Here is a 72,089-nt window from a genome sequence, read left to right on the forward strand (position 1 = left end):
CGCACGGACATGTTGAGACGTGAAGTGACGCGTCCGCCGGGCTGGCGCCGGTCAGACCTTCTCGCCTCGCAGTTGGGGAGCTCCTCTCCCCGGCTGCCGCGCTTTGACAAGCGTGGGCACCAACATGCACACACACACACACGCACACACGACGACACGTGGCATTGAAACCTGCCTGGACGCGCTTGGCGGGAGGCGTTGCGGCAGCGATGAACGGCTCAAAATGACCGCTACTTTGAACGAAGCCCCGGCGTCCGTTGCATCCGCGCCGGCTATACCGCGCGTCGTAGGCGAAACGTAACAGACCGCCCCGCCGGGAGGAGGAGATCCCGATGGTCATGGGACTGCATCCGCTGTCCGGAGGGATGTCGCTCGATGATGCTCGTAATCGAAATCGGTCGTACCTCGGCGTTGCTTGAGCGCAGCGCACAGAGAAGGCCTCGTTCTCAGGTTCAGGTTCACACAGGACACTGCAAAGTGACTTCGGGAGAGTTTCCACTTTTGTTCTCGTTCCCAGCAAGCGTTAGAACTACGCCGAAACGCAACCGCTCAGTCAGCAAGCACGAGACAACCCTCACTAAGCTCTGCCAGGCTCTTTTCCCTTTTATACTACTGCCTAGTTCCTTACAGTAGTCAAGCAGCACTCAGAACGCGTCTACAAATTGGACAATTGCACTAGAAAGCACACCATCACTTTGAAACACTAAACAAAAGCAATATGTTAAAAATCCTGCCTCAGGAAGAAAACATCAGTGACAAACAACTTTGAGGCGGATTCCTACGTTAGGGGCTTCGACTTAAGCCATCGGCGTTACCGTTGAGACTCCCCTTTTTGTAACGCACCTCAAAGGAATATTGTTGCAAAGCGAGGCTCCAGCGCAGGAGGCGGCCATTTTTGGGAGAGATGGTCTGCAGCCATTGGAGAGGGCAGTGATCCGTCTCAATGATAAACCTCGAGCCGCCTAGGTAGCATGACAATTTCTGAACGGCCCACACGAGACACGCACACTCTTTCTCGGTGGCGCTGTACGCCTGCTCACGACAGGTCAGCTTACGACTAGCATACAGGACGGGGTGTTCCACTTCTCCATTTTCCCGTTGGCACAGTACAACGCCCATGCCTCGCTCACTAGCATCGCACTGAACAACGAACCCTTTTGTGTAGTCTGGCGATCGTAGCACAGGCTGGCTTGTTAGGGCGCTCTTTAGGGCGCTAAAAGCTCTTTCCTTTGTCTCGCTCCAGACGACTGTTTGGGGCTCTGTTTTTCTTAGAGCATCCGTCAGGGGAGCCGCGATATCGGAGTACCTGGGGATGTACCTCTGATAGTAGCCGGCGACACCTAAGAACGACCGAATATCGGTCTTCGAGCGCGGTTGCGGGAAGTCTCGCACAGCGGCCACCTTTATTTCAGAGGGGCGACGACGACCCTGTCCAATCACGTGACCGAGGTAGACAACCTCGGCCTGTGCTAATTGGCACTTGGGAGCCTTGACTGTCAAGCCCGCTTCGCGCAGGCGGGTTAGCACTGCCCGCAAGTGTGCCATATGCTCAGACCAGGATGCGGAGAATATCGCTACGTCGTCTAAATACGGTAAAGCGAATTCTTCCTGTCCCCGCAACACTTTGTCCATGAGGCTTGAAAAGCAGTATGGCGCGTTCTTCAAACCAAAACTCAAAACTTTAGGACGGAATGTTCCCATTGGTGAAATGAACGCCGCATACCTACTAGCCTCTTCTGTAAGTGGAACCTGCCAATAACCCTTGACAAGATCTAGGGTGGAAATAAACTGAGCGCTACTAACTTTCTCAAGGCGCTCCTCGATGTTAGGGATCGGATAAATTTGATCCTTAGTGATGGAATTAAGCCTGCGGTAGTCGACGCAAGGACGAGGTTTCTTGCCCGGTACCTCAACTAAAACCAAAGGGGAGGTATAATCACTCTCACCCGCCTCAATAACACCGAGCTGTAGCATTTTCTTTACCTCAGCCTCCATAATATCGCGCTGGCGGGGTGACACCCGGCACGCCTTGGATCGTACTGGCTCTGGGGAGGTAAGTTCTATAGCATGAGTAAGGACAGAACTCCTACCAGGCCTCTCAGAGAACTGACCTTGAAACTCTTGTAAGAGTTGGTGTAGTTCGGTTTTCTGCTCAGGCGACAGCGGTGCTTTACTAAGTAAGTCACTAATGACCTGATCGGTGTCTTCCATGTTCGTCACTGAGCTTAGTCCCGGACGCTCGACCGGAAGCTCTTCGGGAACGTTTACCATCATACACACCAATGCTTCCCGTTGTCTATAGGGTTTGAGCAGATTACAGTGGTAAACTTGCTGTGCTTTCCGTTTTCCTGGCAGACTCACCACGTAATTAACGTCCGACAATTTTTGAACAATCCGTGCTGGGCCCTCCCACTGCACGTCGAGTTTGTTTTTTAGCGATGTGCGCAATATCATTACCTTATCGCCCACCTCAAAACGACGGGCCCTGGCTGTCCGATCATAATAAACCTTGGCCCTCTGCTGGGCTTTTGCCATTGCTTCACCTGACAACTCCTGTGCCCTTCTTAAGCGTTCGAGGAGACTAAGCACGTACTCGACCACGACTGGGTCGTCGCCCCTGCCTTCCCACGAGTCTCGAAGCATGCGAAGCGGAGACCGCAGCGAGCGACCGTACACCAGCTCAGCTGGCGAAAACCCCGTAGCCGCATGCGGCGCGGTCCTTAATGCAAACATCACCCCAGGCAGACACAGCTCCCAATCACTTTGTTGCTCAAAACACAATGCTCTCAACACGCGCTTCATGACGGAGTGGAGCTTCTCAACGGAATTTGACTGTGGGTGGTACACTGAGCTGTGTAACAGCTTTACCCCACACCTCTCGAGAAAGGTTGTTGTCAAAGCGCTAGTAAACACTGTGCCCTGATCTGACTGGATTTCCGCAGGAAAACCAACTCGCGCAAATATGGACAGTAGTGCATTGACTATCTCAACTGAGCTGAGTTCTTTAAGCGGCACTGCTTCAGGGAACTTTGTCGCTGGGCAGATCACAGTCAAAATGTGTCTGTACCCCGTGGCTGTTACCGGCAGAGGTCCCACGGTATCCATAACGAGCCGTCTAAAAGGCTCCGTAATGATAGGTACCAACTTCAACGGCGCCCTCAATTTGTCCCCTGGTTTGCCAACCCGCTGACAGGTGTCACATGTCCTCACAAAGTGTTCTGCGTCACGAAAACACCCTGGCCAATAGTACTGTTGCAAGAGACGGTCCTTAGTCTTAACTCCTAAGTGTCCGGACCACGAACCGCTATGCGACAAGCGCAACAGATCCTGACGGTAGCACTGAGGCACGATCAGCTGATCGAACTCCACTCCCCTGCGGTCTAGATACTTCCGGTACAGGACCCCACCTCTTTCCACAAAACGAGCATTTTTCTTGGCGATACCTTCCTTAACATTGCAGCGCATGTTTTCTAGGCTGCCATCCTTTTTTTGCTCGGCTATCAAAGCCGACCGACTGACTTTTAGCAACCTATTAAGTCCATCTGACGTAAGCGCGATGAGCAAATCTGCAGATAGCTCTTCTAACTTTCCCGTGTCGGGCATTTCCTCTCCAGTACCTGGTGCCTTCAACGCTACAAGCTCAATTTTATTCAGTTCGGACGTGCTCTGAATATCAGCTTGCTGTGCCTCCGACCATTTTTCATTGTTCGACAACGTCGGCCCCGCAACTACCGCCTTTGCAGTGAGCTCCCGAGCTCTCGATCTGGTTAAGGCCTGAACGCTAGCTTCACCAAACAAAAGCCCCTTCTCGCGCAGGAGGTGATCGGACCTGTTTGAAAATAGGTAAGGGTACTGGGGGGGGGGGGCAGCATAGATGACACTGCGGCCTCAGTCTCAAGTGCTCCGAAAGGTCCTTCAATAAGCACTTTTGCTACGGGCAGACACACGCTATGAGCTTCCACGGCTTGCTTGATCCATGCGCAGTCGCCCGTGAACATATCGGGTTCTACGTAAGAGGGGTGAACTACATCCATTGTAGCTGCGGAATGACGAAGCACTCAGCACTCTTTCCCGTTCACGAGGAAGTCTCGCATGTAAGGCTCGAGAAGCTTCATGTTCTCGTCAGTGCTACATAATGACAAACACACGACTTTTCTTTTTGTTTCTGGACACTGCGCCGAAAAGTGACCCGGCTTCTGGCACGTATAACACACGCGCGCTTGCCTCGTCTCGAACCGCTTTCTGCGTTCGGCTTCGGCTGCCGCCGTCTCCTTACGTTCGGTCGAACTGCTTTCACTCGCATCCGCACTACGTGTGTCCCCCCTTGCTCTCATGGGTGTGAACTTCGGCCTCTCAGACTTTGAGCCAAATTCACCCTTTTGACCGTCCCTAGCTCCGCGAGCCCGACGCGTCACAAACTCCTCGGCTAGCTCGGCGGCTTTAGCCACTGTGCTAACGTCTGGCCTATCCAAGACCCAGTACCGCACGTTCTCAGGTAACCGACTATAAAACTGTTCTAGCCCGAAACACTGCAGAATTTTCTCGTGGTCACCAAACGCTTTCTCTTCTTTGAGCCACTCCTGCATGTTTGACATAAGCCTGTAGGCAAACTCTGTATATGACTCACTTCTGCCTTTTTCATTTTCCCGAAACTTCCGACGGAACGCCTCCGCTGACAGCCTGTACTTTTTTAGCAGACTCGATTTCACTTGGTCGAAATCCTCTGCCTCCTCTCTCTTCAAGCGAGCGACTACGTCGGCCGCCTCGCCGGGTAACAATGAGCAAGCGCTGTGGCCACGTTTCCCGAGAGAACCCCTGCTTCTAGCACGTTCGCTCAAAGTTAACCAGGAACAAACCAATGTCCTCTCCAAGCTTAAACGGCCGGATCAGGTCAGTCATTTTGAACGATACCCGTTCTCCTGCACCGTGTGCCTGACTTCCATTACGAGCGCGTTCCATCTCTACCTCGAGACGCTTCATTTCCAAAGCGTGTTGACGGTCGCGCTCTTCTTTATCTTTTTATTCTTTACGTTCGCGCTCGTCTTTCTCTTTTTGCTCTTTACGTTCGCGCTCCTCTTTTTGCTCTTTACGTTCGCGCTCGTCTTTCTCTTTTTGCTCCCTCTCCTCAATGGTCTCAAGGCATTCCGACAGCTCGTCATCCTCAGCCTCCAACTCAAGAATAGCCCTTAGCAGTTCTGGTTTTCTGAGTTTGTCTGAGACAACCAGACCCAACTCTCTTGCAAGCTCCAGCAATTTCGGTTTGCGCCACGACTTCAAATCCATGGCTGCTCCGAATGCTGCTTTCTCTACTGCCTACTATTGTCTTGCCGCAAACTAACCCGGCAGCAACAACACAATCACCAGCTCTGTTTCTGACACTAGCAAAAGCCTGGCAAAATTCAGAAGAAGAAAGTCCCGCACTCACCAAACCTCGCAGCCAAGAATTCAACGCAGTCGTTCCGCTGCAGGCAACCAGTCATCACACAGTTCTCGTTGCACTGCTCCCGGATGGTCGTTGTGCTGCTCAGCATACAGTTGACCGCATATCTTCGCTGCTCGCCTCCGTTGTCACGATCTCACCGCTGGCAACCAGTTGTTGCAAATGGGTTGCAAGCCCCAAAGGTAGCGTTGGCCTGGCGGCCTGGGGCACAGCTGGAAACATCCAAAGGTCCTGGCAAAGGATGAGTCGACTGCCAACACAACAACTTGTTTATTCTAGCGTCGCAAAAGAGCAGCCGGTCTGGGCGACCACGTTACTCGACGGAAGAAATCGAAGTCTCTCTTTGGCGTCCGGGGCAGCTGCTTTTATACCCTCGGAGTCGAGGGCAAGAAGGAACGGCTCGGGATGAGTCGCACGAGACGGCGACGCACGGACATGTTGAGACGTGAAGTGACGCGTCCGCCGGGCCGGCGCCGGTCAGACCTCCTCGCCACCCAGTTGGGGAGCTCCTCTCCCCGGCTGCCGCGCTTTGACAAGCGTGGGCACCAACATGCACACACACACGCACACACGACGACACGTGGCATTGAAACCTGCCTGGACGCGCTTGGCGGGAGGCGTTGCGGCAGCGATGAACGGGTCAAAATGACCGCCTCTTTGAACGAAGCCCCGGCGTCCGTTGCATCCGTGCCGGCTATACCGCGCGTCGTAGGCGAAACGTAGCAGTATTTAGACCACATTGTGTTCTTTAGCATTGGGAAACATCATGCTGAACCCGCAATTTCTTATATGTCGCCTTCATCGCCACGCAACTGCAGCGGCCGTGATTAAACCCGCGACCTTGGAGCAGTAGCTGAACGCCAAAACTACTAAGACACCGCTGCGGGCACAAATACGGTTGCGATTGTTGCTTTACAAGAACGGTAAAGATATGAAATAAAAATATAATGAAATATGCCCCTAAAGGTTGTTGGGTTAGTTGTAAAAACTTTTGTATATTCATTTCCAGGTACCATACATTGGTATAAATCAATTATTTCATGCTTGCAATATTAACTAAAAATACAGGTGCATTGTTACTAATATAATACCAGCAATGAGAAACTGAGTCAATAGAAATGAGCTTCTAGCGATAGACATGCATTTATGCTTTAAAATATGAAATCTAACTTTCAATGACACTTTTTGCGCAGATTTTGCCCAGCCAGCCTTCCTGGCTAGCAGTGAGACGAATGACCTGCTGTAGCATATAAAGATTGAGCCGAACGCTTTGTTTACACATTCAAGCAAGGGCAAAAGCAGAAATCCCAAAGGCTACTTGTTGATATTTGTTTGATGTGGTATGGTGGATGCTTCTAAAAAATAAATGAAGCCATGAAAAGTTTTGTTTTACACTTACCTCATGTCCGCATGCGTATGCTGCTATTCAACGTAATAGTGAAGTACTGAAGTAATACTGAAGTACGTCCTCTATCTTATACTATGACTTTTATTTTCTGGCTTGTCGTTTATGAATCTTCCATGGAAACTGCGTCTCGTGCAAAGACCGAGTCATTTTGTTTTGTGTTGGACGAAAGCAATTGTTCGCTACCTAGTTTGGGATTCTCTAACAAAGTGAACAACGAGTGCAGTAGGTAGCACATTAAAGCACACTATGCTGTGTTCTGGAATACATTGTTTTAATGCGTTGTAGCAAATCCATGCCTGATAAACTGAAGGTCCTCCCTGAAAGTACATGCCTTGCAAAGCATTCAAACATAAAAAAGCCGTAATTTCATTTCAATGAAAGCTCTGTACTGACTGGGGTACCTATATCGTGCTAGGACCTGTTTATAAATAGTGAGTTTTCAAAACTGAATCAGATATGAATTGTGTAGCTCCTTCACCCAGTCAACACGAAGTATTGCTAAAACCGAATCGAGTACGAATGCAATAGTTACAGAAGGAGGAGACTAAAGAAAGAAACTATTTACTAATATTAGCTACTTCCGCGAATACTCCCTGAGAAACGAATAATCGTGTGATACACGGATGTCTGAACTACTGCACATTAGTACTGTGCTCTAACCTCTGTTCGAAGGCGTAACAAATCTCATCACAAGGAGGGGCGTAACACCTGGTCGGCAGAGTAGCAGACACATTTAGTATTGCCGCCAGGTGTCCCCGGGCGGCGCCTTGAGGAGAAAGAAGTGAGTCGCGCGTGCTCTTTGCAGCTGGAAACTGCTTGATTCCTTGCGGCCTGTGCATAGCCTGTTGATTCTGCAACCCATTTGTAACTTTTTGTGGTGGAGTGCGCTGGGTAAATCGCTCTGGAATACGTCGCACACCCCTCCGAGCACCAAGGACCCCAGACCTCTCCCTGTCGACACGCCAGTGCACCGGGTCGGCAGCCGAAATCTTGGACTGCCCCGTGAGCATGGGCTATTGGAGACAACCTCGCCGTTTGGCCGACTGCCTCCTGTGCTCAGGCCATTCGACTCTCCCTCGGCGCATATTCCTCAATCGGTAATACAAGGCGCCGCGTACTACACCCTCTAGAACCCACGGCTACCATAGTCCTTTCACGGGACTCAACTGGAGGACGTGGAAGATTGGCTCCTCCAGATTGAATGTGTCGCCGCATTTAAAACCAATGGGATGACGCCGCCATGCTGAGGAACGTTTTCTTCAGCTTGGAGGGCGGTGCTCGTAGGTGGTACGAAAACCGTGAGGACACTCTTTTATCACGGACTGAGTTCCGACGTCAACTGCTCGCCACGTATGTCAGCGCTAATCGTCGGGAGCAAGCTGAACGAGCCTTGCAGTCCCGCATGCAAATTCCCAACGAAATTGTTACCATGTACGTCCAAGACATGACGCGGCTCTTCCGACGGGCTGCCATGACGGAAGCCAAAAAGCTGCGCCACCTAATGCGTGATTTTAAAGAACAGCTTTTCGCCGGCCTAGTGCGCAGCCCCCCCCCGTCCCCCCCCCCCCCCCAGCACTGTCGCCGAGTTTCTAGCGGAGGCAGTCATGATGGAGCAGGTCCTCCGACAGCGTTCCACCGCGTACGACTGGCCAGTCCTTGCTGCTTCTGTTACGGAGTCTCTCCCGGTTTTCAACAGCAATACCGACTTTCTCCGAGACATTACCCGCGCTGTTGTCCGTTTGGAGCTAGAGATGATGTGTGGTACGTCGCAGCCAGCGGCCAGCTCCCTTATGAGCGTTAACCGCGAAGAGGTGCTGCAAGCTATCAGGCCTCCGTTACTACACGCCGAGCCACAGCCTACCCAGACAGACTACTGCCGCCTGACATACGCTGAAGCTCTGCGACGCCCCGCCCCAAATCCACCGGCATTTCCACCGCCCGATCTACCCTGACCCGCTGCGACGCCCTGCACCGAATCCAGCGGCAGTTTTTACCAACCATCACGACGTCCTGCTACCCTCCGTGCAGCCAGGGCAGCACCGCATCCCGTGTAGTCGAGAATCCCTGCACAGAGCGGACGTCTGGCGTGGCCCTGACCGCCGGCGTTTGTGCTTCCACTGAGGGGAGCCCGGTCACCTGTTCCGCCGGTGCCCATATCTAGAGCTTCGCCTGCAGGGTTTCCCTCTCATGCGCCAAGGCCCCAGTTTGGCCAAGGACCCCGTGAGATTGAAGTGTACATGACCCAGCAACCTCAGTGGTCCATGGCGCGCAGTCAGACCAGATCACCGTCACCTTGCCGTCGAACGTTTTCACCGAATGTGCAAAACTCCTCGCAAGCAACGGCGGACCGCTCGCCCAGCCCTCGCCGGGAAAACTGAGGACAGCGACCTCCGGGGCGTGGTCGCTAGATATCGACGCTGTAAAGACCCCCTGACGATGCAGACGACGCAGACCTCCGATGATAGAGATTTGACGACGTTGACGATAGCAGCTGAACTAAAAGACCGCTTCTCCCTCGACATACCCGTGCTTCTCGATGGTCACAGCAATAGCGTGTTGGTGGACACAGGAGCGGAGTTTTCAATTATCGAGTGCAAATTGGCAGCGCTTCTAAAGAAAGTTACAACCCTTTGCTCTGGCGTGCAGATCCGGACGGCAGGGGGCCATATCATTACTCCGCTTGGACAGTGCACGGCTAGGGTCCAGATCAGCTACTGAACGTTCGTAGTTAGCTGCCTGGTGCTCCACGACTGTTCTCGTGACCTGATTTTGGGCGTAGATTTTCTCCGTGAGAATGATGCTGTTAATGAGCTGCGGCACAGAACCGTTACGTTTTCGACAGCGGAAGCCGACGACACCTCCGACGCTCGGCAACGCAGCTCCTCCATTCGTATTTCCACTGAAAGTGTCTTGATCGCGCCGCGCTCCAGCGTTTTTGCAAGCGTCGAATGCGATCATGCGCTACGTGATGGACCTGAAGTTGCCGAGGGTAACCTTTTCTTGCTGCTGACACGTGGTACTTGCGCGTCCCGAAGTGTCGTCCGCCTCCGTGACGGTCGGTCGGAACTCCTGAATAATAATTTTACGATCGAGCCTCGTCACCTTTTCCGAGCTACTGCCGTCGCGTGGGCCGACCAATTGGCCTATGTTACTGAGTGCTTTGCGTCCGAGGCCATGGACCATCCGGACACGTCCCTTGATCGCATCGATATTAGCTCTGGGCTCTCAGCGACTGAACAGCGCGACCTCCGCGCCCTACTGCTCCGGTACAAAACCTGCTTCGCATCCTCCTCGCACGTGCCGCAAACGATGGTCACGAATCATCGGATCATCACTTGCGATGACGCTCGACCCATAACGACAGCAGCCGTAGCGCATTTGTCGAAGGAACGCGACGCAATCCAAACTCAGGTGAAGGAGATGCTTCCGGACGGCATTATCAGACCCTCTAAGAGCCCGTGGTCGTCGCCCGTCGTGCTTGTTAAGAAGAACGGGACACTGCGTTTTTGCGTGGATTACCGTAAGCTGAACGCCACAAAGAAAAAGGACGTCTGCCTGCTGCCTCGCATCGACGACTCGGTCGACTGAGTTCGCCGCGCCAAGTATTTTTCGTCGATCGACCGAAAGACCGGATATTCGCAGATTGAGGCTGATGAACGTGACCTCGAAAAAACGGCCTTCATCACACCCGACGGCCTATATGAATTTAAGGTGTTGCCCGTCGGCCTTTGCTCGGCGCCAGCGACGTTTCAGCGCATGATGGATACTGTTCTGGCTGGCCTCAAATGGCAAACCTCTTTAGTTTACCTATATGACGTGGTGGTGTTCTCAGAAACCTTCGACCAACACCTTGAACTCCTGCGGACCGTGTTGGATGCCCTGCGGTTGTCCGACTTGTCACTTAAACCCGAGAAATGCCACTCTGGCTACAAAGAGCTGAAGGATCTCCGCTTTGTTGTGAGCGCCGATGGCATACGAACCGATCCCGAGAAAACTGCCACCGTAGCCAAGTTTCCCGGTCAAACTACAAAGAAAACGCTCAAGCGTTTTTGGGTTTGTGCGCCTAATACCGTCGTTTTATCACCGACTTCTCCAAGATCGCTGAACCCCTCACCCATTTAACACGTGACGATACACAGTTCGTCTGGACTGCTGAGCAACAGGCTGCTTTCACAGAGCTGCGCCAACGGCTGCACACTACCCCTGTGCTGGCTCACTTCGATGAGGAGGCTGCTACCGAGATGCACACAGACGCTATCAACATCGGGCTTGGTGCCGTCCTCGTTCAACATCAAGAAGGCGTGGAACGTTTGAACGCGTTTGCGAGTCGCACACTCTCGCGCACCGAAATCAACTACTCCACCTCGGAAAAGGAGTGCAGCGTTGTCGTCTGGGCCACGATGAAATTTCGGCCCTATATCTATGGCTGTAATTTTAAAGTGGACACCGGCCACCATTCCTTGCGCTGGCTTACCGATCTCCCGGACCCATCAGGCCGCCCAGCACGCTGGAGCGTTCGCCTTCAAGAATTTCATTAAACAATGCGTATAAGTCCGGACGTAAACACGAAGACGCCGACACGCTCTCACGCGCACCTGTTGAGCAAGCTGATGACAGCGCAGAGGATGACAATCGTTTCCTAGGTGTGATCAGCAGTTCGGACTTAGTGGCAAAGTAGCGTGTTGACGCTGACCTGAGGTCTATCATGGATCACCTGTAGGGCCATGCTTCTAACGTACCGCGGCACTTTTCGCGCCACTCGTCCTTTTTTTGCATTCGCAATGGCGTACTGTTCAAGAAAAACTCCAGCAACGGTGACCGGCCCTACCTTCTAGTCGTGCCATCAGACCTCCGTGACGACATCCTTCCGGCATGTCATGATGTGCCCACCTCTGGCCACTTGGGATTTGCACGCACGCTCGCTCGAGTGCGACAGGGCTATTATTGGCCTAAACTTGCAAAGAGCATCCACCGCTACGTCAGCGTTTGCCGTTAGTGCCAGCGTCGTAAGTCACCACCGCTTAAGCCCGAAGGTTTGCTCCAACATATTTGCGCCATCGTGCACACCTTTTGGCCAAGTCGATCGGCACTGATCTTCTGGGCCCATTCCCTGTGTCGTCTTCTGGCAATAAGTGGATTATAGTTGCGACTGATTATTTGGCGAGCTATGCGGAAACCCAGGCGGTGCCGCGCAGTACATCCTCTGAAATCGCGCGCTTTTTCATACACCACATTGTTTTACGACATGGCGCCCCGTCCTCCGTCATCACCGATAGGGACACCGCGTTTACAGCGCAGCTCATGCACGAGGTGTTCCAGCTAAGTCACACGAACCACCGCAAGACTACTGCATACCACCAGCAGTCAAACGGGCACACGGAGCGCCTCAACAAAACCTTAGCAGACATGCTCGTAATGTACGCCGACGTACAGCACTAGACTTGGGACGAGATCCTCCCATATGTGACGTTTGCCTACAACACGGAGATTGAGGAAACGACTCGATATACGCCGTTTCGCCTCGTCTACGGTCGTGATGTCGAAACGATGCTCGACGCTATGCTTCCATGCCCCCCTGACGACCAGGCGCTCACGCCAGACGCCGAGGAATTTACCCGGCACGCAGAGGAAACCAGCCAACTGGCCCGTATGCACATCCGCCGGCAGCAGGAAACTGATGCAGAACGCTATAACCAACGACATCGCCACGTCGAGTATCACCCTAACGACAAAGAGTGGGTGTGGACCCCGGTACGTCGCCCCGGACTGTCGGAGAAGCTCCTGAGCCGCTACCTTGGACCCTACACTGTGCTGCGCCGCATCACGGATGTGACGTATGAAGTCCTCCCCGATGGCACTCTGCCCAGTTCGCCCCATCGACCGCAGCCTGAGGTCGTGCACGTACTGCGTATGAAGCCGTACTTTAAGCAGTAACGGGCACCTCGTTCGCTCCAAGTGCGCCCAAGTATTTGCTTCCTTTTTTTTTTGGATTGGGAGGGGGAATAATGCCGCCAGGTGTCCCCGGGCGGCGCCTTGTGGACAAAGAAGTGAGTTGCGCGTGCTCTTTGCAGCTGGGACACTGCTTTATTCCTTGCGGCCTTTGCCTTGCCTTTTGATTCTGCAACTCATTTGTGACATTACGCAGAGCCCTAAATGGGCTGCATGGGTGCAGGAAAAAATGTCCCTTGAAGATACATATCCGGAAAAATTCCCTCAGAAAGCGAAAAGTTGGAGGGAAGGTCCAAAATACGAAATTACCTCAAAATCACATTCTTCGAGTACCCACTTGAATAAAATTTCTTTCTTTATTGGACTCTTCTGTAACTTTTGAGAAGGAGTGTAAGCATGATGTATTTTGAATGCCTGAATGCCGGCAGTCTATTCGTTGGTCAGTCAATTCCATGCCGATAGGTGAATTCGCTGTAGGTACAATGTTGCATCGTTTGTCCTGTCTCCTCCAATAAGAGTGGCCTGGCGGATGCTTCACATCGCTAAGGGATTAGTGGGAGGCGTTCGACGGAAAGTTAGCACGTTTTCGCTCAGTTAACCCGCGTTTACGTACCGGAAGTGTACCATGTATCACAGCATTCTAGTATTTATTGGGAAGCTTCTGGCAGTAGTTTCCTGGGGAACGGTCCAGAATTAAACCACCTCTGCAGAAATAACGTTTAGTACATGACCAGCGGGAACATTTTGTTCAGTTCAGAGCGCATTGCATACCAGTACTGCACGTAGAGTAAGATAAGCTGAACATCAGGCAGGGGGAAAGTTGTACCCTTTAGAAAACCGGCGGATACCCGGCTGCGCTAGGGATAAAACCTCCCCTCTTGAAAGCGATGCGGATGCTCAAATAACAGGCTGCTAGGGGGAATTTAATGTCAGCAGTTAGGTACCAGTGCTTCCTAATTCTAAAATGAGGACGTTTTTTCTGGGGACGTTTCTTTCCGGAATCCGGGTTACATATGGGTGCGAGCATAAGCGGGAAAGACGCCCGAGGCTCAGTTTCCCCCATTAGGTCTTTGTGTTAGCTCACGAAATAGATAGCAGCGGATGATTCCATAGCCAAACAAGGAAAGCAGGGCAGTCACCCTAGGCATGGATGCTAGAATGTAATTTTATGGTGCCCGATGAATTACAAACAATTTATGATATGTAGGGAGGTTTTGTTTTCCCCTGGAATCCTGATGAAACTACCACAGCTCAGTCAATTCTAAAGGATTACTGGAAGCAGGGATGGAACACTTTGATTCAGTCCAAAGCGCCTCGGGAGACCCTGATCACGAGAAATATTTGAATGCAATAAGAATCGAGTTCGTTGCTTCTTGCAGCTACTGTGAAGTTAATAGCGCGAATTTTGTCATTATATTTTCAAAGATGACGCTTATACAACGGGTGTATTCTAGCTATTCACAATCTTATCAACAAAGACTCTCTGGCTAACAGAGGTGCTGGAAATAAAACTATGAAGAGAGCGTCCACATATGGCAAAGAAACTGTCAAGTAAAACGTCGTGATACTGAGCAAGAGGACTTGGGGACATGGAATGCACGAGAAACAGGGATGAAGAAAAGTATTTCTGCGCGTAGCTATAGTACAATAAAGCAGGAGGGCGCATACCCAAGGAACTAATGACGGACACCAAACCACGGCCGAAATGAAATGTCAAGGCAGGGAAATGTTCATTACCGATGGTATTTGCCCAGCAACATTTTGACCACTTCGTAAATGTCGCCGGCGTTTGCGTTGGACCGAAATCTCTTGTCGTGGAGTCAGGGGTGAAACTGTGCGGGGTGAGGGTTTGCGGAAAAGGACTTTCGGCCTAGGCAGGAATAATTAAGTGAATGGCGGGGGAAGCATAAGAATACAAGCGTGCTTCATCTATTGGAATGAGTGTCAGTTTACTAGCTAGGGAAGTAACTGTACACAAAAGGCGCCCGTGTATTGTGCGACGTCAGTGCAAGCTAAAAATCCCAAAGTGGTCGAAATTATTCCGGAGCCCTTCCCTACGGCACCTCTTTATTTATTTCTTCTCTCACTCCCTCTTTTATCTCTTCCATTACGGCGTAATTCGGGCGGCCACAGAGATCCCAGGAAGTTCCTAACATGACCAATATCATATTCACTTCATGATATTGAACACTGCACATTCCATTCCACTGCGCCGTTTTCGTCATTGAAAAACTATTTTCAACCAATGTTCAATTTTCGAACAAGGAGATATTTTTGCCCTTTCCCCAAATTGCATCTCGTATGCTTTTGGTGCTTATTTCTGCCTTGAGTGAAGCTGGAAAGTCACTGTGGCCGCCTGAGGTGCAATGCAGTATTCCGTTCGCCATGCAGATATGCATAATTTAAATATACCCACGCATCAGGTGGCTTTCTGCGTTGAGGAGCGTAACTGTCTTCCTTTTACGGCCAGTGACTTCCCGGGCTTCACGATGATTGTCGTCAAGCTGCATACCGAGAACGTCGACAACGGCGGAGACCACTGGCCCGTGGCGCCCAATCCGGACGGCGGGGACCTGACGGACCAAAACGCGCTCTCCCTGGTGAGTGATAACGCTTGCGTGGGCACTTTTTCACATAGCTGCGTTCGCCGCCAACATGTGCGCCCGTCTAGTGTCACGGTGTACCGCAGTTCTCGGAATCTCCCGCTTACAACAGGCTGCTCATCACTTCACTGAACATTGCAGTACTTCGCTTCTCTAAAGCGTAGCCGCTGACCAGAACCCGCTCTCATGCGCCAGCTGGTCTGCAGAACAAGCGGTTATTAATGTAGAAAAGGTGCGGTAACTTTTTTGCTCCAGAAACTTTCTGCTAACAGCTCGGTGAGGAACAAAAATTCCGCTGTGTATTGCCTAGTTCCACTAAATTAGATTTAGGTCCACCAGCGCTGCGTGCTATTAATGCGCATTGTTTATCACCTACCTGTCACGTGACTTTGTGACTTGATCGCTACCTTTCTGATGTACCAGGTGTTTCAGAGAAGCTGATCGGGGGTTTTGGATGGAGAGAGAACCTTTTTTCGGCGCGATATTGCCAGCGTTGGCGGACTCCAGAAAACAGACGAATCATGTAAACTGCTTAAGTGCTTAACTAAATTCTAATTGTTACCTTCTAACTTTTGTCGAGAGGCACCTGATTGCAAATAGGGGTATGCAGCGGACCGTTAGGAATAGCCGTATCAGTTTTTAGAATTTCGAAAACGAGATTACCCTCGCCGCTGTGGCTGAAGCAAATTTGGTTATATCGTGCCAAAATGTGCTCTCGGAAAGCATGTGGGCAACGCAGCTCCTCCAGTGCATGTAACTAGACGAAAAAGAGAAATTTTGTCGCAAGATAGAGCCGACAGTAATTGCGTTTTCGAAACGCTAAAAACTGATATCGCTAGTACTAACGGTGGGCTCCAAGTTCCTACTTGCAATCAGGTGCCTCTCGGTAGGAGTGAAAAAGTTAAAAAGTCTATTATCCGTCGACGGGTGCGTTTTGGCGTCCGAGTGATCTCCCCCGTCCTTTCCTCTTTCTCTCCTTTTCTATTTTGCTTTGCGTCTTTCTCTTCTCTCTTATTTATTTTATTACGGCCGACCGCAGGTGAGGTGCTTATTTGGTAGACAAGTCTTCATGGCCGGTGCCAATCTTTTCCTCCCGTCTCAATTTATTTTTGAAGAGCAATATCACGTTGCTTCTTTTAAGCCGGGATGCACTAATAGACAATATACCGCTACAATACAAACCTCGCTAGTGGTGCACACACGCGCCCTAACTATATTACCCAGCACCTGGCAAGCCTTGGGCATGCGAGTAGCTAGTAGGGTCTTCTCTCGAACTCCTTCCTGCCTGGAACGGCTTGTCGGTGACAATTTTTATGATCGACTTCTGACAGCTGAACTAGGTGTTATGCGCAACACTTATTCTGAAATAATTATTCAGCAACGAAATAGTTTCCTGAAATTGACAATGTACTGTGAGCATCAGACGGCTTTTTTAATATTCTCAAAATCAAGGGGAAAATTACATCAATGCCTGTGTGAAAGACGTAGGCCATCGCGGCAGGCAGTAAGGTAATGAACTCAATGAGCGTGGAAGCTTTAATTCCAAATAAATGTCTTTGCCGCACTTGACGCCTGTGGGGTGTTGCTAGTCCATACAAAACAATCGTGGACAAAGACATGTTTAAGCAAGAAACCGCAGATGAACGCAATTTTTCGGTATAAAGTAAGATGTCACTATAACAATGAATATATCCGCAGATCAACCGACGCCAGTGCTGTATTTTTTGTAATAATGTTTTTGCTGTGGTCAAAAGCATTCCCTATTGGTTTTTATGGCGGACTTAACCACTGCCTTAATATGTGCCAGACAGTTTCTTACAAATTTTCAATTTTCAAAAATTGGTCCGACAACGTTGGACATGCCAACTTATAGTCTTATAATGAATGTCGTCAGCTTCACTTAGCTCTGTGCGCCCCAATTTTCTCGCCCAAATTCTCACTCTCCAGGCCAGTATCATAGACGAAGTGAAGAAACAGCTCCTGGACGTTGCGAGACACGGACGATACGCGATGCTGTCATTCGCCATGTACGCAAGGACGTACCGCATGAAGGCGTCATGGAGGAAATTGTCGGTCCGCGAGACTTCCGAGACCAGCCTTAACATGGACTACGCGGCGGTGAGTCAGCCTTTGTTTTATATTGAATTTGTAGTTATCGTCATTATCCTTATTAAGCCCACTGCAGGGCAAAGGCCTCTCCCATGTCTCTCCAATTAACCCTGTCCTTTTCCAGCTGCATCCACCTTTTACCTGCTAAACTTACTTTCTCTTGGAATCAGTGTGCTCCCCTTAAGGACCAGCGGTTATCCTGCCTTCGCATTACATGCCTTTCCCAAGCCCATTTATTCCTCTTGATTTCGACTAGGATGTCAATAACCCTAGTTTGCTGCCTCACCCACTCTGCCCGCTTCGGGTCTCTTAACGTTACACCTATCATTTTTCTTTCCATGGCTCGCTGCGTTGTCCTTAACGTAAGCAGAACTCTTTTCGTTAGCCTCCACGTTTCTGCCCAGTAGGTGAGTACCTGTAAGATACAGCCGTTGGGCACTTTTCTCTTGAGGAAAATATGTAAACTGCCATTCATGATGTCAGAGAACCTGCCAAATGCGTTTCGCCCCATTCTTATCCTTCTAGTTATTTCCCTCTCATGATCCGGATCGGCGGTCAATACCTGCCCTAAGTAGACATATTCCTTTACCACTTCTAGGCCTTGGCTGCCAATTGTGAACTGCTGTTCTCTTGGTAGACTGTTGAACATTACCTTGGTTTTTTGCATGTTAATTTTTAGACCCACGGTTCTGCTCTGCCTGTCTAACTCATTGATCGTGATTTGCAGTTCACCTCTTGAGTGACTAAGGAAGGCAATGTCATCAGCGAATCGCAGATTATTTAGGTATTCTCCATTTACTCTTATTCCCAACTGTTCACAATTTAGGCCTCGGAATACCACCTGTCGACAGGCGGTGGATAGCATTGGCGAGATCGTGTCTCCTTGCCTCACGCCCTTCCTTATTGCTGACTTTATGGAGGACTATAGTAGCTGTGCAGTTGCTATATATATATCTTCCAGTATTTTGATATTAGGCTCTTCTACACCCTGACTACGCAATGCCTGTATGACTGCTGAGGTTTTCACTGAGTCGAGTGATTTCTCGTAATCTATGAAGGCTATAAATAAACGTTCGTTATATTCTGCTATTTCGTTATCACCTGTTTGATAGTGTGAACAGGATCTATTGTTGAATATCCTTTACGAAAGACAGTCTGTCAATTTGGTTAATTAAAGTCTAAAGTTGCCCTGACTCTATTAGCGATTACCTAAGTAAATACCTTGTAGGGAACAATACTAAGCCGATCCGCCTGTAATTTGTCATGTCTTCGGCGTCTCCTTTCTTATGAATTAAGATAATGTTTGCATTCTTCCAAGCTTCTGGTAAAGACGAGGTCATTGGGCATTGCGTAAACAGGGTGGCTAGTTTTTCTAGCACAATCTCCTTCCCACCCTTCAATAGATCTGCTGTTACCTGATCCTCTCCAGCTTCTTTTCCCCTTTCCATTGCTCCTAAGGCTGTCTTTACTTTTGTTAGTGGCGGGATGACGCATTACTGTGCGTTACGGTCTCCCTCATTCACGATCTGATTACATCGGCTACTGTAGAGATTTGTGTAGAACTCTTCGATTTCTATGTAGGCCGACGCGGACCACCGGAACTGGGACGCCGTACTCTTTTACGTCACCTTTACCTATAATACTGCGGTCCAGGAAACGACACCCTTCCCTCCATTTCGTTTAGTACATGGTCGCGATGCCACAACCATGCTGGATGCAGTGCGGCTGCCACCTAGCGCTACATCCTCTGTTATGGGTGCTGCCTAATTTGTTCCTTACGTTGAGGCCGCCCGCCAACTCGCTCGACAGCGCATCCGGCACCAGCAAGTTCACTACGCTCGGCGCTACAACCTCCGCCACCGAAATGTGCGTTACCTTCCCGGCGAACAACCCTTGGTGTGGAGCCCAATCCGCATGCAGGGACGCTCTGAGAAGCTTCTACGCAGATACTTTGGCCCCTACGAGGTGCTCCGCCAGCTCATTAAAGTAACCTACGAAGTTCTCCTTCTAGGCGGCCGACCTCCGAAGTTGTCCACGTCGCCCGGATGAAGCCGTATCACGCCCGCTAGCCCCTCGCGCCTGTATACATCACACGCTAGAGACGTGCGACTACCCTTGTGCTCCTGCCTCACATTGCTACCACACCGAGTCGGTGTCCTTCAGAGAGGGGGAGCAATGCCACACTACTAACTCCTCAAGTGGAGCCGTACCGCCGCTAAAGTGCATTTCCTGGCAGTTGGCAAGCATTGAGCCATGTCGGGGCTAGATGCTTTGTCGTCTTCATCTCTCGTGCTGCCTGCTGCTTTGCGCATCCCAACAACGTCTTGCGCGTATAAGTGACGCAAGTAAATCAGCCCTGGTTACGCTAACCGTTTCTCGGTGACACTATATATGTATATATATATATATATATATATATATATATAATACATAAGCAGACAAGGTAAAGGAAATGAGGGGGTCGTTTTCACAAACCTCTGAAGGGAGCCAACAGTCACCGAAACCAAGGTGCTTAGGGGAACGTGTAATTTTTTTAATGTGTTGTGCTTATCAGTGAGATAATACTTCGATTAGTCTATTGCTTAAAGAAAATGAAATATAAACAGCGGAAAAACAAGCAAGTCGCCGGTGGGATCCGAACCCACGACCTCTGAATATCGCGTCCGGTGCTCTACCAACTGGGCTACGGCGACGGCTGTCCAATCTGCTGCTTTCGTGGGTATTTATGTTTTGCGTGTTAGCGAACCTTGAGAGTGTTCACCAGCGCCACCCTCGGCCATAGCGGTGGACGTAGCACGTCCTGTAATACCGCGAGTGTTACATGGAACGTCATCCAACGGCGAGGCGGAAACAGTGCGGGAGCCCTCTTATGCCACCTATGACATGAAGACTGACAGGGCCGAGACCATTGTTAGGCTATTAGCAGACAAGGTAGATATATATATATATATATATATATATATATATATATATATATATATATATTTATGAAGGGGGCCAACAGTCACCGAAACCAAGGTGCATAGGGGAACATTAATTTTTTTTTTTTAAATGTGTTATGATTATGAGTGGGATAATAATACTTAGATTAATAAATTGCTTAAAGAAATTAACTTATAAAGCAGCAGAAAAAACAACCATGCCGCAGGTGGGATCCGAACCCACGACCTCCGAATATCGCGTCCGGTGCTCTTACCAACTGAGCTACGGCGACGGCTGTCCAATCTGCTGCTCTCGTGGGTATTTATGTTTACTAGGTGTAAGCGAGCCTTGAGAGTGTTCACCAGCGCCACCCTCGACCATAGCGGCGGACGTAGCACGTCCTGTAATACCGCGAGCGTGACGTAGAACGTGAACTAACGGTGAAGGCGGAAACTGTGCGAGAGCCCTCTTATGCTACCTATGGCATCAAGACTGCCAGAACCGAGACCCTCGTTAAGCTATTAGCAGACAAGTTAGAGGAAATGAGGGGCCCGTTTGACAAATTTATGAAGGGGGCCAACAGTCACCGAAACCAAGCTGCATAGGGGAACGTTAATTTTTTTTTTTAAATGTGTTATGATTATGACTGGGATAATAATACTTAGATTAATAAATTGCCTAAAGAAATTAACTTATAAAGCAGCAGAAAAAACAACCATGCCGCCGGTGGGATCCGAACCCACGACCTCCGAATATCGCGTCCTGTGCTCTTACCAACTGAGCTACGGCGACCGCTGTCCAATCTGCTGCTCTCGTGGGTATTTATGTTTACTAGGTGTAAGCGAGCCTTGAGAGTGTTCACTAGCGCCACCCTCGACCATATCGGCGGACGTAGCACGTCCTGTAATACCGGGAGCGTGACGTAGAACGTCAACTAACGGTGAAGGCGGAAACTGTGCCAGAGCCCTCTTATGCTACCTATGGCATCAAGACTGCCAGAACCGAGACCCTCGTTAAGCTATTAGCAGACAAGTTAGAGGAAATGAGGGGCCCGTTTGACAAATTTATGAAGGGGGCCAAGTCACCGAAACCAAGGTGCATAGGGGAACGTTAATTTTTTTTTTTAAATGTGTTATGATTATGAGTGGGATAATAATACTTAGATTAATAAATTGCTTAAAGAAATTAACTTATAAAGCAGCAGAAAAAACAACCATGCCGCCGATGGGATCCAAACCCACGACCTCCGAATATCGCGTCCGGTGCTCTTACCAACTGAGCTACGGCGACGGCTGTCCAATCTGCTGCTCTCGTGGGTATTTATGTTTACTAGGTGTAAGCGAGCCTTGAGAGTGTTCACCAGCGCCACCCTCGACCATAGCGGCGGACGTAGCACGTCCTGTAATACCGCGAGCGTGACGTAGAACGTCAACTAACGGTGAAGGCGGAAACTGTGCGAGAGCCCTCTTATGCTACCTATGGCATCAAGACTGCCAGAACCGAGGCCCTCGTTAAGCTATTAGCAGACAAGTTAAAGGAATTGAGGGGCCCGTTTGACAAATTTATGAAGGGGGCCAACAGTCACCGAAACCAAGGTGCATAGGGGAACGTTAATTTTTTTTATTTTTTTTAAATGTGTTTTGATTATGAGTGGGATAATAATACTTAGATTAATAAATTGCTTAAAGAAATTAACTTATAAAGCAGCAGAAAAAACAACCATGCCGCCGGTGGGATCCGAACCCACGACCTCCGAATATCGCGTCCGGTGCTCTTACCAACTGAGCTACGGCGACGGCTGTCCAATCTGCTGCTCTCGTGGGTATTTATGTACATAAATATTCGGAGGTCGTGGGTTCGGATCCCACCGGCGGCATGGTTGTTTTTTCTGCTGCTTTATAAGTTAATTTCTTTAAGCAATTTATTAATCTAAGTATTATTATCCCACTCATAATCATAACACATTTAAAAAAAAAAAATTAACGTTCCCCTATGCACCTTGGTTTCGGTGACTGTTGGCCCCCTTCATAAATATGTCAAACGGGCCCCTCATTTCCTTTAACTTGTCTGCTAATAGCTTAACGAGGGTCTCGGTTCTGGCAGTCTTGATGCCATAGGTAGCATAAGAGGGCTCTCGCACAGTTTCCGCCTTCACCGTTAGTTGACGTTCTACGTCACGCTCGCGGTATTACAGGACGTGCTACGTCCGCCGCTATGGTCGAGGGTGGCGCTGGTGAACACTCTCAAGGCTCGCTTACACCTAGTAAACATAAATACCCACGTGAGCAGCAGATTGGACAGCCGTCGCCGTAGCTCAGTTGGTAAGAGCACCGGACGCGATATTCGGAGGTCGTGGGTTCGGATCCCACCGCCGGCATGGTTGTTTTTTCTGCTGCTTTATAAGTTAATTTCTTTAAGCAATTTATTATTCTAAGTATTATTATCCCACTCATAATCATAACACATTTAAAAAAAAAAATTAACGTTCCCCTATGCACCTTGGTTTCGGTGACTGTTGGCCCCCTTCATAAATTTGTCAAACGGGCCCCTCATTTCCTTTAACTTGTCTGCTAATAGCTTAACGAGGGTCTCGGTTCTGGCAGTCTTGATGCCATAGGTAGCATAAGAGGGCTCTCGCACAGTTTCCGCCTTCACCGTTAGTTCACGTTCTACGTCACGCTCGCGGTATTACAGGACGTGCTACGTCCGCCGCTATGGTCGAGGGTGGCGCTGGTGAACACTCTCAAGGCTCGCTTACACCTAGTAAACATAAATACCCACGAGAGCAGCAGATTGGACAGCCGTCGCCGTAGCTCAGTTGGTAAGAGCACCGGACGCGATATTCGGAGGTCGTGGGTTCGGATCCCACCGGCGGCATGGTTGTTTTTTCTGCTGCTTTATAAGTTAATTTCTTTAAGCAATTTATTATTCTAAGTATTATTATCCCACTCATAATCATAACACATTTAAAAAAAAAAAATTAACGTTCCCCTATGCACCTTGGTTTCGGTGACTGTAGGCCCCCTTCATAAATTTGTCAAACGGGCCCCTCATTTCCTTTAACTTGTCTGCTAATAGCTTAACGAGGGTCTCGGTTCTGGCAGTCTTGATGCCATAGGTAGCATAAGAGGGCTCTCGCACAGTTTCCGCCTTCACCGTTAGTTCACGTTCTACGTCACGCTCGCGGTATTACAGGACGTGCTACGTCCGCCGCTATGGTCGAGGGTGGCGCTGGTGAACACTCTCAAGGCTCGCTTACACCTAGTAAACATAAATACCCACGTGAGCAGCAGATTGGACAGCCGTCGCCGTAGCTCAGTTGGTAAGAGCACCGGACGCGATATTCGGAGGTCGTGGGTTCGGATCCCACCGGCGGCATGGTTGTTTTTTCTGCTGCTTTATAAGTTAATTTCTTTAAGCAATTTATTATTCTAAGTATTATTATCCCACTCATAATCATAACACATTTAAAAAAAAAAATTAACGTTCCCCTATGCACCTTGGTTTCGGTGACTGTTGGCCCCCTTCATAAATTTGTCAAACGGGCCCCTCATTTCCTTTAACTTGTCTGCTAATAGCTTAACGAGGGTCTCGGTTCTGGCAGTCTTGATGCCATAGGTAGCATAAGAGGGCTCTCGCACAGTTTCCGCCTTCACCGTTAGTTCACGTTCTACGTCACGCTCGCGGTATTACAGGACGTGCTACGTCCGCCGCTATGGTCGAGGGTGGCGCTGGTGAACACTCTCAAGGCTCGCTTACACCTAGTAAACATAAATACCCACGAGAGCAGCAGATTGGACAGCCGTCGCCGTAGCTCAGTTGGTAAGAGCACCGGACGCGATATTCGGAGGTCGTGGGTTCGGATCCCACCGGCGGCATGGTTGTTTTTTCTGCTGCTTTATAAGTTAATTTCTTTAAGCAATTTATTAATCGAAGTATTATTATCCCACTCATAATCATAACACATTTAAAAAAAAAATTAACGTTCCCCTATGCACCTTGGTTTCGGTGACTGTTGGCCCCCTTCATAAATTTGTCAAACGGGCCCCTCATTTCCTATATGTACATATATATATATATATATATATATATATATATATATATATATATATATATATATATATATATATATATATATATATATATATATATATATATATAGCAGAAAAACAACCATGCCTCTGATGGGATCCGAACCCACGACCTCCATTTTACGGCCAGATAGTTATCTAGGTGGATAAGAAAAACGTTATTCGTTCGTATATGAACCTCAGTGCCCGCTTAAAGTAGGAGCGACTAAGGTCGATGGGCAGGGCTTTGGCGCCACAATGGACCTAACGTTGCCGAAACATGGCTGTTGCCAAAAGTGTGTTTGAGAAGGAGGTGAATGAAGATTCCAGTCAGCGGCCATCCACAGATGGATTGATTAGTGGTGGCCATTACTGTGTAAGCAGTACTAACATTACAATGCGAAAATGGAGTTTGTTCAACTTCGGAGAATGAAGCCTCCACCCTCCATAAACGTCATCCACCACCAAGTCCTCACCCGTTCACCATTCACAAGACCTCCACCCACTAAAGGCCACGCAGCTGCGAAAGAAAAATCATCTGCGAAACCGAATTCAAGGACGCACTGAGAAAGCCACCTGCTGGCCTGAAGCAATTATTACCCACCTCTAACTTATTCCCCCACGTTGTTAGCGAGGGGGCTGCCACCCAGCTCTCTCCTCCATACTCTAACTTCGTCCCGACCTCATCTCTACCCTTCATAAACACCACCCACCCACCTTACCATATTCGTCCACTTTAACCTTCCATAAAAATTATCCCCAAGCCTAATTGGTAATCGGCCCTGTATTGCAAATGGTTGTTTCCTTCTAATTATTTGTAGTACCGGCCTTTGCCAGTACATTTCCAATACTGGGCCAGTTGCCTGTGCTGCTTGGGAGGAGACGTGTGTGAAACCCTGACTCAGAGTAAAGGTAAAAAGCATCAAAGTCAACATCGAAGGAAAGTCTAATTACTTTCGAAGAATTGTCACCCGTGATGTCTGTATTGTTCTTGTTACTTCATTTTAGGTATGCAAGATGAAGGCAGAAAAGGACAGCTCTGACCACGGGACAATGTACGTCGCCGATCAGCAGAAGTTCCTCGCCCTTTTTGACTCGCCCAGCACGTTTAAAGCCAAGGTATGCCGCGTGTGACCTGCTTCGGGATTTCAGAAGAGCCGCGAACATCTCGGTTTAATCATATCGAGCACACAGTAGCTAGCTTTGATAGATGCGTTTCACAAGCCCTGTGCATGTGAGCACGTTTTATGCAGCGGTAATGTACCGTGCTCTTCACTGGGTCCCCGCGCCTTTTTAGGATTGAGGCAACATTAAGACATGACACTAATGAGCGGGTCAGACAAATCGACAGATTATAGGCCATCGAAGAGTCGAGGACAAAATTTGCTAGGACACATGATCTTCGAACGAAGCGGATAGCTGACAGACATGGCGCCTATGTGCATAAATTATTTTATAGCGACCTAGAGACTGCTTCTCCTGATAGCACGCTGGCTCCATTTCTTCAGCGCAGACGCCACCAGACGAGGCATCCTTAACCTCTCAAGCAAATAATGTAAGGCGTCAGCCACCGTGGTGGCTCAGTGGTTGTGGCGCTCGAAAGACGTGGGTTCGATCCCGGCTGCTGCGGTCGAAATATGAATGTCAGCGCATGTTAAAGAACCTCAGATGGCGGAAATTTCTGGAGCCCTTCATTACGGCGTCCCGCATAGCCGGAGTCGCTTTGGGGACCTTAATCCCCTATAAACCTAAAGCATACAAGACGTCGTCTTGAACATTATAAGCTGGGAAAAGAGCTTGCCTCTAGATCTGCAAGATTCATTCAGTATGATCCAGATGATTCTGGTCACAACCTGCAGAGTGGGCTATTGTCGAAATCTGAGGCTCTTAAGGGCTACGATATGCCAATGTCAGTAATAATCGTTCTCATTCCCAGCAGTCCGGCTGAACGTGGACGTCTTTTATCAGCCCTTAGAAGGACGATTTTCAATCTATACACAATGGAGTGCACCGTCCTCAGACGGGGAAGAGAAATATTTGTGTGATGTAATAGCACAGGTGTAGGGGTGGGAGCTATGAAATGAGCTTTAGGTTCGTAGAAGGCTCTTTTTTACCTATAGACCAAGTGCTCTTATTTAGTCAGAATTGTCGAAGTCGCACCACTCTGCTACTCCAGGCGAGCTTTCAGAAAGGCATGAAGGAACGCAAATTTTAGACCTGCAGCGGAAAGACATAAAGCGAATCTCCTACTTTCAACTCCCGCTAAAACACTTTTAAGCACATCATAGGACTCGTAGCTCTGCAACTAACACACTGCCCAAAACAGAGCCAAAGGGTCGACAGGACGAAAAAACATTTCAGTCATGCTTACGGACTTGAATTACATGAAACTAAGAGGTCTTCTAGGATAAAGCAGATATTTTCATCGGTCGGTGTTCTACAGGCGCGCTTTGTTTTTGAAAAGTTTTTCAAGTAAATTTATATAATTTGCCACACTGAAATCATTTAGGCGCCCTTACCAAATGTTTCGTTAGTTTGAATTGGAAGTTTTTCCAAGAAAGGTTCTTGCAAATAGAAATGTGCTGTCCTTGGTCATAGAACTGATTGTCGCCCTAAGGCCTGCTTTACCGCCATCTTTACTTTATTCATTTATTTTCGACGCACTGCAAACCACAGAGGATTTTTTACAGCAGTGCGTGAATAGACACTGAAAGTTAGATTTCTATTCCACGCTGCTGTTTAGAGCCAGAACATAAATACAGAGTAGCTTAACCTATGAATACGCAAACGCGGAAAATAGAATAGAAAGGTGACATCGATGTGGGAGAATTTTAATTTACTTGTGTGCATCTGCAGTGTCTGCCGAGTGCATTTAGGGTGCATTTTATTTGTACTTACGGAGTTAGAAAACTACAACCGGAATTTAGCAGGGAGGTGGTGGCGCTGTGAGATTCGATGTCGAGTGCATTGTGTAACGGCGCAAGAAAACGACACACACGAGAAGAAACAGACAGGACAACGCGCGGCTTCTTCTCGCCAGAGTCTTCGTTTTTAGAGCGAGAGCGCCACTTCACTAGCAAAGCCCGAGGTATGTGTGAAGCCTCAACCTTTGACATTTGATGCGGACCTTACGCAGCTGCTCCGTCAGCGCGTGGAATCGGCACCCCCCATCTCCTCACCGCTATAGATAGCTATATCGGCTGATTATAAAATCTTCCATGCGGTTGCCTCAAGTGCTTTGTCCTACCAGGTTTAACTACAGTAAACCTAACCATTTCTGTTTGGAGTGCGCTTGCACACTGCGTTCTACATCGAGTCGTCAGCTTATCGCCTCCCTGTGGGGATAAATGTGGGGCGAGATCGGCCTAGGAGAATAATAAAGAAAAATGGTCGGGTGCTACCTGCTGTCTAAACTGTCAACGTACTGCAATAACCTGTAGTGAAATATGAAAACCACCAATTCGATCCTGATGCGTGTCCGACAGATTAGCATGCGGGATTTTCGTTAGGAGTAAAGTATACGAGAAAACAATGCGTGTTCTCAGTGCCTATCTGACGCAGTGCGAAAAGTGCAAAGTGTGCCGCTGCGCTGTACAATGCGTGGCAAATGCACCTCCGTACTTCGCATTTGAGTCCTATAACTGCTTAGGAAATGGCGCAGTATCTGTCTCGTATATCGGCGGACACCTGAACCGCGCCGTAAAGGAAAGAATAAAAGAGGGAGTGAAAGAAGAAAGGAAGAAAGAGGGGCCGTAGTGGAGGGCTCTGGAATAATTTCGACAAGCTGGGGATCTTTGACGTACACTGACATCGCACAGCACACGGACGCCTTAGCGTTTTGCCAGCATAAAAACGCAGCCACCACGGTTGGGTTCGAACCCGGGTACTCTGGATCAGTAGCCGAGCGCGCTAACCACTGAGCCACCGCGGCGGGTAGAGAGAGTGAACACCGAACAGAAAAGCAGAAAAGAAGGCAACAAATGATACCCTTTGGTTTGAGTGCGCAGCACAAGCATCAAGACCGAACAGAAAAAGCTGCGTACTTAATGGTTTAACACGGCACCGGAAACCAAAGGGGCTCATTTATAGCCTTCTTTTCTGCTGCGGCGCTTAAAATTTGTTTTTGTGCATTTCGGTTCATTGTGTTTCTTTAGATTTCACATTAACCTTTGTACTACGCCCTGTTTGCGTCAAAAACTAATAATTATATAAACGTTCAAACTTAACTGCGCACGGCACACAATGCGTAGAGCACATAACAGGAGTCTCTTCCGAGTGACACGCAGAATACCAAGAGAAGTCCACCGTAGTCGACAGGTCTCAGTTTGCATGGAAAGGGCTCGAAATTTTAGAATAAGGTGGCCGTTCTTACTCTGTGAGGGTCAAATACACTAGCTGTGACTCTCTGTGGCCAAGCCAATTTTCTGCCATCAAAAATCAAGTCATTACTGACTTCAAGGGACCACTGCATTATTCATTATGTCAAAGTCATCTCTGTTCTTGCAGCGGATCCCGGGGTATCGTATACAAAACGTATCTATCACCATTGCTGACACTACAAAAACGTGCCTTGAAAACCATAGGATTACCTACTTCGTAAAGTTCTAACATTTTTTACGCAATGGAAATAATGTCGTTCTCTACCATACGCGACTACGAAATAGTTCTTATGGTTTATAATATTATAAATACCAAATAGCCCTTAGTACATTCAGTATTCCCGTGGGCAACACTAGACCAGCCAGTAATGGCAATTTAAATCTTCCAATCTGTTATAATGTATAAAGAGAAAGACGAATAGAATTTACAGGAGCTAACAATTGACACTCGTTGCCAATTGAAATAAAGTAAGCTAGGAACTTTTAAACTGACGTGCAAGAGACATTTTCTGGGTATCGAAGCAAGGCTACAAAATTAGTTTTTCTTCAATGTGTTCGTGACTGCTAACCTATATATTATTTTGTATTGGAGCGCTGACTATCATTGGTTATCGGTACAAATATCTGTGTATAAATTTAGTTCATGTCATTCAATAAAACTTCTTGATTGATTGATTGATAGAGTAGTTAACATGGTTTGCCTGTTTTCGAGGTCCGCCAACAATAGAATTAATATGCTGCAAAAAGCTTCCCTTTAGATCAAAAATCCTATATGAAAAATAGTCACCTTTACAGAAGCACCTCATATTTCAAAGAAATGACGCTGCCGTAGTTGTATTGGCTTTTAATCTGGTCCTCTGTCGGCACCTGTCCGCAGACTAAGGCGAGGCTCAACGTTATGCCGAAGAACTTCACCGGACTAGCTGTGTATAATGTGGAGATGGACGACTCCGAGGACGCCTGCGGAAAAGGAAGATTCCCTCGGCTTCGAGCTATCAAGCGGGCGCTCGCGGCTTGACCGCAGCTAAAGGAGGACCTGGAAAAGGGGTCCTGGAAAAGAAGTCCTAGTTTTTACGACACTTTCCATGTGTCAGTTTTGCCTGCATTTCTCCTCGACATTGCCAGAAAAATACGTAGGATAAATGGCGGATGCCATTTAAGTTTCACGAGCTTGAGCAGAACATTACTAGTCAGGAGATTGAAATGAAGGGCCTAAAACGCGTGGTGACTAATTTATAGAATTGGGATAACGTGAATATGACACGACTAGCTGACGTCCAAAAAATAAACGGTAAGTGATCCTCTAGGAATTCAAGGAAGACTTGTGGGCGCGGAGAAGGAACTCCTATTCACTAAACTCGGTTGCCGACTTACATCTGCGACCTCTGTCTATTGCAGCTGGTCTTGCGCTAGCTTACCGGCTGCCTGCGAAACAGAAGCAATCTGGAATTAACATGTTTCAAAGAAACCGGAATGGACCGACTGATTTGAGGCGGAAAGAATTCATTCACAAAAATTTATGCATTGGAGAAATCTCGGGCAACGAACAATATGATAAAAGACAAGGGGAGAGGCGTAATATTTTTCTTGTTAAGGCAACGATAAATCTGATACCTTTCGGGTTAAGGGAAAACATCGGGGCAGTGTGCCGGCGACGCTTAGTTTGTTCTTGTGTGCTTGAGAAAGAGTGAAGAGCAAATAGCGATCTCTTTATCGTCAAATTTTCAATGAACAGCAATCTCTTTATAGCCCTTGTGTGTAAAGAAATACCGTCACGCAGTAGTGGCGCCAGTCCGGCGTGTAGGAAGGGAGCGAAGAGGCCAGGCTCAACGTTAGGCCAAAGAACTTGAACGGACTGGCTGTGTACAACGTGGAGATGGATGACTACAAGGACACCTGCGGAAAAGAACGATTCCCTCGCCTTCGAGCCATCAAGGCGGCGTTATAGAAGGACCTTTGAAGTCGTGTAAATGCCGCTCTCGGCCGTGCTCAATCTAAAGGCGGCAGACAACTTTCGAGATACGGCGTGCTAAGTTGCTAGGACATTTTTGAATAACGTAGAATCTGCTCCGCATGAAAGCAATGAGTCGAGATAAATCTGGTCATGTATTGCTTCACAAAGCGAAAAGCGGTGTGCCGGCAGCTTTGAAGAATGAAAAAGCACTACACAGACTGGAGACATTTATCCCCCCTCAAATAAGCATCGATCCGATGCTTTAAAACAAGCAGGCCGGCTAGAAACATGCAAGCCGGATTGTGTAAAATAGAGTAGGAACACTGCGTCCTTTAGCGCGCATAGTATGGCTTTAAACGGACGACATGGAAAACTTTAGGTAGCACTCGGCGTCGCTGGGATGCAGTCATTTCGTCACGATCGACTCAATAGACGAGTTCCCTTAGCGGAAGAAACATGTACGGGCCGAAATAGAGGCACAAAAGCTTTTCACCGAATCCACGGCTGTGAATCGGCGTCCAAACTCGGACTCTCTCTCCGGGCTTGTTTTCTGCGTTGTGTCTTAAGTTGTAGCGTGTGGCGTCGGTCCGCTGCTGATCCTTGATCCGTAGCCGGGCACGTCTAGGGCTACTTATGTGTGGTGAAGGTAGGCCCGGCGACATCGGCGTTATCTTCTTCGGTAACGGTGGGCAGCATGGCTTATAGCCTGGTCGTAACCTCCCTGCCTAAAATGCGTCACATGGGTGGCCTTCTGTGCTGCGGCGTGGTAGGGGAAGACGTCCTAATGCAGGATGACGTCCCAGGTCTTGTGTTTGGTATCGACGTACATGGCGAGCATATCGGCGATGGTTCTGTTCAGGCGTTTCGTCAATCCGCTGGTCTGCAGATAATATGCACTTGTCGTCTGGTGACTTGCTTTTCTGTAACGCAGGACGTGTTGCGTCAGTTATGCCGTGAATACTGTTCCTCTCTCCGTGATGAGCCCATCCGGAGCGCCGTGTCGCAGCTGAATGCACTCAACGAAAACTTGGCGACATCATACGCTGTTTCGTTGGGTAGGGTTTTTGCCTCAGCGTAGCGGGACAGGTAGTTGGTCGCTATGACGGTCCACTTATTTCCATATATTGACTTTGGGAAAGGGCCAAGCAAGTCCATGCCGATCTGCTGAAAGGGCCTTGAGAGGTTCAATGGGGTTCAGAAATATTGCTGGTCGGTTGGCGGGTGTGTTTCGCCACTGTAAATCTCGGCAGGTTTTCAGATAAGGGGCGACATCGGCAGAGCCGGGGTCAGTAATACTTGTCTTGAATGCGGCGCAGGGTTCGAGAAAACCTGAGATGTCCAGCGGCCGGCACATCATGTGAAGCCTGTAGAACTTCTTCGCGGAGTCTTGAAGGTACAACACGGATGAAGGCTGTTTTGTTGGATGCGAAGTTCTTCACGAGGAGATACTTTTGCACACAAAACGAAGACAGTCCTCGATTGAACGAGGCGGGGGATTAAGGAAACTTACCTTCAAAGTACGTTGCGCCAGCTCACCGGCCGCCTGCGAAACAGGAGCGATCTGGAATTAATATGTTACCAAGCAACCGAAAACGAACGAGTGAGTTCAGGCGGTGCTTTACGTTGGGGTCTGAGCGTTTCTGCGGTCCCAGGAAGGCATCCTCATTGTCGTCCGGCGGCGGTGCATCTAGAGGGGCTCGTGACTGGCAGTCGTCGTCAGAGTTCTTGCGTCTGGAAGCGACGGTGACGCCGTACTCCTGGAGGCGCATGCTCCATCCAGCGAGGCGGCCGCAGGGGTTCTTCGAATTGGCAAGCCAGCACAGTGCGTGGTGACCGCTGAGCACTTTAAACTGTTGTCCGTAGAGGTAGGGGCGGACTTTAGACGTAGCCGAGATGGTGGCAAGGCACTCATTCACGGTTGACAAATAGTTAGCCCCAGGCCTTCTACGGGGAACGGCTAGCGTATGCGATTACTTTCTCCACTCTGTCAGTTTTCTGAATGAGGATGGTGTCTAGGCCCACGCAGCCTGCGTCGGTATAAATTTCAGTCTCGACGTTTTCATCAAAGTGCACAATGATTAGTGGCGACTGTAAACTACCTTGAGGGCTTCTGCTAGCGGCGCTTCTTACTTAAGTGACATGCCTGCCTTGGTTGAGCCAGATGCTCGATGATGCGCGTAAAGATATTGACAAACCGTTGGTATTAAGCGCACAGTCCACGGAATCTGCGCGCAGCTTTCTTATCAGCCGGCGTTGGATACAGAACGATAGCAGCTGTTTTCTGTGGGTCGGGGCATACTCACTAAAATGGCAGTTTTTTGCTTTAATTGAAAGCTTAGGCCAGACGACCTGATTGCCTCTAGTACTTTTCTAAGCCTTTTTAAATGGTCTTCAAGGTGCTGGTTCTAGGCGAAGACAAAGATGTCATCTAAGTATACTAGGCAAATTTGCCACTTGCGGCCTGCAAGCACCGTATCGATTACTCGCTGATACGTCACTGGTGCTGAACGGAGATAAAATGGCATCACTGAGTGCGGAATGTGGTCTTTAAGCGATCTCTTTCATTTGCCTCAAATTGCCGGCAGCCGCTCTTGACGATCTTCGATGAGAAATGGTTGGCGGTAAAGTTTAGCCGGCTAATTGTGTCTTCGATGTGGGGTAGTGGGTAGACGTCTTTCTTCATGTTATTTAAGCGGCGGTAATAGATTCATAATCGAAGGGCATCGCGTTTCTTCACTAGAAATACCCATGTCGCCCAGGGACCCTTCGATGGCTAAATGACGTCATCGCGACGCATTTCGTCCACTAGGTCCCGGATGGCTTGTTTTTCTGGCGGCGAAGCAGGTTATGGTCTCTGGTGGAGAGTTCAGGCGAGCTGGTCAGTTACAATGCGATGGTTTGAAATCAGTGGTTGTCGGGCCTTCGGCGGTGACTAAAAGCACTCGCTCTATCTTCGAAGCAGATTGCGGATCTGGTCTTCTTTGTTCAAGAGCATGGCGGTGTTTATGTCAAAGACGTGCTTGTGACCTTCCTTAGGTGTATCTTCTGGATCTCCATCCAAGAGGGAAAAGACGTCGCGAACTCCGGATATTTTGTTGAGGTAACCAATCGTCTTTCTTTTGTTAACGTGCCGGTATTCTTCACTGAAGTTCTTATGCAGCACTTGAGCTTGACCATTGCAGAAAGGTGCAATGCCCCGTGCGATGCCAATTCCTCGATCTAGAAGCAACTCCTTGTTCCCTTCGATGAGAGCCTCCGTGTTCTTGGCATCCGTGGCACCTACGATGACCAGGACGCTTGATCGTGGTGGGATGCTCACATGTTCATCGACAACACTTAGGGTAAGATGCTGCTTTATGGTTTTCATCGAATGGATGGCTTCATCCATCGAAAGTGATGAGCTTGAATCCTGATGCTTATTTAGAAAATTTATGCCAATATTACGCCGAGGGAACAGGGCTGTAAAACTCTGAAGATCGCAAGACAGGTATGTCCAGTGGCAGTCATTCGCGCTGTGCATATTCCTGACAACGTAATGAAGGGTCCTCCTGCGGTGTGAATTTGTGGGTCGTCCCAAATGGTCGTGACTTTCCTCAACTGCGCAACAAATATTCCATTCATCACTGATCAATCGGCCTCTGTGTCGAATACAGCGGTAACTTTCAGCTCGTCAATAGCCGCCTTTAAGTCAGACGTCCTGACATTTGCGCTGCAGATCGTCCACAGCGTCGGGTCATGTCTTCGGCGGGTATGTGGATTTTGGATAGGACGCGTGGTCGGGGCTTCTGGGTGGCAGTGTCCATTTCATGTTCGGTCGCGTCATGGTCGAGCTCGTGTTTGTGAGCAGCGTCGGCGTCGCAGATGCGCTGTCTTGATGCGTGCTGGTCGGTGTAGGATCTTCGTCGTTTCGCTGGTGAGCAAGTTTGTCTGCAATGGTCACTTTCTTTTATTTCCCCTGCGGTGGCTGAGGGGATCTTCCGCGCAGAGCCGCTGCGCAGATCCGGCCCGGCGACGCAAAACGGGGCACGGACGGTGATGGTGAGCGGGAGAGACGACTAGATGACACGTACTCCTCTTGACGCAGGTACTTGTCGATATCCCACGGTCTTTGGCCAGGACGGGGTCATGGTGCATTTACAGGGATACCACGCAAGGCCATTTTTTGTGTGGGAGCATTGCGGAAGAATGATGCCGTTTTCGCCACAATAGAGGCACAGTGCGCGGCGCTGGTGGGGGTCCTCCCGAGGTCAGCTTTTGTTGGGTCATCTTGCAACTTTATTTATTTATTTATTTCAAAATACTGCAGGCAGCAGTGCTGCCCAGACAGGGGAGGGTTACAAAAGGTAAGCTTGCAAAGAACGCTCAAAGGTATTAATGTTAGTACATTCAACAATCGAAGCAGGCAGGCGATTCCATTGCTCGATTGTGCATGGGAGAAGATTTTTGGAACTGCTTAGTCCTGGCATTGTATAGCCTTATCACTTTTGTGTGGTTCAGCCTTGATGATCTTTGTGGTGGACAAAGTAAATACGAATCACGTGGCAATCCTGTTTTGTTAGGATATAATAAGTGCAAAAATTTTAACCTGGCGATCTGGCTGCTCATCTGGAGTGGCTCCAAGTTATGCTGCCTCAACATATTAGTAACGGAAGAAAGTTACCGGTAATGGGATGAGATGAACCTGGCTGCATGACGTTGGATGCGCTCCACCTGCTCGACGTTTTTTACATGATACGGATCCTACACAATAGAGGCGTACTCTAGGACCGGTCGAATCATAGTGCGATATGCTACAAGTTTTAACGCTCGATGGGGATCCTTTTAATTTCTTGCGTAGGTAGCATAATTTCCTGAATGATTTCGAGCATATATCATGGAGATGCATATCGCATTTAAGATTGGTAGTAATTGTCAGGCGTAGATATTTAATGGATGTGACTGCATTTATGCTTTGATCTCCAATTTAATAAGCGTATTGTAGGGGCTGTTTTTGGTTGTAATTGTCATTGACGCAGTTTTAGAAAAATTGATTTTTAGCGCTCTTTGTTCACACCTGTCCGCGAGTTTACATAAATTGGTATTTAGTAGTTGCTGACAGGAAGAATTCTTGAGGACTCAATAAATGACACAATCATCGGAAAACAATTTTACAGTGATATCTTCATCAACATTTTGAGCAATATCATTAACATATATGAGGAACAAAAGCGGTCCCAGCACAGATCCCTGCGGTACACCGGACAGAACACGCACTCGGACCTCACTCCACCACATTCAACAAACTGTCCGCTTTTCTGTAGGTACGCTTGCAAACATCTGATAAGAATGTCTGGCATCCCGATTTCTTATAGCGTCTCAATATGCAAGTCCTGCGGCACACAATCAAATGCCTTGGATAAATCCAGGAAAATTGCATCTATTTGTTAGCGGTTATCAATGGCCAGAGAAAAGTCATGAATTACGGATAATAGCTGCGTTGAAGTGGACACGTTTTTACGGAACCCATGCTCAAATTCGGCAAAAGAAGTTGACCGATTCAAGATAGTTGGATATATGATGAGCTATTATGTGCTCAATTTGCAACACGTATATATAAGTGAAATAGGCCGGTAGTTTCCAGCATTACCTTTTCACCGGACTTAAAGACTGGCACTACTATTGCGACTAACCAGTCACTAGGCATGCAACTTTGATCAAGTGAGGCAATAAAAATCACGTATAGGTAGTAAAAAATAATATCAGGGTAACGATGGAGAAAAGCATTAGGAATGACATCGGCGCCATTTGACTTTTTTGTTTTTATATTTAATAAACGTGGATATATTCCCTCGCGGCTTAGAACTAAATTCGGCATCTTAAAACAGGGAGGAAATGCATTAACACTGGTGCGATATGATGAGGTAGAAATCTGAGCGAATGCTCTTTGAAACGTAATATTTAATTCATTAGCAATGTCATTAAAATCTGAATTAACATTACCATTAATACGTAGCTGGTCAACACTCTGCTTACTACCGGAAAGAAAGCGCCAATATTTGCCAGGAGAATATTTTATAAAACAAGCAAGGGTATTCTCATAGAAGTTTTTGCGCGCATTTCGCAGTTTGGAAACGAGATCTTTGAGAGCATGCAGGTTAGCCTTACAACCCTTTGATTTCCGTTTCTGTGCTCAGCACCGCTTCAGGTGGATGATATCACGGCTGATCCAAGGGTTGTGATGCCTGGTTTTCTTACGCCGGACAGGAATATATCTGTTAATGCATTCCATGACCGTATTCTTGAACCTTTCCAAAGGAGCGAGACGTCACCTCCGTGTTCGAACTTGGGAAATTTAAAGGGCAAGGTATCAAGAACCGATTCGTCATCTCCAGCTGAAATATCACGAAACGTTTTAAGAGAAGGCAGTACTTTGCTCCCATGTGCGTTTATATTTATATGGATTGACTTGTGATCAGCGATGCCTTCCGTGATGGACACATTACAATCTTCTGCAAAATTTTAAAGAAATGTGAGATCAAGGGTCGTTGCAGTTGTTTCTGTCACACGTGTAGGAGAAGTAACCAGCTGTGTTAGGTCATGAGGAAAAGCTGCATCAAGGAGAAGACGTGCACTCTCGGCATCATGCGATTCTGTTATTTTTAATGAGTTACAATTTATACCGGGCGAGTTTAAATCACCGGCTAGCACAAATCTTTGATTAGGTCTTATTAAACCTTCAAGATGATCAGTCAGCTTTGCGATGAAGGATACTGGGCTACGGGAGGATCTAGAAACGACGCCGAGTAGAGTGAAAAAGTCGCGATAGCTGATTTTACACCACATGCTGTCGTGATCTATAATCTGATCGACTAAGACGCATTCAATTTCTTTTTTCACTATCACAGCCACTCCACCCCCTCGCCCATTGCGATCTCACCGCACTATCTTATAGGAAGGGGGCACAATTTCAGAGTCAGTGATTTGGGATGACAGCCATGTTCCAGTAACTGCCAGTATATGGGTATCATGAAGAAAAATAACGTCTTCAAGTTGACTTGCTTTGTTAGCAGGACATCTTGCAATTAATAAAGAAAAGCGGAGTGATTTGGGGGAGTGGGTGATTGATATTTTTGGGGCAATGCATACCGCTCATGGCGCTGAGTGGGAGGACGCCTTTGGCTGCGAACCGCGGCAGTGTAAGTCATGGCCTGGGGCTGTGTGTCCTTCCAAGTGCCAGTGTCGAAGTGCAAAGTGTCGAAGTGCTAAAGTTCCGAAGTGTCGAAGTGCAAAGGGCCAGTTGCACTTCTCGCACCATATTCATGAGGCTCGCTGCTTGAGCATGTGGGGATGTTGGCAGCAGTCGTCGTAGCTCTTCGCTGACGATTTCGCGGGTAACTGCCCGCAAGTTGGGACTAGGTGGGGGTCGTCGTGTCTGCACCAATGGAAGAGGCATAAGCTGTGCGGTTGTACTGCCGAGTCCGGACGTCGAGGGTCTTCTCGATCGTGCAGGCTCCTTGCATGAATTCCTCGACAGTTTTTGGCGGCTGGCGGGCGAGGCTAGGAAAGTGTTGTTCTTTTACGCCGTGCGTAAATAATTGAACTCTCTTATCTGTGATCTCGTGGTCGACGCGTCAAAAAAGGCGCTTCATCTCTTCGACGTATCCGCGGACGGGTTCGTTCGGAAGCTGGATCCCGGACTCGAGTTGTTCGGTTCTTTCTTTCCTCACGATACTGGTGAATACATTCAAAAGTTGCTTCTTGAATAACTCTCATGTCGCTAGGAACGACTCGTGGTTTTCAAACCATTTACGTGCTGAGCCTCTAGGAAGAAAAAACACGCCTCCCATTTTCGCTGCATCATCCCAATTGTTGGATAATATCATGTGCTCAAATTGGTCCAGTTATTTTTTGGGGTCTTCGCCTAGGGATGTATTGAAAGTTGGCGGCACCCGCGGCTGCTGCAGTATGATTGGGGCCGGCATCTTAGGTGAAGTTGTGATGCTCGTAGCATCGTCTTCTTTAGTCGGGTCCGGTCCGGCAGGGTGTCGAACTCAGGCTGCTCTCCCTGGAGACGTCGGCCTGCTCGGTCAACTGGCGGCTCCTGCTCCGGTGCGAAGCGCAGAGGGCTGGCGTCACGACTTGCAGGGGGTGTCCGATACATGGACGGCAACCCCGTACGTTTACTAGATGTGGATAATGGTGACGGCAGTCTGGCATGCAGGAAGATATCGAAAATGGTTTACGAACGAAATTATTTATTAGGCTGACTTGCGCCTAAATGAGTTGGCGGTGACGTAGCAACAAGCCTGCTTGGCAGTCGTCCAACAGAATTCCCGCCGCTCTCGGCCATGCTGTCTTTAAAACTATTAGCTAACTTTAGAGATGCGGCGTGCAAAGTTAACACAACACTTTGGAACAACGTATAATCAGCTCCGCCTGGAAGAGATCAGTGTAGATAAATCTTGTCGCGTCTTGCAAGCAAAACGATAAAGCAGCGTGCTGCAGCATTGAAGAATGAAGCAGTACACAGACTCGCGGCAATTTTCTGTGCATTACCTGCACTTCCTCGTACAGTAGAGAACGAGCAGCGCATAATCAAGTTTTGTCAAAAAAAAAATGTTTCACGGTACACTGCATGCCAGCATGCCAGCATATATCCTGCATGCCAGGACTGCTATGACGGGACACATGGCACCGAAGACGATATATTATGGGAATGCACTAGCAAACCCCCTCCGACTACACACTTGCCAGCTCCTTCGGCGGAGGAATGGGAGAAGCTGTTAGCCAGTTCTAGAAAAAACAACGCAGCTGGCCCTCATCATTCGAGCTCAAAAAATCGCCCCCGACTGAAGGCCATCCTGCACTCTCCCCGGCCCCATCCTTACATTCCATTGTGTGGCAATAAAGTTGCAACCACCACCACCACCCCTAATTTAGCGAGAGGAATTTAGAGTTCTTGTTGCCTCAGTAACGACGGCACATACCCACGTTGGTGGATAGGCCAGGGTTTGGTGCGCATCCGGACAAAAGAAAACTCATCCACTTTTGGATTAAGCGGCTCATGAATTGAGGTAAAGGAGTATGTGAGAAAAATTAATCATGAATTTTGAGAGATCTTCAGGAATTTGCTTAAACTGCAAGGGACTATCGTGCTGTGCATTGCACGTCGTCATCTTCACCAACATCCACTGAGCCACGAATGAGCCTATCAGGATAATCACATGATTTCGCACGTCTACTCGGTTTACCCACGTTAAAACCATACCACTTATTATGTGAAAAGTTGTTTTTGACGATAGCAGATGGCGCAGTAACTTCCTCAAATCTCGGTGGGCATCTGAACCCCAATCTAATGGAAGGGGTAAAAAGTATGGAAAGGCATACAAGTGAGGGCGTTCGACGTAATGTGTCTGGAAGTGCGTCATAAAATCTATCACCGTTTCTAGATAGTACTCTCACACAATCCCCTTAAGATATTCTCAACGTGCACACACATAATACCCTCGGAAGTTGGTGCAAACGAAAGAGGTTAACTGAACGCCTTGATCCAACCAATGGCCTATTCAAATGCTAAAGTAGAGCTCGAAAAGACGGGACAAAACGCAACTGCAGCGTCAGCACCTTCTTTCAAACATAAACAGTAACTGGCCAAAGAGTAACTATTTACGAGACGGCTACTCTTATATCTAAGTAATCTGCAATTCGCTGATGAGATTGCCTTGCTGAGTCACTCAGGAAATGAACTGCAAAGCATGATCAATGAGTTAGATAGGCAGAGCAAGCAGCACGTTGAAGCTAAAAACGAACATACGGAAAACAAATTTATTGTTCAACAGTCTCGCAAGGGAACAGCAGTTCACAATTGGAAGTGAGGTGGTGGAAGTGGTAGGGGAAAACGTCTACTTAGGCAGGTAGAGACCGCTGATCAGGATCAGGGAAGCAAAATATTTAGAAGAATAACAAGAGGATGAAACATATGGCAGGTTCTCTCCGATTGTGAATGGAAGTTTACCAGTATCCTTCAAGAAAGAGGTGTGCAATAGCTGTATCTTACCCGTGTTGAGCTATGTGGCAGGAACGCGTAGGCTAAGGAAAGGATTCAGCAGAGGTTGAAGACAATGCAACGATCTATTTAAAGAAAGATGGTAAGTGTAACTTTAAAAGACCGGAAGTGATCAGAGTCGGTGAGGGAACATCGTAACGACATCCTAATGGGAATCAAGAGGAATTCATGGGCTTGAGAAGGGCATGTAACGCGAAGGCAAGATAACCGCTGGTACTTAAGGAGCGAATTCCAAGAGAATTCAACCGTAGCAGGGGGCGGCAGAAGGTTAGGTGGGCGAATGGGATTAAGATATTTGCGGGGATAAGCTGGCCGCAGCTGGCAGAAGACAGGGATAATAGGAGAGACGTGGGAGATGCTTTTGTCTTGCAGTGGGTGTAGTCAGGCTGATGATGATGATGACGCTTATCGTGTTCGCGTTATGTTCTTGCCAGCGCGCTTCAAGCAAGGAGAACTCGAACAAATCCAAGAGAAAGTCCTGCGAAGCGCCAAACTGGCGTTGCACCAAATATGAAAATCTGGAGGAAGAAAATTTTCAGGATCCCACCATTGGATAACAGCTCTGCCCAAAGGCTTTATCGTCATTATCAACATCGCGGCATTATAGAAATCAATCAAAACGACACTTCATTTTTATTCGGAGTATCAAGACTGACAAAACTGAAGGTTCAGCTCGTTTTTCCGTGTGTGGTCTGTGTGTAGGTGGCACTGAAGCCATGTGATCAGCCTGGAACGTTTTGTAAATGAGATGCAGCATATGACAAAGAAGAAGGGTGACACCGCACCCCTTTGCCACTACACCTCGGCCAATTCGTCCATGTGCGTATGCGCAATTTTTTTAGAGGAAGAAGAAGTTTCGGGTGGCTGATTGTGGCATTTTCTCTCTGCGTCTTTGCGCGGTAAGGCAGTAAGTCTGGACTATGTCAACCCAGTCTCCCGGCCAGGGGAGTTCCCTCTGGTCGGCTTCTCTGTCAACTGATCTCCTACCGTTGGAAGCTTTTTTGCGCAGTGGTGTCGGCAGTATCCCTGTCGCGCTGGTGCCTAGGGATGGTGGTGCTATCAGGATGAACAACCCTGGTGCTGTTCGGGCTGCTCTCCAGTCGACGACTTCTCATTATGAGTCAATCTCAGAGGTTCGCCAGTTTGGACGCGGTGGCATTCTGTGCAGATCGCCAGACCTCGCCTGTGTAAGAGATTTACTAAAATCCTCATCCTTTGCCTCCCTTCGGGTAAGTTCTTTCATCCCTTCTCATCTGGCGTGCACGAAAGGTATTGTACGAGGTGTAGACTCTTCCCTGTCTCCGGCAGAGACTCTTGAGCTTCTGTCGGCTGCAGGTGTTGTTGCTGTGCACCGCTGTAGCCGGGATGTAAACAACGTGCGGATGCCCACTGAATCAGTGATTGCTACCTTTGCCGGCACTTCCTGCCCATCTGAAATCAAGGCATGGCCTCTAATGTTTCGAGTAGACCCATTATCATCTCGGCCTCTGCAGTGTAACAACTGCTGGCGCTATGGACATAGCGCTGGCGGTTGCAAATCCAACTTGAGGTGTTGCAACTGTGGGGATGGTCATTCAACAAGCACCTGCACTGAGAAGAATCAGAAGTGTTGCCTTTGCGGTGGTGCGCACTCTGCAAACTACTCAAATTGTCCCTCTCGAGCTCAGGAAATTCAAATTCTGGAAATAATTGACAGGAAACGCTGTTCGCGCCGTGACGCTATTTCAGAGGTCAAAGAACGTGCCCACGGTTATGCCGGTGTGACCGCTCGGCAAGGTGTCATGTTAGACTCAACGCTGTCCCAGGCAATTGCGGCTGCTGTGGAGGCTTCGATGTCTAAAATGGTAGAAAAGATTGTCGCAAGTGTGTCGGAGTGCTTTACAAATGTTCTAGCGACTCAGATTACACATGCCGTGCAGGCTAGTTTGGCACCTCTTTCGACAACAATTCCCTCTCCTCTTATCCGGTCTCAAATTCCAGTAGCATCACAACCCCAGGAACAAACTTCTGTCACTTCCGCTGTACCTACCTCGGGTACTTCGAGGGATGTTGATATAATGTATGATTCCGAGATGGTGGAGCCTGATGCGCGGCTTCTTAAGCGCAGTGGGTCCCCCATGTCTCATTCGTTGTCTTCTCAGGGCACCCAGCCAAAATCAAAGAAGAAGCAGCTTGGCACTAAACCCAAGGATACCATTTTGGAGCAGGCAGTTGCTGCTGCTAGACTTTCGCAACCATAGCGTCGTTGCGAGTTCTGCAGTGGAACTGTCGCTCTATTCTTTCCGCTTCCACAGATTTACACTGCCTTTCTACTCAGCTTAATCCTGATGTCATAATTCTGCAAGAAACGTGGCTCTCAACCGATAAACATTTTCATATAAAAAATTACCGGTCATTTCGCCTAGACCTCCAGTCAAGAGGCGGGGGTTTACTAACTTTAGTCTCTTCAAAATTTTGCCACAGGGCTGTGGTATCTTTTCAACAAATGTCTCCTGACTGTGAGATTTTGGCAATAGACTTTGTACTTCCTGGGTGCTCTCCATTTTCAATAGCAAATTGTTATTTCCCCAATGGAGTCCAGGATGTTAGACCTCTGGATTTTTTACTCGTAAACTGTAAAAACCCAGTTCTCGTGGCTGGGGACTTCAATTCTCACCATGTGTCTTGGGGTTTTAGGACTAATTCATGCGGCAAGCGCCTTTGGGACTGGGTTTCTGATCACAACCTGATGTGCTTAAATTCAGGATCGGCCACTTATCTTCGCTCACACACTCAATCTGTTTTAGATCTCACGGTCATTAGTCCTGGAATTGGCGTAACGAATTGGTCGACAGTTGATAGCGGCACTTCAAGTGATCATATACCTATTCATTTTGATATCATATGTCGTGTTACTCCGGCGTCTTCTCAGTTGCGGTCACATGTAAATTATGACAGATTTCAGACGGAATTGCGCTCTGCCCTTGCTCCAGTGTCTAACATCGCCGAGGTCCACCAGTCAGCAAGCATATGTCTGGCTATTGAGGAAAGCCGTAAAAAGTCGGAGTTCCTGGTGAGGCCAACAAAAGGGAATTCTTCTAACTGGTGGAATGCGGACTGTACAAGAGATTACAGGCGGAGGAAGGCAGCATGAAAAAAGCTTCTTCATAACCAATGTCCGAATAACTGGAGTGATTATAAATTTATTGCAGCCACCTTTAAACGCACAGTTTCTCGCGCAAAGGAAAAATATGACTCAGAACACTTCGATTATCTTTTAAAGGCGGGCAACCGACGTGCGCTATTCGGTTTTCTACGGTCTAGGAAACATCTCATGTCCTCTCATAATTGTCAGTCATTGGTTATGTCACCTGTAGAAGCTATCCAGGCGGTTGAATTAATAGCCACAGGCCTGCAAAAGCGGTTCTCGTCTTTACTACCTATGCGACCATTGTTGTTTGCACCAGCCGTACAAAATGATAATTCCTCACAAGTAAATCTATCAGAGCTTTCACAAGTTGTCCAGAGATTACCAGCTGCTGCTCCTGGCCATGATGGTGTTACCACAAAGATGATCAAGATTCTATTTGAAGAGTCTCCCAACTCCTTATTGCACCTAATAAACTACTCTCTTAAACACGCTTGGATACCTTCTGAGTGGAAGCTGTCTAAGGTGATCCCTTTACTTAAAAATCAGGATGGAGGCTATGAATTGGATAATATTAGGCCAATTTCTTTAACATCAAACGTGGTAAAGTTGATAGAAAGGTTGTTACTAATTCGGGTGTCAGCCATTGTGGACCGCAAAAGTATACTCAGCCCGTGCCAACTCGGTTTCCGGCCTCGGTGTTCGATATGGAATGTACATGCTGATCTTGAGAGCAGAATTCTCCTTGCTCGTCGTCAACGCCTGGTCGCGGCTTTGGTTACGTTAGATGTCGCCAAAGCTTACGACAGTGTAGAACACTCCATCCTGATACATAGGCTACAGTCTCTTCAATTTCCAGATTATATAGTTGCATGGATATCTGCATTTCTTCATAACAGGGAATTCTTTTGCGTCCATAATGGTGTTCATTCAGAGAGGTATAGACAAACGCGAGGTGTACCGCAAGGAGCTGTTCTTTCTCCTGTGCTCTTTAATATTCTGTTAAGCTCAATTCCTCTCCACCGCCATGTACGCACTTACGTCTATGCGGACGACATTGCGTTTTTTGCTGCTGCGCCGGATATACATTCTCTGTATGGTCTGTTGCAGTCATATTTGAATACACTTGAGCACTGGTTGAGCGCATTACACCTGAAGTTAAATGTTGGCAAGTGCGCCACTCTTGTTTTCCCTCTATTCACTCCTGTAGTGGTATCTCTCACTTGCCAGTTAAAAATAATACCGCAGGTTCAATCCCTAAAATACCTAGGGGTCATTTATGACAACAAACTCACCTGGCGACCTCACATTGACCATGTCGCGGCGAAAGGGGCTCGTGCCGTGGGCATGTTACGGAGATTATGTCATCACCGGTACGGCATGCGCAGAGATGCGCTATTAATGATCTACATAATGTATGTCAGGCCAATTTTAGAATTTGGATCAGTGTTGTTTTCAGGCTCGGCTACATATAAACTTCGCCCTCTCGTCCTTTTAGAGAGGGAAGCACTTCGCATGTGCCTCGGCCTTCCAAAATTTGTGGCTATCAATGTGCTGTACCTTGAAGCCCGCATTCCGTCTCTCTTATCACGACTTCAATTTTTAACTGTGCAAACTTACCTCAGGATCTATGAATCCCATTTCCACCGTTCCCAAAGCATTTTCTGTTCTCAGCCGACCTCCTTTTTTGGTGTCCCCTGGTCTCGTTTCAATTCCCCTCAGGTAGTGTTTGTGCAAAGATTACTTCAGCCTTTAGATGTAAACATTTATGATATCCTTCCTGCGCTTCGGAATGGGCCCACTATCCACATTGTTTTCGACGACATATTCCCAAAAAATGCAAAACTTTTGCCACCGAGTATTCTAAATGGTCTTCTAGAAGATCATCTGAAGACCCTACCAACAGATATAGCGATAGCCACTGATGCATCGCAATGCAATGAAAAAGCAGGTGTGGGAATATTTTGCTCGCATTTAGGCTGGTCCTTTTCTCTGTGCCTTCCAGATTTCACCCCTATTTTTCAAGCAGAGTTCCTAGCAGTTGTACTTGGTCTACGCAAGCTAGACCCCTCTATTACAGCAGTTGCAGTAATTACTGATTCTTTATCTTTGTGTTCGTCTCTCGCTGCACAGGTTGACGGTCCCATTTTATCAACTTTCTTATCCCTACTTCCTCCGCATTTGAGCCTTGTTCATTTAGTATGGGTTCCCGGCCACAGCAGTGTGACAGTAAATGAGATTGCTGATAATCTCGCAAAGGCTTCCCTCAGTGGCCCCGTGTTGCCAATCATCCCGGCTACAGCCTACATTACAGCATCTAGATTTCGGCGACGTGCGTTTTTAAGCACGCAAGACACATCACTTTTAACATCGGTGGATTATGAGCACCTTAAATTTTATTGGAACAGGAAAATTTGTTGCTCTCGGCAGCTTGAAGTATCACTGACGAGGCTTCGCTGCCGCATCCCCCCTCTAAATTTCTATTTACACAAGTCGGGTTTGGCGCTCTCTCCCCTTTGTGCATTTTGCCGTGAGCAAGAATCTGTCGAACATTTTTGGCTGTATTGTCGCCGATTTAACTCACTGAGAAAAAGGTTGCTGGAGGAGCCCTTGCAGCATCTTGGCCTTAGTTTGAGCAGCCCGCTCTTGCTATCATTTGGCGCCACCACATTTGGGTTCAGCCACAGATCTGTTTGCACCGCTGTTCAAAATTTCCTGATAGAATCTCACCGACTGCCTTGCTAAGTGTTCCAACCTTTTCTTTTCTATGAATTATTACATTTTGACTAAATCATTAACATTTAATCACTCTCTTTATTATTATTCTTAAAATTTTAAAATCAAAACACTCATCCCTTTTCTGTTCATGACGAAAAATTCACCGGTGTTGCGCTCCCACGTGCTTTTCCTTTTTGTAAACTGCTTTCATGTGAACAGCCACCCGATTCTTGGCCGATCCCCCAGTGTGGGTATGTGCCATCTTTTGATAGGCTAATAATAATAATAATAACCGCCACCATCTTCCGGGGCTCGCGGCTGCACAAACAACTTACATAAGGTAATTACGAATGTAAGAAGACGCCATGAGGCGGTACGACAATAACCCACAATCTGGGTGATAGATTGATCGATTGTTCGACTGGAACCTGTCTTTACAGTGGGTACGCGCAACTTCTGCATTTAAGGACAACATATCTACCACGGTCTTTCTCGGTCTGGCAGCCCAGTTCCTCAGACTGCAGCCCATGGGTAAGCCTGGTTATATTTTATCTCGCTGCCCCCTCCCCTTCCTCCTCATAAACAAGTATACACGTGAGGATCGAGGAGGACACGTTCTGAAGGTGGTAAACTTTATATCTACAAATAAATCCTCCTCTTCTCTCTATTCTTACGTAGCTCAGCTTTTGTGTGTATGCAGAGGACGACCGTTCCCTGGGCGTCCTGGCACATAACCGCAAACAAACGTGATATACTTGTCAAGGTGAGGAGTGTAATTGTATACGAAAGCTGGGCGAATTAATAAAACGCGGCGAGTGGTCAGAACATGTTTAGGCTCGTCGGCAGCCGCCAGTGAGCAAATGGCCTGGTCGCTTCCCACGGAAGCTTGAAACAAGCAGCTATGTGAGCAAACAAGAGCTACCTGTTCAAGCAAACCAAATGGGTAGGAAATGGAAAGTGGAGAATTGGAGCCTCTGGAGGAACTCCCTAAACAGCTATGACAATAATGAGACATGATTTGCAACGGGGTCATGATATTATACAAGGGCTTAATTTTAGTGACCGATGAAACACTAAATAGATCACGTCCATTATTGGTCACATGGACTATCTATGTTTCATGAGTCCTTGATGTCGATTACTAGCATTATCTCTTATATGACACAATAATTTGGTGCTTTGATGCGTGCGCGCTGAGATCTACAGGCTCCCTTACCACCGCCATAGCGACACTGTTTTGTGATTATCATGTCATTTCTGGCCAATGACGCGATCTTCACTATATAAGCCCTTCCCTGCTGACGCTGCCGATATACCTTGTGACAGGGCGCTCTATATGCCAGACCTTACTAAAAGTGTATAGATACTTGCTTACGTCTATCCATAGTTTGTCGGCTGTCTATAGAGAAGAGTTTACTAACATTGTACGGCCAAAAACTTAAAGATTGTCTATCGACTGTCTATAGGATTTCTACTGTCTCTCATCATCATCATCTGAAAACGGTACATGGACAGTACAGAGACTCTTAACGAAATTTTTGTAAGAACGGTGTCTCTTGCAGGGCTGACATGAGGCTATAATGTGCTTAATGGAAAAACTGCTATTCCAAAACAGAGATACATACATGAGCCAAGTTACGTTTCCGCTCGCACCAACAACCCACTAAATGTGCACGAGTACAATTCCCGAATTAACACATTCAAATATAGTTTTCTCCCACGAACAATACATGATTGGAACAGTCTGCCCGCACAAATTGCTGCTTCCCCTGCCACATCTTTTTACAACGCGTTGAAAAATCACCTGTCAATATCATTGTATTCAATTAACATGACTGTTAGGGTCACTATTAATATCAGTGCAGCAATATTTCTTATCCTAGTGCGTTGTGTTCTTTACAGTGCGCTTAAGGCACACATCACGCCGCGACATGTGGTTGGGCGTGGTTCGTTAAGATCATCTTGTTTATGAGAACAGGGCTAAACGTATTACTGGTAGCAAAAAACTACAGAGGATGTTTGCGAAACCCCTGATTTGTGCTAATTAGAAGCGACAATGAGCGCGCATTGTCGGGAGACGGAGCGCTCGCGCTAGGCCAACTTCGGACGCGCAAGAGACGATTTAGCTCGGGTCAGAACCATGGGATAAGTTCCACGTAGAAGACGACGAAGAGAGGGCAGTGCTGCGGGACGGAGCGTTCGCGATGGGCGCAGGGAGAACGCGACAACGGACTATTTCGCTTATGGTTGGTACTCAAAAGATTAGTGCTTACGCATTAAAAAAATTCTTGTGATCCATTGTCTCTTAAAAAACGCAAGTGCTGTTATTCCTTTATTACTCTAGATCTAACACAGAATGCGACTTTGGTTCCGGATACTATTTCGGAGTTGAAAATAGTACAGAGCAACTGAGGGATTGAAACACAGGTGGTACAGTAAGTACAGGACCTCTCCTTGTATTGCCTACTATATGACTGTGTCTGGTGCCTTCGTACTGACTGACGTACGGCCCTGTCCCGTGCATAATGTCGGACAGCTGTGGACGCATTTCCAAAAGACTCGAAAGCAAAGCGCGCCTAGACGACAGCGTTTTCGCGGTAAACGACGAAGATAAGGAAGGTCAATTACGGAGCGTGCTAAGGTGGAATGTTGCGGACCCCGGATATCATTTTTTGGACATAATTTCTCCTTCCTGCTATTTTGGCGACATCTGCGAATTCTTCCTAACTGTACAGTTGTAACATGGAGAAGAATAGCTATAGATTTTTGCATTATTTTTTCTTCCCTCTTGCAGGCGACCAGTCAGTGGTGCTAAAACCGGAGCCGGTGCCGGCGCCGGCGCCGACAGGCGAGCGTGAGTGCTATCATAGTGACAGCTTGATTGTAGAAGTGTAAATATAATTGAAGCATGCATAACGCCATACTTGCTTGTCGCCATGATGTCATCAATAGATAAAGCCTGCTGTGGTGTCCAATAGGCCGCAACCTATACATGAGTCGATTAAACATCAGTTGTAGTAGCAACGGTAGTGGTATTTTTAGTGGTAGTAGTAGTGACAGTAGTGGTCGTGGTCGTGGTGGTGGTGGTAGTAGTAGTAGTAGTAGTAGTAGCAGTAGTGGTAGTAGTAGGTGTAGCAGCTTTATTAGCACTAGCAGTAGCAGCAGCAGCAGTAGTAGTATTAGTAGTAGTAGTAGTAATAGTAGTAGCAGTAATAGCAGTAGTATTAGAGTAGTAGTATTTATATATAAAATGTTAGAGCCCGAGCGCCAAGCAGAGTGGGCAATACTACAAGAACAGCCAAAGAGATAACAATTGCCAGCGCATAAAAATTCATCCAATAACGCTCTTCACAAACAATCTGACATGCGGATGAAGAACATAGAGGCAACAAGGGAAAAACTGCATTGCCATAGCATAAAAGCAGAGAAAAGTAAGAAATAGACACAGCAGGGCGCAGACAGCCAAGTAGTAAGAAAACATTTTCTTGGAACAGCCGAGTTTGTGAATAACGGAGACATGAAAATGGATAATCAGGTAATAAAGTTACATGCCAGGGAAAAAATGACAATTTACTACCCCTGCTTTGCATTGTCGTTGTCTTTTTGTTGTTGACTTGGAGCGAGAATTTCCTTTTCTTTGTTGTATGTATTTTTTCTCCTCTCCTGTAAAAGCCCTTCTTGGGCTGACAGAATCAATAAACAAACAACAAACACTAACTCAGATGAGAGAAAACATGCCCTCTTCAAAATCGACAAAATCACGCGCGGCAAAACACTGCTGGCGTTTTAGCATTGCTTAGCACGGAATATTGCGCGAAACAGGATTTTTCAGGTAGTGGCGGTGGATGCGGAAAATATTTATGGGCAGATACACATGCAGGAGGTTATGCGCAAGCTGGCGTAGAGGGGGCCAGCCCCTACAAGTAATATGAACTCCAAAGCCATGGAGAAGAAAGCGAGATTGAGGTGTCCATTCACCCATGGAGCCAGCTGTGCTCCTTTTTTCGTCAACATCAACGGACTCTACAACGTTGTCCACGCTAACGCCAGTGAATACGCCGGTGGCCCACTTGTTTTGTTTGGTTTGGTTTTTGAGAAAAGGAAGTGACGAAGTAACTGTCTGACATATCTCGGTGGACACCCAAACCATGCGGTAAGAGAAGGGATAGAGGAGGGAGTGTAAGAAGAAAGGAAGAAAGAGGAAATTGAAAATTGGTTTATGAGGAAAGTAAATGGCGGATTATCGGTCTCACATATCGGTGGACACCGGCTTGCTTGCTTGCTGTTTTCAGAAAGAATGGAAAGGAAAGTGCACGGGACTGCCCATTGGCTCAGGCTGAGTCACAATCGCTGCCGCGTGCTGGAGGTAGGAGAGTTAAAGGATTGGAGAGAAAAGATTGAAATAAAAGACGGGTGCTATTATATGGACAAGGGAACTATGCTTTAAGGGAGGTATTAAAGGAGGGAATGAGAGAAGATATATCACCTGGCTGCTACACCACCACCGCTGCTCCACTTTAAGGTCTAATTGCGGCGCCGATGAACTTGGCTTGACTAGGCCAGTAAAGCTTTCAATTTTTTACGTGAGCTAGCAAGCTATTACACTGAGCGATACTACGGGCAAAGGGAGAGTTTTTAAATAGTTTCGTGCGGGTGACGTGTTGCGTGAGGCTGTGGTCATGAATGTAGCTAGTACGTTGGGTTAAACGTGGGCGCAGGTAGTCGCCGCAGCTGAGAGGAAACTGTTTATAATAAAGTGAGAAAATAAATTTTAGCCTGCCGAGTGATCCTGCTTTTTTTCAAAGATGGAATATTGTTTGCGGCCTTGAGATCGGATGGTGAAGTATGCCTCTGTTGAAAATGAAGCGCACTTTTTGTCTTTTTACCAGCTCCTAGTAATATTCATCTTTTTTTGAAATATGGATCCATCATACACTACCATATTCAAGTTTAGGTCTTATATGTGTGCTATAAGCTATTAGCTATATGGGTTGTGGGGCAGACTTTAAATTGCGGCGGCGAAAGCCAAGCATTTTTCGGAAGCCGCATCGCAAATTGTTATTTAAGGTTACGCCTAGGTACTTGTCATATTCGACGTGCAGTCATTTCTCGCGGTTGAATTTATAGGTAACCCGTAATGGTTTTTTCTTATTCGTGACCTGTATAGATTTGCATTACTCATTGCAAAGGAGCAATCTTAAACTGCATTAAGGTTTGTTTGCACTGATTCTTGATCGCGGTGACTATATATATTAGGTTGAAAAGACCACAGTACCTTTAATTAACCTATTATTTATGGCAGTGGCGTCAATGGCCGTGACGATGTCATTGACGTAGTTTGAGCAGTAGTGATTGAAGTACGAAGGCAGAAGTTGTCTGCAAAAGAGAAATGGGGGTGTAGAGGGACGCCGCATTTATTGAAACCGCCTTCCTGAGCAGTGCGAACCTGAGATCAAGACGGACGAGAAGTAAGGAAGAATAATGCGCCATACTCTCGGAATCATAGATTATGAACACGTACAGTACAAGGTGATTAAAAGAGTAGCGCTTTTAATTCGGCCCAGTAGGGCAAACTATTTTCCTTTTGTTATGTTCATTTACCCCCAAGAAAAATAAAGCTGCCGGTATGATGAGCCAATAGGGTAGCTAAGCTGAGGTATTTCCTTCGGCCTTCTTGGAAGAATAGACTGCGCTAGAACATCGTAGTTTTAATAGCTTCAGGATAACTTCAAAATGCGTTAAACTTTACAAGTGCAATATAAGGTAGGCACAAAATGAAACGGAAGACAGGAAGATAACTCGAAATTGGCGAAAGTCTTTATTAAAAATGGTGTTATAGAGCCGAGGGACAGGATTGCGTCCAGGCCAAACGCCTTAGGCCGCTTGGCCTCTGCTGATAACGTTTCCTGCGTTATCAATGGATAATATTTCCAACACGTACTGATCGGACCTCAAGTTGCATGCCATTTCAGAATCGAAGCGATGCTGCGTCACTTTAATCGTTCTCTTCCTTTTCAGAGCCGTCAGCAGCGCCACCAGGCGGTGAGTCCGCACTTTAGAGCTGGGCTGAAAAATCATCATCGCATCATTCTTCACAATCATCATCAGCAGCAGCAGCCTAGGTTATCGCCACTGCAAGAAAAAGAGTTCTCCCGACGGCCGCGAATCTAATCAGCCCTCTTCCAGCAAATCAGCTTAATCCCAAGCGCCCAACTATTTGGCGACCCTGACCCCTGACTCCCCCTCTTTCTTGGATCACCTATTTATTAGTGCGATAGCTTTATAAGTGCCGTCTGGCAAAAAGCATCCGGTTTCTTCGTGACAAAATTCCCTCATTGGTTGAGAGGGCCGTGACGTCATGTTTACAGCGAAATTTTAAAGTGTGTGGAGTAGAATGTTCGATTACCTTCGATTATAATATTATATGGGGTTATGCTATAACCTGACCTGATATTCCAGCTTTGTCCACCTACTTATACCCACAAATCCGCACAGTTCAGTTACTAACCCTTACTAATCCTCACTGAACAACCTTATTTCACTTTGTGGAGCAAGCAGCTTCCAAACTTTGAGGTCCTTGGACTATTCAGGAGTGTGGGCAACTATCACATATTTCGAATTTTCTTCTTTAAGGATATTATTCTTATGTCACTAAGTCTTGGCAGTATACAATCTGCGGTCTCAAGTAACTAATAGGAATGCAAGGCTTCTTAGGCTGTGAAGAAAGCGAGAAGGGAAGGCTGAGAAAAACTGAGCATATAAGCCTAAATAGTGCTGGCCAGCGTGCGAGAATCAGCTGCAGCCAGTTAAATCTGTATGCCCCGTTAATTGCAGCAACCTTTAATTTCTACTTCGTTCTGTATTGTAATTAGATTAACTTTGCCCCTACCTACCACTATTCGCGGCGCCCAAGCGCGGTTCTCAATTGAATGTCAAGCTCTGTCATGTCAAAATGGGCCACACAGCGAGCTCACCAGCGATTCAAGCATTATGTACTTTTTTCGGTTGTATCTGGGTGAGCTACACTTCATAACCTGAGTGTGCCCTCTAATTACCCAAGCAGCATAAGTGATCGCCCCAACATTAGAAAGAGACGGTTTTACTCTGCTCCTTCGTGGGACCGGCCATTGTCAATATATGTCTAATTTTGAACCAATTACCTGCGCTGCTTGGGTAGCTACTCCTGCGCAGTTGCATTCTTACTGCCATTCTTTTTCCATGACCTTTATCATTCGTCACTGACGTGGCACTTTGCGCGTTAGCGTCCTCAACCAAATCCCTCAACCATTCCCCCGAGTTACTGCACAACTATTTTATCATGATGCTAAGTTTATTAACAGTTATGCCAAGCTTTTTCTAATGATACGCGAGGAATATTTCCCGGAAACTCAAGGTGGAAAATAGCGGACGGATTATGCCACGCCACCTGATATCTGCGTACGGTAGAGGCATGCGGTGGTGGGGGGGTTGGTAATCTTAGAGATAACACTCACCCTAGCCTACACTACTGACGTATAACAGGCTTAATAAATCAATTACAATGAAAAATAGAGTGGCTCAAAACATGGAAAGAGGATTATCGTACAACCTTAAGTAACTATAAAAGAGCAAAGAGTGAAGTGGACAGAAATCTTTGATCATCTCATTCATTTCGTAGAGGGCTGAGGTAGCTGCGCAATGCGATAGCATTAGAATCTTCTGATGCCTTTCAGGAGGTGATTACGCTTCCGGTCTGGTGACATTTCCTCCAGCCAATTGGCGAATTTAATGTCCAACGGCATATTTTTTTTCGCGATTTTTTCTGGCGCCTAAATGAGGAGGTGTGAAAACCAGCTGTGGAAGCGTGCACATTGCCCTAGTTCGCGCCAAAGCCGCAATGTGGCACTGATGCCCTTGGCGTGGCGGCATTGAGCGCACTACTGCAGCTAAAATTCACCTCCTGAGAGTTAAATGGTCAGTTTCACGTTTCGCAGCACTCTTCCTTGGCATACCCTCACAAAAACTTCTTTAGACAGTCTATACACTGCCCATAAACTTCTGTGTATAAAGTTTATAGACTCTCTATAGACGAATCCTAGAGTACAGTCTGTAAGTAGTATAAATCCTATAGATAGTGTATAGACAGTCTATAGATATATGGCCACACACTTTTAGTAGACTTTTGCCTATAGACAGTCTATAGACTATGAGTAGACATAAATATCTATAGGAAGGCAATATAGTCTATACGAAGGCCGTAGACTGTAAATGATCATTTACTCTTGTCAATAAATGTCCTGTTCAGGGGCCCCAGTCCTTAGCGCATATTCGACGAATTTCGGGCACTTGTACACATCCATTGATTAGAAGGACCTTGAAGGTAATTTTTCCTGCTCATTGAACAGGCTCGAATCATGTGTGCTGCAGCGCCTGTAAACGTCACCGTTATATAACCTAAAGGAGGGTCGATGTACTTCGTAGGAGAATTTGCGGTGCTTGGGCGTGCGTAAAAAATAAAATAACAATAATTGAGGCAGTCATGAAAAACAATCACCTGCAATGTCTGAAGGTTGACGGGACATGCAAACTTCATCCGGTGGTGCCAATACCCAGCCGCTTGACAACGCATCCGCCACCAGTTTTTAATTTGCATATTTGGCAAGTGCGGGCATATTTGTAGCATGCACCTGACGCTTTTGTAAGCAATGTACGCAAAACAACAATGAAGGTACACATCTCATCAGTAAATATTGCGAGTAAATAAAGAGATAGTATGTTGGGAACTCTTCAAACACAAATTAAAATATGATAGGCGCGTGTTCCGATCATTGCACCAGTGCCAACGTTGGAATGTTGGTACAGAGGTATAACGTATTACTACCACAATACTCAATAGGGTTCGTACAAATTTATAATTTATAATTTATAAATTTATTATCTAGGTTTTCACAGTCACGGTCATATTGCATGTAAGATGTAAAACACAGTGCCATGTTGTCGGCCAGTCGTCAAACAGCACCTGGGTTTGTCTTTTTATTCTTCGCAGCATGTATCACACATGCAATAATGATGTAAAATCGCTGTAGTGATTCATAATATTAACCAAGCGTCGACACGCGTGGGGTACACGTCCAACATATTAGAAGCGGTCGAGGGAAAGTAGCATAACAGAATGCTTGAATCACTTTTGCTTCGTTCTTTACCAGTGCATCTGGTAAATAATCAAAACTTAGGGTCATTAATCAGTTTAATCAAAGCTACAGCGCTTCAGTAACGTGAATTAGTGGTCGGTTCTACCTTTGGTTTCGGCGTCCATGTTATGGTTGTAGCGCTATAGTTGGATACAACTTAGAACAAAAAGCAGTTAACACCGGGCCTCGCACGGCAGAGTATTTTATTACTACGCTAGCCAATCACAACAGTAAACGAAATCAGCTGTTCAATGTTTGAATTTATTAAACGGGTCATATTTATCCAAATTTTAGACCTTAAAATTTTGTCTTGCGATTGGCTTCTTGTTTAGGTGACAAGAAAAGTCCTAACTACGCACAACTATTTCTCGCAAAGGAATTCTGTGCGACGGCCCTAAATGCGGGCGGAGCTTCACTGCAGACTTAAGTTGTATCCGAGTACGAGTATGTTGCTCGATATCCCTTCCTATATTGATGTTGAGCGAGCGCGGTCGTTACATTGAGGTGTCACAACAGTATAAGAAAAAAAGGCTATGAAAGTGTTTAGTACACTGCCTGATAACCTCTTTCATAACTGGAGACTGGAGGGGCGAACTGACTCGTTTGGAGTTGGTAGTTCCTCTTGTTATTTGCCTGCATCATTAGTAATGCCCCACTTATATGCATTGTTGTGAGCTGTTGCATATTTCGGCACGGCATCGGACGGTGAATAGGAGAAAACCAGTTCATTGTTGCATAGATACGTGGGTCTATATTCTAGGTTTTTTTTCCGGATTTGCTTTTATATACTTTCACCCCTAGGTACTGCTACCTCTTACGTCAGTGCTGCCTTCACTGTGCACAGTAGTTAAAAAGGCAGAGTCAAAGACAATGTTAAAAATGTTAAAATGTAGATCTTCAAAACAGGTTATCTTAGAGGCGGACCCCATTCTCTTAAACGAAATGAATTAGTGTAAACGGCTATAAAATGGCAATTCTTCAACGTGACAGAATGGTTCCAAAATTTTCGGGGTCCCTCCACAGCTTTGGCATAAATTACGTTCAGATGAAGTTACTTCACGATAGTTACTTCATTTATTTGACATAGAACTAGTGTTTTATCCGCCTGTGTGTCTTTCTGCACTTCTCTGTATGGTGCGGTTACTAGTGGCCCTTATGAACGAATCCTACCGTGCTTCTGTTTTCAGGAAACGCGGAGTAAGTACAACTTTCCTGTGGGAAACATTTTATTTGGCATATTTGTTTCATTTACACGAAAATATCGGAAACCAAAAATAGGCAGGGAAAGGCGACCTAACACAGGCACACAATGTCGTTCCGGTGTCAGTCCCGCATCTGCAACAAAAGAACAAGCAAATGCAGCAAAGCACCCCGCCAAAAAAAAATAATGACAACATAACCTTGGCTTTCACACAGAATTGTACGATGATGATTGTACATTTCTAGACCTAACTAAAAAAACAGTGGCTACTATTCCTTTGGAGTGAAGTACTTTAAAATCTCCATGCTTGCATCCAACAACAGAAAAGACATCGCTCAGTGCGCTGTCAAGCCTCAAACATAATTATTGCTGCGTCGAACTTGGAAACACAGTGATGGTCCCCGTACTTAGAGGAAAAGTAATTACATGCGCTCAGAAAGTAAAAAGACAAAATAAGTTAGTTGATCGACAAGCTCTTCGAACAATTGAGGCTGTCAGTGTAATTGGAAACGCAGACTCCCGAAGAGAATTCCATCAAAGAGCCGACGGAAGTTCGATGGCGCAGGGATTGGATGCAATGATTCCAGTAGCAAGGCACCAGATGAGAGGCCGCATAGATGGCACGGAGAACGACTTGGTTTAGACGCGCACTGTACAGAACTTGACTTCTACGGCGTCCCTCCAACAGGCGATACGTCATTTAGTATTGTACTTGTTTGGCAAAAGAGTATCACTTATCCCGCATAGCCTAGCCATCAATTTGTCTCTTGTCAAACTAGACGTAAAAATTGGCTTAGCTGGGGAGTTTCACGTTGTAAGCGGTGCACTGACGCTTCGTCGTCGATGGCACACCGTAGAAGCGAATTAGTGGGATCCGGACAAAACAGGTCTAGCTTTTCTCTTACTTCGGTGCTGCTGTTGTTGAGGTTGTCCTGGACCTCATAATGGTACATAAATTTTTATAATGTTTGGATTCTATCGGCACAAAGGGGGTGCTTGACCACAGAGCGCCATTTCATCCTCGTTTTGGTCTTCATGAAGGGAGGTCAAAATGCCTATTTTTTCAAGCTTTGCATAAGTAGAAAGTCTAGTACAATGGCAGGTGATGTTTTTACGAGTTGAAAAAGCTGTGGGTACATTGATGGCCTGTGTATTGCACCCCGCATGCCCTGCACAAGAAGCGAGGGCTGAACAGACTAGGCCAGAACTGCTCTTGACAGATTCAATTTTATTAACACCGCCGTCCGACGAAAGAGCACTATGACAAGTAGTAAAAATTTGCTCTCTGAAGGAGTGATTGATATAAAATTTGGAAATGTTCTTTTTCTCCAGCTTTTATATTTTGCCTAGGTAAAATATATTATTCTCCGGGTCGTAAATGTTTGTGTTTTGGGGGTTTGACTCGAGGGTTAAATGAAAAATATTTAACTCGATAAAGTCAGGGTGTCTTTTTCACAGTGCTTTGAAAGAATAAGAATGTTCTCTTGGCTTCATATTAATACTTTGGCAAGTGTTTTTTTATAAACAAAAACGTAATATATGAACGGGACGAAGAAGGGCGAAGACAGGACAGCTCGTCGCGTGCATACGGTACGTTTTTGTTTATATGTCTGACCAACTGGCCCCTCAATATACCACGTCTTTTCTAGCTAAAAAGTTTGTTTTTGTATTTTTTCCGCATTAATTCCAATCCAGAATGAGCCCGCGACGGGCCTGCAAGAGGTGTAAATAAATAAACTAATAAAATGTAGAGCAAAGCGTCTCTAGGCTGGAAATCAGCCTAAGCCGCCTTCATAAGGAAGAGGTTAAGTTACGGGCCGTAGAATGAATGGTTGAGAAAAACAACCTTGGAGAAGAGTTTCTAAACGCATCTGTAAAGGCGAGGGGGCAGACATAGAGGGCACTTTAAAAGACTGAATCTCTGCACGTTGCGCAACACTCTCGCCGTTACCTTTCTATACGTTTTGTTTTTATGGTTGCAAAAACTTCTCCATTTTAAAACTCGCCAGCAGGTCTTTAGAGAGTAACTACCCCATATAATTGCCCAAGCAAAGCCATACAGCTACAAAGGCAAACTATGCCGTTTTTTCAAAAACTTATTAGCTGAAAATATTCGTTCTGGTCATGGAACGAACTCAGGACCACCGCTTGTCCGGAGCAGTTGCTCAATCACTTAAGTTATCCAGGACGGCTATCAGATGAAATAATGAAACCAGATTTATTAACAACTAGAAGTGTGAATCATGCTCCCCTAAGCACACTGAAAAAAAAAACAAGCAATATGGCCAGAATTCTTTAGACCAGTGCTGTTTGTATACATTCATCACATTGAAATCAATTTTGAAACTTTCATTATTTGATTCAATCATTTTCAGTTTCACATACATTTCAGTTTTTTCGACTTGTGCAGACCTTTTACCTTGCTCTCCGTGGTCATAACGGGTGTTTCTTCCAAGACCACACAATTTTAAAAAATATCATTTTTGAGTTAGAAGACCGGTTTGTTCGTCATAACATATAGTTAGCGATGTAGTACATCAGAATACAGTTAAGACGTGCTAGCTAGCAGGCTAGTTAACTAATATCGAATAGTAAATTTCTGACTCTGTTAGGGTTCCTTATTGTTCAGGGATGTGTAACCTACGGTATCCAATATCCAATCCAGATTTCAGAATTGAGAAACCCTACTTATCCTCGGCGCTAGGGCCCAACAAATCTTGGCTGCATCACGCCATAACGTATGCGCTTTTTAGAAGCCTTCTGGCAAAGCAACCTCTTGAGCGGACATAACTTGCCAAAAGAGCCAAACTTTTTTTTTTTTGCGCCGCAGCTCCGAGGGTAGCCGCTTTACGAAGTTGTAAAAAAAAACTTATACTCACGGTGGGCTATGCGCCTCTCAATAACTAAGGAGCCTGACGACAATATTAATATTTTGCTATTTAATATTAGTTAGCCAAACTGCTAGTTAGCACGTTGTAGCTATGAGTTCCCATCGACATTGCTGTACTCGCTGCACTAGTTCCTTGGATTTGCGCGGCGGTGCCGCTGGCCAGCAGCGTCAGTTCAAGTGCAGCTTGGCAGTGGCTGCCTCCAAAACGAATTGTCGAGTACAGGCCTGGTCGTCTGCTAGCCTTGGCGTCGCTGCCAAATTACAGCACACTGTGTGTCTAGGACATTAACGGGCGCCAAAATCCCGAGCCGCGCTAAGACTTTTTCAAACAGCTAATCCCAAGGAAGTGTCGCCATGAATTTGCCCCTAGAAAAAGCTGCTTCATAGAAAAAAGAGAGTCATACATTGCATGTATACACGCAGACGACTTACGAATATGCTCTGAAATTCTCCCCATGAGACTCGACGGCTTCGGTTTGCAGTTATGACGCCATGAAAAGTTCTTAACCTCCTCTTTTCATGACAGAACTGTCGTCGATTCATTTAGCGCCTACTGTCATATCTTCATTGGTTCTCAAAACCTGCACATGGACGCCGCCATATTGCTACACTACAGCTTCACTTCCACTTCGGAGAGTTCAAGCCAGCGAAGAACTCGTGCTGCACTAGGCTGACACTTTTGCAGAACGAATACGGAAATGCAGCGGGCGCGCGCTGCAGTGGCAAAACGAATGCGAAAGTGCTTCGCTCTTTGAACTGGTGCAGAGAGTGCAGCCAATAAAATAGGCCTACAGTCTGATGTACTAACCGCACCGGTGGCCAAGTGGTTGACCATCCGCCTCGCATGCGGGAGGTGCGGGTTTTGATCCCCAGTGCGGCCGGGTGCCCACCGGTAATGAAGTAGGTACAAGCTTTCCCGCGGCCTGATGCTCGGCTTATCTGGGGTGAAATGCTTGGAAAAATAGGTCTTTGACCGCTCTTCAGTAGTCAAAAGTTCGTCGGGCCATGACGCTCTTTAGCCGCAGATGCTCTTGCACCGTAATAATGCATAATCATCATAGTCTCTTGTGCAGGTGCTGACATAGGTAAGCGGAGCACGCTATTTCGTTCTAAGAGCAATCACGCCTTCGCTATCAGAAATTATTAAAATTTGTTTCTCCTTTAGAATGCGCACAAAGATCCACTTTCAACATGCACATAAAATAACTAGCAATTTCCACTAGTGGGTGCATGAAATATGATAAAAGGCAATGGCGCGCTGCGTTTACTTTTGTCCGCACCTGTACTACATCGCGGACAGTGATATGCCAGAAAAAGCGCTCTTGACACACAAGAAGCCTATGTTTAAAACTTGTGGAAGATCTTCGGCGAAATGCCCTCTATATTGTCATTGCACCAAACAAATTCTGCGACATCATTCACTGTTTGGGTATTGATTGCACTAGAATCTTATCATCAATTCGTGCCGACTCGTCGTCTACGCTCGCAGAGGAGGAGAAGGGGAGGGTGGACTCAACGTGCCAGCGCTCGTCTGCGGCGGCGTCTGCCTGGGGTTTCTGCTGCTGTGCGGCATAATTTTCTTGGTCGTTTTCAACAGATCCTGGGAAGATCGTGAGTGTCTCTTTCACTGCATGATCGGAATAAGCAACGAGCAAGTGTTATTTGCCGATCACACGGGACCAGTTCGCTGTTGGCGCTAAGCAACTGGGCCCGTGTTGTCCTTTCAAAGCCTCAGCAGCTGAACGAGGGGAATGAAGGGACTGTATCAATAGTATCGCTACTGAAACGCTCCATAGGAGTCGCTCGTATGGAATGATGAGAATATAGAGTCCACATTATATAGAATAATATATAAAATTTCCTGTGCCCCTGTACGGAGTCCATAAACTTTCTATAAGACTTCCATAAAACACTCATAAAGTGTGCATGACGTCATATGGAGTCAGTAAGTTTTCATACGCGTATTCCATAAAGTATCCACCGACTCCTCAAACTGCATACTGCGTGCATATAATGATTTTGGAAACATGTGGGATTATCGGACTCGCCATATGGAAACTCTCAGTAGGGATACTGTTGGTTTTGTTCGAACAACAAAAATAAAAACGGCGATGAAACAAGGGGTGCCCGCAACGGCAATTGCTATATGATCGAAAATGGAATCAAGGTTCGCCATGGCGGCTAGTTAACTGCTACATGAAGTTGAAAGGCAGCTCACGCAATGTGACACCAGTGGCGGTGTCAACTGGAATGGGCGGCATTTTGCGTAATGGCACTATGGTCACGCGGAAAGAGGTTTAGTGTATCACACGACCCAGTGACAGTCACATGGCGAGCTAGTACCATTGTCACGTGACTGATGGCAATGCGTCATATTACTTTCTATAGTTTGCTTCTTTTTTTATTTTCAGAGGGAGATAAGCGCCGTACTAATAGAACTGAACCCATCATCCCGGAACCGTCAGGTAAGACGAAAATTTCTTTATTGTGTTTTAAATCGACGCATTCAAAAATCATAATATTCAGTGAGACTGAACCAAACCAGAGGATAGTTGTAAGAAGATTGTTTTTTTTTTATTTTTGGTCGCAGAAACTGTGTAAAGGAGAGCGAGAAAGAGTACATGTGCAACTAGGGAGAAGGTTCTCTGAGGAATGTTTAGAGCCAGTTATGCTCAGGCACAGCAAATGTGCGCCGCTTTGTCTTGCTTTCATACCTTAGTTCTTACTCGACACGCCTGTAGCAGACAGGAATTAAGGTCAAATTAAGGGTTGCTAATGGCTTCCAATTGCCCTATTTTTGTGCGTTCGCAGTGCTGTGAATAAGCAAGAGCCCTCCCGGTGATGGCCCCCAATATTCCTTATTTCTTATTCTTTTACAACATGAATGTCTGCACTCCGGCAGCGCAGCTAATCACTCCAACGTTGGAAATGCATTGGCAAAGGCCGGGTCTACAAACGACCGAAGTGGAACCATTCATTTCCAAAACTGGGCAGATTATCTGTGCTGCTTGGACAGCGACTACGCATCTGAGATCGATGCCTAGTTAGTCAGCACCACTGCGATTCGCCGCCGGTGACGGATTCACTTAGTTGTTTGCGGGTGAAACCTTTTTAACTGCACGATTCTGCGCACAGTCACAACTCTTAACTTGCTCCCAAGTTCAACACCGAAACTGAACAGCTAATATAGCTCTCTAATGGCTTTTTTTTGCTGCAATGGCGCTGACGTTTCTGCGCCCAGCGGTGCAGCCTAAGTGCGAACGCATAAATTAATCTGAATGCCGGAATATGAACTGTGTGTTGCAGCTCAACTTCATGGTTGCCAGGATTGCGTTGATGCTGGAGACGACGAACGTTTGTATAGATTTTTTTTTTCTTTTGCGAACAGGAGGCCGAGACCCGTCAAGTAAGCTCAACTATGCCGCTCATGGCATCGACTTTTGAACAGCGCTTACAAAAAGGAACAACCGTTAGGTTTATATTCTGCTTTGGAAATGGGTGGAAGGAAGAGGGGGGAGGGGCGAGGCATTATTTGATTTTCAAAAATAGTTCCTGGTGGTGCGGCGAGTTGGGCGTGTTGGTACATGGTTTTGTGTACAGCGCCCGTCCTTGTCGCCTCGTCTCTGTCCTCGTCTGTTCAGCGCTGCTTTTCCAGAATTCCTGGTGGTGCTTGCTAGGTTCACTATAGTGCACTCTATGCATTAAAGAGCTTTCCACAAACCTCCACTTCTTGTTTGAGATGGCGACCTACCCCACTATCATTCTGCAACGCATCATGCAAAATACCCGCCTGTTTTCGGCGACATTAGCTTTTGGCATGCTGCAAAAGATTTGTAATTCAGACTGCCAGTCGGCTCTGAAGAAACAATTAGCACTAAAATGAAAATGTGCAGTAGTGAACGGTGTGTGCATAGCCACACACCACATTTAGGAAAGGTGAGCCTTAAGACGATATATGTTTGTCGTTGTAACCTATCTGTTTTTTGCTGCATGTAAAGGATCAATATTACTTGAGAACAGTGGTATGCGCAGATGAAGTGTCGAATTATTTCAGGCTCAAATTTCATATTGACAGCAGCACATAGCGAGGACGAGTTTTCAAAAGGATGTTTGGGTGCGGAAGCGTTGTCTGGTACGAGTAGGTAGAGCGTTATAGTTATAGCCGAAACGTCGCTGATCACGAAGTGGTTGAGAAGGTAACGCTCTGCTGTTTTTACCATGAAAAATTCTACATAGTGTATGGCTCAAGCAATGACAGCCCGCGGGCAATGATAGTAATTTGGCCTGGAAGGTTACATTGGACACCTTATCATTCAAAGTGCACAAGTTGGTTGAGGCAAGGCTTGCTATGAATGGGGCAGTCGATGTGAAATGTGCATTTGAATACTGGAACAGGCGCGGTGTTATCTCAGTGTCGTTGGGCTTAAAATATGTCATCCACCTGAGCTATCAGATGACGTGAATGACATCTGTTGCTTTGTGTGCGGTTCTTGTGCATCCTTGATTAGCCTGAACCTAAGCGCACTCATTCTGTAACGGCTATGGTTTCATATTAAAACCCGCAGCACTGCAATTAAATAAAACTGTTAATCTAGCTTCGACTGCCTCTGAGGCTGAAAAGCGCATCAATGACTGCGGTTTACGCTACAATGTAGTCGTGGTGTCAGTTGGTGCCAATAGCAACGCTTGGTTAGCTGGCACCATACTTGCAAACTGCGTATTTCTCTAGATAGCGATGTCGGCATTTCCTATTGATAAGACTATGGCTCAAGAAAACTTGTTGGATGAGTTGGTTAGACCGGGCGCATTGTATCAGATGAAAGTTGGGAACGATGGTCTCGAACTATCGCATCTCGTCCCAACCAGTCAATAAAAACCACACACTTCCAGGAGGTGGTGTATTATAGGCACAGCATTGAACCGATTTTGAATGCGAAACCATTATACGACTGAATCGATCAGATATCGTGTTAGGGCCCTTCTTTCTTAAATGTAGCGTGTGATTATACATACATCGATCAGTAGTGCACATTTTCATTGTAGTGCTGTTTCTTCAGAACCTACTGGCAGTGTCTCATTGCCAAATTTTTTGCAGCATGCGAAAAGGTAATGTTTTGCATCATTTCAAAAGCCTGGTGCGATGAAAGGTGATAGAATGGGGCAGGTCACCATCTCAAACAAAACGCGGGGATTGTTGAAAGCTTCATCAAGGCGTTGAATGCGCTATGGCAGACCCAGAAAGCACCACCAGAATCATTTTGTTAAATGCCGGTTGTGTAAAGGCTAGCCTGAAGAGCAGCTGTCGTAACGGGGAAATCGTTAAGGTCCGATAAGAGACGTCGATATTTTAACGCCATTAATTGTTGACGTATATTTCTGTTAGGAGACCCTACTGCTGCTATCCTAAGTTGCATGCACCGATTGCTTAAGTACTGATTTAATCACTATGAATGTAGTTGGTTTAGGCCTGACCTCCCAGGTTTGCAATACTATGCCAAAGTATACTTGCCAGAACGTGAACTAACTGTACCCGTATTTCTGGCCGGTGGGTTGCTCTACCATGCTCCGTGACGTTTGTTCGAAGATAAATAAACGCCAAATCGACAAGAATAAGACTTTTTGGGCCGAAACTAATCCGCTTACGTTGAGATAATGTGCAAGGTGCACATAGAAGCGAACAACGCAGTGGCCTTCTAAGTAGGCTCTCTCGTCGGCTGACTGAATATAAACAAGCATGATGGGTTTGACACTATTAGTCACAAAATCAAGCATGCGCACCAAGGGTCCGAGGGGCTTGCATAACTCGGACTTGACAGAGTAAACCACGGAGAACAAGATCACTCCCACGGCAACGGCTGTTAAAGGCGCGTTTGCTGTTTTGCTGATGTTCGCATCGGCGTCATCTGCGTAACACCCTGCCGTACTTATCAGTCAGCATGCAGTGGCGTCAAGCATTACGTCCGCGTAACTTGCCAGGTTGATTTGCCGGCGTGTATTGACGTCACTAATGACGTCACAACATTGCGCTAAAGCATAACACCAACATCAGTAGTCCGTGTAGCAGTACATTTTACAGGGCTTCCAGTACATCTTGCTTGGCAGCGGCCGTCCTATCCGTCTTTTTGCGTGGTTTGTGTTGAATTTAGCGCTGTTTTTACCTTTTGTTAGAAAAGCTTGTGTATTTTATGCCTTTCTTTAAAAAGTGAAATTTCCTTGCAAAGTGATGTAACGGACCTCCAGTGTACCCCACTGGCCATTTAGCGCTGATTATGCCGATTTGTAACAAAGTGCCACGCTTCTATATCAACTTTATGTGGAAGGTTTAAACCACAGCGCATGGCCTGCTCTGTCAAGCACCGTGCAAAACGCACAAAAAACTTATCCCGTCTCAACGGTGCAGGCAGAAAGCGTTTGTGTCGGCAATTTGTCATTTTCGGCGCTCGTTATGCTTCTTGCGCCTATTTGTACGCGGAAAATCGGGCATGTGGTCCTCTGAATAATGCCGCACTGCGCGGTGCGCACGGCCTGCTGCGCCATGCTGGACCTCGACAGAGTTAGCAAGGCAAGGGGGCTACATTAGCGGATCATGATTAGCGGAATTTAAACATACTGCGCACAAACCTTTTATTACAATTGATCCATCCTCGTGAGCAAAGCCTCCAATTTCTATTCGCTTTATATTGCCGCGAATCATTGCACCGTTTGTTTTCGCACTCAAAACTGCCGTTACGCGGCTGTGTCATTTTGTTTTGTAATTCGAGATTCGACGAGACTTATGTTCATATATCGGGGCCGGTTGCAAATGCTTCCACATTTTTCCAGATGGCTGTAGTTGCTTTTGGTTCTTTATTTCGAAGATTCCTCGCCAGCTTTAAATTGAGCGCGGCCAACAAAACCAAGCATTCAGGACGATGACCGCTGACCACGCTTGCGGCTATAGCCGCTGTCGAGGCTTTTAGTTCTTAATGGGTGCGAGCCAGTCCCTTAACCACGGTTTATGGGGATTTAACGTCCCAAAGCGACTCAGGATATGAGGGACGCCGTAGTGAAGGACTCTGGAAATTTCGACCTCCTGTGGTTCTTTAACGTGCACTGACATCGCACAATACGCGGGCCTCTAGAATATCGCCTCCATCCAAATTCGACCGCCGCGGCCGGGATCGAAACCCCGTCTTTCAGGTCAGCCGCCGAGCGCCGTAACCACTGAGCCACCGCGGCGGCACTCAGCCCCTTAAACCGTTTCTTTTGGAATACGTTTCGTTGTCTTTTTCACTGAGGAATGTCGTCACCACAACGTGACAGTTTGCATCAACCTTTGAACATTTATATATATATATATATATATATATATATATATATATATATATATATATATAGATGTGTGTGTGTGTTATGTAAGTGAGCATTAAATACATTATTAACGAAATAAGCTCAAAGTCTTGCCCCCCACTCAAAAAAAGTTCCGTAGTAACTGTAGATTACCCCGTCTTCAACCTCTCTGCAAACGGTGCAATGCGCATGCGTATATGCAAGCCTTGGCGAAATCACGAGTGGTCATTCAGGCTCACTCACAAATGCTTGGTCAGCGTACGGGCTCTCTCAAACTCACACTGACAAGAGCTCGACCTCATTCGAACTCATAACTGAAACTCATTTTGGCGCACTCAGACTCACGACTAATCTAGACTCACTCACTCATTTGAACCCACGACTCGAACTCACTCGTATAGACTCACGACTCATCTTGGCTCACTAACTTCTACTCATGACTCATGTGCGCTCTCTATTTCGAGTCACGACTCACCTGGACTCATCCAATCATTTTAACGTGATAGCGTTAAATACCGAGTAACGAAGAAAATCCGGCGTCGGAGCTGTCGGCGCTGAGCGAAAAATCAGCATCATGGCATTGGCACGCGGTACTCAGAGAGGAACCTAGGAGGCAGGAGGGCCATCTCGGTCACGCGATCTTGCAGTGTCATTACAACTTGCCTACCGCATAGTCAGAAAACTGCTCACCATAATAGCTGGCACTTAAATTAATGATTGGTCGCTTGGGAACAGCAGCTTCGGTCACACAAGGCTCACCACCGGGAGAACCTGACGTCGAAGAAGAGTGGCGCATCGCTTATCCGATGCATCACTCTCCCTGTGAGGGATATGAGGACTCCCGGGTATTTATGAAAGCAAAGTAGAAAATGACCTCCTGTAATATGTGCATTAACTCATTATGCTATCGCGTAATACCCTTAGAGCGGAGCTTAAGCGTCCCCCATAATTTTTGACTCACGGCTCATCTGCACTCACTCATTCGTATCTACTCATGGCTTATGTGCGCTCACTTATTCGGGCTTACTCGAATATTTGAGCTCATGACTCACCGAGGCTCACCTTGACTCGTGACTTCCTTAAGCTCGCACATCGAACAGTGGAACCATTTTTGTGCCCAGCGGCCCATGTTGCGCGCCTCAAGTGCCAAAAAAGGTGTAACACAGTGTTGCGATGAGATCTATATGCAGTTATCCTGTAGCCTGAGATGACTAGAGGCCTGCAACTTCCGCTCGCGAGACTTAATGATCTGAGGCGACTACATGTTTTTGGCAATCAATTAAAAAAAACAGTAAAGGAAGAATTAGAACAACTGTGATGCAGCAAGGTATAGCTATTATTTAACGAGACTAGACGCGGCGACTAACAAACTTTTCTCGCCTTTATGTAATGTTATAGAATGATGCAGCCATAAAAATTACATTGCACCAAGGAAATAAATTTTTCTACATTATAACCTCGACCAGAAGCGCATTTAGATTTACGAGTGCGCAGGAAACTCGCGTTTAAGAACTTTACAAACTCGGGTCCAATTGGTATCAGATTAAATGTGATCATGGGATTGTTCGACCTCACATCATATATTTATTTGATTTGAGGCCCACACTACAGAGCTAGGTAGGAGGATTCAGATCACAATATCAATGTTAGCTCACTCTCATCACGACACAGATCGTAATCCGAATATGAGTACGAACTCACATACAACTCAGATCAACATATGAAATGAGCCTGAGTGAACCTGATTAAGTTGACTCAGAAGTGAGTCTGCCGAACATGTGCAGTTTATATTCCGTTTTCCCAGTGTCATTTCTGGGTTAAAATCATTTGTTCGTGCGCGCGGTGTCGTCGACATTAGCTGTCCCACTGAGGCCAAGCGGCGGTAAACAAGTGCGCAGAAAATTTCTGTTAGCTAGAAAGCGGCCATCATTAAAGTTAGCACTCTCTCGTGCGCATGCATCACTCTAAAGTTTTTCACCACGATTCAGGTGTGAGAAAGGTTTCCCAGAGTGTCAGAGGGCTAGAACCTTTCTGGCCTTGATAAACAGCCTTATGCTATTCATAACATATTAACAATGTTCATGAACATCAAACATCAGAAAGGTGTTCACGAACACCCTTCAAAGTGTTGAACACGCTTAAAGGGTGGTAGCCCTGTGACAAGAGCATTATAATTTTGAAAGTTTAATAATTAACTGTCATTCGTCTACATGGGAGTGCTGTCTGGTGCTGAAGCGTTGTGGCGAACTAATTCAGCCTATTCTACATTTTTGTCTTTATATTTTTTTGCCTTATCCGGAACGTTGTGATCATGTGCTGCAAACAGTAAAGACGATACCAGGATCAGCACCAGTGCTGATAAGCTGTGCGGTAAAACCAACCACACCTCTTGTAATTGCAGCTACAGTGGTTAGTAACGGATTCCGCACCTTGAAACCAGCATTTATAATTCGGAATAGATCTCTCCCTGTCGTCTACGACATCATTCCTTTAGAACTCGTTTTCTATGTAATAAAGCCCAATAGGGCCAGGTGTAAATAGGCACACGTGACAAGGCCGACATATTCCCTCACTGTGCCACCGGCCGTCGTCACGTAGCGTAACTGTCACGCATCGCTATAGCGAAGTCATGGCTGTAACGAAGAAATCGCGGGACCCCTTTGACTTCGTTATAGCTAGTTTCCGCTGAATGTTCGCCGCCGTATAGAGATGTCGCTAAATATAGCATCACATACTCAGTGATAACGGTCCTCTTTAGATTTAAAAAAAATATTTACGCAGAATATCTAATCTCCCTTCAGCATCGCTCTCTGTAGAGTGGAAACGCAAAAAGGTGCCTGTGAGCGTAGCATCGGTCCATCCTAAAGATAACCAAGTGGTGGAAACTATATCGGAGTCTTCATCTGCGTCGCCTCTGTGCTAAAATTTTCACTAAGAAAATATAGAGTAAACGTTTCACCACAGTACATGACTCCAGAAAGAGCGGGGAGTTGGCCTTGAGGAGGAAGTGACGAGGACAACTACGAAAAATTAAAAGTCAATGTTTCACCACAGTGCATGACTATAGAAAAAGCCCGAAGTTTCCGTTAGGAACGAAATAGAAATTAAAACTTACACTTATCGCCACCAGCCGACAGAAAGGAGGCCCACCTACCCAGAAGACGTGGTTCGTCAGCAGCGAGATCCTGGCTTCAGCCAACGTCGCGACTTTGTTCGCCAGGACTCTTATGGCGGTCGCTGGCGCTCTCAACCTTTGTGCTACCGGTGTGGCATTGCAGGGCATATCGCTAGATATTGCCGCCGTCGTTTCCCAACTTCTCAAGACTGCCAACCCCCGGCGAATACTTACGGGCAACTGCACACCGCGCAGCAGAGACCCCCAACGTCCGCTTGGGACCCGTACCGTCCGAGCAATTTGCGGAGTTCATCACCCGCATCTGACCGCAGTGTGACGCCGCCACCTCAGCGCCAACGGCGGTCACCTTCTCCTCGACGTCGTGCATCCCCTCCGCCTCCGGGAAACTAGGAGGCGCGGCCGATGGAGGTGAGGCCGCCGGCGAGTCGATGACGTCCAATCTACCTCTGCCCGTGTTTATGTTGAAGAACAAACTGGAAGTGTTTATTGATGGTGTGAAAACAATGGCTCTTGTGGACACTGGTGCTACCGTATCCGTTATGAGTTTGAGGTTTAAGAATCGTTTAGGTAGGAAAGTGATGTTTAGTGGTGACCGTGCAGCGTTATTCCGTGGTGTCGGTGGTGAACCTTTGGTTCCACTTGGTGTGTGTGCTTCGGATGTTGTTATTGGTGGTCTAACGTTTAGAACAGAATTCGCAGTGCTACCACGGTCAACGCATGATGTGATTCTTGGGATTGATTTTCTGCAAGAGTGTGGTGCAACTTTAGACTGTCGTACGGGAGAAGTTGCTTTGAATTCTTCGTTACTTTCAGCTCTTGTGGATAACTCGACACCGGATTTTGGAGCATTTGCGGTGGAAGAAGATACTATTGTACCAGCTTTCTCTGCAGCATTCGTGCGGGTTTCCTCTATTCACAATCAGTGCGAATCTTTTGAAGCTGTGGTAGAGCCTACGACACTCGCCTGCTCTAAGAAGAGTATCGTCGTGCCTCGTTGCGTCGTTCCCGTGGTGAGAGGCCGTACCGAGCTGTGGACAGTGAACCACTCTGAAGAGCCAGCTGTGTTGCCCCGGGGCCTCAAACTCGCCCGTTTCGAGGAAGGTGTGTCAGGTTTCGTCGCGGCGTTAACCAACTCTGTCAGTGAGCAGCACGTGAAAAGAGATATGGAGACCCAGTATACGACTCTAGAAAATCCCGGAGTTGCCTTTAAGGATGAAGTGAGCATGATGGGGAGGAAAACTTAAGAGTACGTTTCACCACAGTACATAATTCCAGAAAAGGCCCGTAGTCGCCCTTAAGGACAAAGGCGTGTTTGAGTTAGTTTCTGAGGCCTAAGTGAGGCAGCGCGTGTCTGTGTTGGCAAATGAATATATGCCTAATTAGTGAAGCGCATTAAGAATTGCAGTATGAATTAATTGCGTAGTCTCAGCATTGACGCTGTTGTCAGAAAGTTTAAGACCTATAATTTTCATTTTGATGACCACGAGGATGGGGGTGCCATTTAGTGTGACTCAAATGTCACACTAGGCTTTTGAAGAATTTTACTTTAATGGTTCAGGGAGACTTTGAGTAGAGAATTAGTAGTAGAGCAGGTTTTTGTAGAATTTGAGTATTTTAGGATTGTTTCAGTAGTTTTCAA

The 72,089-nt window shown here is 46.9% G+C and overlaps 1 protein-coding gene and 1 long non-coding RNA gene across 2 annotated transcripts; both read left to right on the top strand.

The window, feature by feature from the left end:
- The first annotated feature begins 17,448 nt into the window (after positions 1-17,448).
- LOC144135029 (putative chitinase 10) lies at positions 17,449-29,913 on the top strand. The gene is made up of 3 exons (XM_077667800.1): positions 17,449-17,518; positions 25,510-25,620; positions 29,758-29,913. Exons 1-3 carry the CDS (start codon positions 17,504-17,506, stop codon positions 29,896-29,898), a joined length of 267 nt encoding a protein of 88 aa, XP_077523926.1. The 5' UTR covers positions 17,449-17,503; the 3' UTR covers positions 29,899-29,913.
- Positions 29,914-61,489: 31,576 nt separating this feature from the next.
- Positions 61,490-63,391, top strand: LOC144135030 (uncharacterized). Its single transcript, XR_013315345.1, has 3 exons — positions 61,490-61,596; positions 62,397-62,450; positions 63,374-63,391. It is a non-coding gene; the product is annotated as an uncharacterized LOC144135030 (long non-coding RNA).
- The last annotated feature ends 8,698 nt before the right edge of the window (positions 63,392-72,089 follow it).

The sequence above is a fragment of the Amblyomma americanum genome, chromosome 5 (assembly GCF_052857255.1).
Source record: "Amblyomma americanum isolate KBUSLIRL-KWMA chromosome 5, ASM5285725v1, whole genome shotgun sequence".
Taxonomy (NCBI): Eukaryota; Metazoa; Arthropoda; class Arachnida; order Ixodida; family Ixodidae; genus Amblyomma; species Amblyomma americanum.

Excerpts from the sequence above, each read along its gene's own strand:
- LOC144135029 (XM_077667800.1), top strand. Across the intron at positions 25,621-29,757 it reads CCAGCACGTTTAAAGCCAAG|ACTAAGGCGAGGCTCAACGT; the intron begins GTATGCCGCGTG and ends ACCTGTCCGCAG.